Source organism: Bidens hawaiensis, unplaced genomic scaffold, assembly GCF_021521415.1.
Source record: "Bidens hawaiensis isolate Kalapana, Puna unplaced genomic scaffold, B.hawaiensis_p1.1 tig00000190_1, whole genome shotgun sequence".
Taxonomy (NCBI): Eukaryota; Viridiplantae; Streptophyta; class Magnoliopsida; order Asterales; family Asteraceae; genus Bidens; species Bidens hawaiensis.
In genome coordinates, this window is record NW_027491020.1 from 4,200,600 (window position 1) to 4,272,688 (window position 72,089).

The window sequence follows — 72,089 nt, forward strand, 5'->3', positions numbered from 1 at the left end:
GTAGTCATGAATTACCACCCGAATTGCTGTAATTTTTCAAGAAACCTTGCAAACGTAGGAAGATGCAAGCTAAATAAACTCAAATGAAAGTTTTATCTCCCCCTTTTCTTGACAAATTCAGCAAGGTCTTGAACAATCTTCAAAACTCACAAACATACTCCTCCTTAAATTACTTGCGAGCTCCCCATCGGCCAATTGAAACGCGTAAAAAGTCGGCCGGAAAATATATTACCAAAATTTGAGAGAAGAGTACCCAATACATTAGGAACATCCCAGAAAAATTTCGATTAAGAAAATTTTCCCGATTTTCCCGCAAAAATTCACCGAAAATTTTCAAAAAGTAAATATTATCGCCAAAATTTTCAAGAATAAAATCTCACTTACGAGGAGTATTCAGGAAAAAATTCGCTCAAGAAATTTTTTTTTAACGAATTGCCTCTTAATTCGTTATAAACTAACAACTCTAATTCGTTAACTTAGTCCGTGCTCTCCAATTTGTTAACTTAGTTCGTGCTCTCCAATCTTAATTCGTTATACACTTAACGAAACTAATCAATTCATTATAACTTACCATCACTAATTCGTTAAAACAAACCTCATTCGTTATAACAGTTACACGAATGGTCTTCAATTCGTTAAGAACTTCCACTTCGTCATCCACATTAACAAATTCGTTACCGTTAACTTAACGAAGTAACTTAACGAGTTGCCTTAATTCGTTACCAATACCTTAACGAAGTAACGTAATGAATTGCCTTAATTCGTTACCTTAACGAAGTAACTTAACGAATTAACTTAACGAAGTAACTTAATTCGTTAAAATTTCCATAACGAATTGCTACAGTAGATTCGTTAAACCTCCATAAATAATCAACTACAGTAACATAACGAATTACGTTGTTGGATCTGAATTGTTCGCCGGAAAAACGAATTTCACCGGAAAAGTCAGTTATAGTGGCCGGATTAAGTAGATCAGGCCGGAATCTGGATTTTTTGAACTTCATCAATGGCAGATCCATCATAAACACATAATTAACCATGAAAATCTACCCGAACACTCATATTTTCACTCTAAACCCGAATCTATCATCCAATTAACTTAACGATTACTTATTCATCACCAAATAAATCAACCCATAACATGCTCTTCAATGGTGAAATCTCTAATTAACTTAACACTCACTAAATCATCATAAACCGAATTAAAAAGTAACCATGCTCTTCCATGGTGGATTCTTCATTACACCATAACTTAACACCAAATTACACAGGAAGCTTCATCTTCCATCAATAAACACGAATTCACCAACAAATCCACCAATAACACCCTAAATTACTCCAGATCTGACCAAAACTCGAAGAAAACGAAAAACTCAGATTCATACCTTAATCGATGCACCGAGAGCAGCCGTCTGCTCTGATACCAACTGAGTGAACCCGCCATGGATCTAGCCACGTCGATACATCGATTACACAATACGATTACAAATACGTTAAATACGGTTTATTGATAATTTAGAGTAAATACATTATAGTGGATGGTAATAACTTATGGAGAGCATATAACTTAGACTATGTACACTTGCTCTCTCTTATAATCTAAATTATGACATAATCTACCTATTTATAGGCCAAAGCCCAGTTCACAATAAATATACATTAAATACAATGACTAAACAGCCTATAACTTATTTGATAGTTACGGAAACAAAAACCATGCACTAACAGATCACTACGTGGCGGTTTGGGCGGTTTTCTAACCACACCGCTGGTGTGGTTAGGAAAGCTCTTTGTACGATAAAAAATCAAAGTTTAATAAAGATTTATTGGTTTTTAATCATCCAAACTTTAGCCTATTGGCCAATGTTAATCCTAACTTAAGAAATTCCCTAAAATAATCTCAAGTTTCACTCTATTGGCCTAGGGTAAAATATCGCATTTCTACAAATTGAGGGGGGACAAACAAAAAATGTAATTTAACTGAAAAACTCACTGACACTGGTGCCACCACCACCACTACCTAATTTTGTATAATCACTTTTTGGTAGTAATAGAACCCCCCCCCCCCCCCCCCGTATGATTGTTTAGATTATGAATGTTGTTATATTAATCTTTCAAGTTAAGAAAACTTTTTCCAAAACTAACAAATTATATTTTCATTCTAAAAGAAATCATGGCGCCTAAAACAAGACGAACTACTACCAATCAAGAATCCGGATTACCGTCTTCACAAGAAGAGTTAGCACAATTAATTGCCCAAGATGTAAACACGACACTCGATAAATGTGAGGCTAGCAGCAATCCAAGTCAAACCACCTGAAACACAACTGATAACGAAATCGGAGAGACTCTTAGAACCAAAACTCTAAATGAAAATCCCTCAGGTAGCACGATACACGGGTGTTCACACAAAACTTTTCAAGGTTGTAGCAAAAAAGAATTTACCGGAGCCGAAGGACCTTTAGAAATTATCCGATGGATCGAGAAAATGGAATCCGTCATGAAAATCAATGATTGAACCCGTCTTGAAAGAATAAAATATGAGGTATGTTCATTCCATGATGAGGCACTCAAGTTGTGGAACTCCATAATCCAAAATTTAGGAGAAGACACCGTTTACCGTCTAAACTGAGGGGAATTAAAAGAGATGTTACTAAAAGAATATTGTCCCCGTAACGAACTCCAGAAAATCGAACATGACTTCTGATAGTAAAAGATGGAAGGCGTTGACATCGGAGGATATACCTCGCGATTCAACGCATTGGCACGACTGGTACCCGACTGGTTACGCCTGAATATGCACGAATAGAAAGGTACATCTGGGGCTTAGCTCCCAAAATTCGAGGAATGGTCACCTCATCTAAACCAACCACCATCCAGTCAGCTAAAGAACTTGCAAAATCCTTGACTGATGACGCAGTTCGAATGGGAATACTGAAAGACACTGGAAAGAAAGCGGTCACCCGAGAACCCGAACAAAATCCAACTAGTGTGAATCAGAAACCCGGCGAACTCAAGAGAAAGTGGAATGGGAACCCTAGAGGACAATTCAAGAGGAACTTTGGAGCTGGTAGAATGTTTACTGCTAATGCAAGAGGACACAGAGGAACCTTTGGTCAAACGCCCTCATGAAAAAGGTGTGGGAAAAATCATACTGGTGATTGTTGGAGATGTAACCGATGCAACTAGTTTGGACACATAACTCACGACTGTTACGCCAATATCATACCATTCGGTTCGGGAAGCCAAAACCCGGGATGCTTCGAAGGCGGTGTTATAGGACATTATAGGAAGGATTGTCCAAAATTCAAAGGCCAAAACACCAAGGGCAAGGCATTCGAAATGAAAGCAAAAAAGGCCCGGAAAGATTCATATGTGGTCACCGATACGTTTCTCGTCAATAATCACTATGCTTATGTGCTTTTCGATACCTGGGATGACTTAAGCTTCGTTTCCAAACAATTCGAACCCTTGTTAGGAATAGAAGCCAGTAAGTTAGACACCAAATATTCTATCGAAATAGCTAATGGGAAGTTAATAAAAACCAGTGAAGTCGTACATAACTGTAATATTCTATTAGCTAACCATAAGTTCAATATAGATCTTTTACCCGTCGAATTAGGCAGTTTTGATATAGTCGTGAGAATGGATTGGTTGTCCATAAATGGAGCTGAGATAATATGCTCAGAAAAGCTAGTTCGTTTACCAAACCAAAATGGTGAATCCCTGACTATCCAAGGCGATCAATGTAATTCCGAGTTAAAACTCTCCAATATCATGAAAACCCGTAAAATGCTACGCAAAGGATATCCGACATTCCTCGTTAATGTAGTTGATACAAAAGTCAAAGAGCAAAAAATAGACGATATTCCCATAGTCTGAGACTTTCCAGAAGTTTTCCCTGAAGATTTGCCTGGATTGCCTCCTTAGCGATAAGTTGAATTCATAATCGATCAGGTTCAAGATGTCGCTCCGATAGCTCGATCTCCGTACAGATTAGCACCGTCGGAAATGCAGGAGTTATCCAATCAGCTTCAGGAATTATTGAATAAAGGATTCATAAGATCGAGTTTCTCACCTTGGGGAGCTCCAGTCTTATTCGTGAAACAGAGAGACGTCTCTTTTCGGATTTGTATCGATTATCGAGAACTGAACAAACTCACCATTAAAAATCGGTACCCACTACCGAGGATTGATGATTTGTTTGACCAGTTACAAGAATCCAGTTATTACTCAAAGATTGATCCGCGATCTGGATACCACCAATTGCGAGTTGCAGAAGTGGATGTTCATAAAACTGCTTTCAGAACTCGATATGGCCATTATGAATTTCTGTTCATGCGGTTTGGTCTAACAAATTCACCTGTTGTATTCACTGACCTTATGAACAGAGTTTTTAAACCATACTTGGATAAATTCGTGATAGTATTTATCGATGATATACTTATTTATTAACGAACCAAGGAAGAGCATGAGCAACACTTGAAATTAATTCTAGAGTTGCTGAAGAAAGAAAAATTATATGCCAAATTCTCTAAGTGCGATTTCTGGCTCCGAAAAGTCCATTTTATAGGGCATGTAATTAATGATAATGGTATTCATGTTGATCCCATAAAAAATGAAGAAATTAAGATTTAGGAGACACCAAAGTCTCCTACTGAAGGGCGACAATTTTTGGGATTGGTTGGTTATCACCGTAGATTTATCGACAATTTTTCTTCTAGAGCTCAACCTTTAACCCAGTTAACCCAGAAAGACAAGAAATACGATTGGACTGAGAGGAAGGAAGAAGCTTTGCAGCTACTTAAGCAGAAATTGTGTAATGCACCAATCATGTCACTTCCAGAAGGAACAAACGGATTTGTAGTTTATTGTGATACTTCACGATCAGGACTCGGATGCTTGCTTATGCAACAAGATAAAGTGATAGCCTATGCATCACGAAAACTCAAAGTGCGTGAAAAGAATTACACAACCCATGATCTAGAGTTAGGAGCTGTGGTATTTGCTCTCAAAATTTGGAAACATTACCTCTATGGCACCAAGTGCACGATCTTCACCGATCACAAAAGTCTTACCACTCGAATCCATGATGCACAAAGAGAAGCTTTGAAACCTCGGAACATAAAATCCGAGATATTGCAATGTCTTGAGTGTGAATTCATAGCAAAATCTGATGGTACGCTATCCTTGATCGATCGAGTTTGGGTACCACGTTATGGAAATTTGCGAAACCTAGTAATGGATGAAGCACATAATTCCAATTACTAAATTCACCCAGGATCCACCAAAATGTACAAAGATCTCCAAGAATAATATTGGTGGCCAAATATGAAAGGAGATATAGCGGTATATGTCAACAAGTGTTTAACATGTTCAAAAGTGAAAGCTGAACCCCATAAGCCATATGACTGTTACAGCAGCATGAGATTCCGCAATGGAAATGGAAAAATATTACCATGGATTTTGTGACCAAACTACCAACTACCCCCAGTAACCATGATTCCATTTGGGTTATTGTTGATCGATTAACAAAATTCGCCCATATCATTCCCATCCGTGAGAAGGATAACTTAGAGAAATTAACTCAACTTTATCTGAAAGAGATTGTAGCTAAACATGGTGTACCTGTTTCAATTATCTCTTACAGAGACGGTCGTTTTGTTTCTCGATTTTGGAAATCCATGCACGAATCCTTAGGCACATGATTGGACATGAGCACAGCATATCACCCCCAAACCGATGATCAAAGCGAAAGAACCATTCAAATGTTGGAAGATATGTTGCAAGCATGTGTTCCCTATTTCGGAAAAAAGTTGGGATACCCATTTACCGTTAGCTGAATTTTCCTATAATAAAAGCTACTACTCTAGTATTAAGGTGCACCGTTTGAAGCTTTATACGGAAGAAAATATCAATTCCCTCTTTATTGTGCTGAAGTTGGAGAAAAACAACTGACAGGACCTAGGATTGTTCAGGAGGCCACCGACAGGGTCTTATAGATCAAAGACAGGTTAAAGGCTACAGCAAACCGACAAAAGAGTTATGCTAGCAATCGCAGAAAACCATTGGAATTCCAAGTAGGAGATCAAGTACTGTTAAAAGTCTTACCCTGGAAAGGAGTGATCAGATTCGGAAAAAGTGGAAAGTTAAGTCCTCGATATGTTGGATCATTTAAAATCATCGATCGAATTGGTCCAGTAGCATATCGACTCGAACTACCTTTGGAACTGAACGGAATACACGATGTATTCCATGTGTCAAATCTGAAGAAATGTTTATCCGATGAATCACTTATCGTTACTGTTGAGGATATTCGAGTTGATAATAAGCTTCGATTCGTCGAAGAGCCTATAGAGGTCATGGACTGGAAAATACAAAAAACTTAGACGAAATCGAATCAAGCTAGTCAAAGTTCGTTTGAATTCCAGGCTAGGTCTTGAGTTCACCTGGGAATGACAAGACTGGATGAAACATAAATATTCTCACATGTTTCCAGTAGAGTCTAAAGCTAGTGACACTTCCTAAATTTCGGGACTAAATATATTTAAGGAAGGGAGAATGTAACACTCAACAAAAATTTTCGTTAATGTAATTGTGATTAACAATAAAATATCATTTTATTAATAAAAACTTCCTTTATTAAGATTCTATATCTTGCAAAGTCAACAAAAAGTCCAAATTTTGACATATAACGAGCATAACGCTTAATAACCTCTGGTAGCAAGCCAGAAAGTAAATTAATCATTAATACAATTAAATGAACCCAAAAATTTAAAATATATGTTAAAAAATTGGAAAAAATATATAAACATAATTTAGGAAGGCTCAAATCGCGAAAGCTGAGAAATAAGTAAGCAAAAGCCAGTACAAGACCTGGAAAGGACCCGACACAAACTATTTTTTCAAAAAAATTGTTTTTATAGTCCATACTGTCAAGAATTTGATTTCGTTCAATGTCCGACAAAAACTAGTAAAAATGGGAACCAATTGATTACCTAAAACTCGCAATACGTTAAACGATTAACTAAGATTAAGTTGTAACTAGCCAACTCTTCACCTCCTACCCCCGCCACCCCCCTGGCCGGCCCACCCTCCACATCACCACCCAACCTCCTTTCTCCTCCAATATCTACTTACCAAATCATCCTATCTAATCATTGCATCTTCTAGAACTTGTTGAGTTGTAAACAAATCCAAGTAACCACCTTTCACCCTACTCACCCATTCACCACTCTACTCCTCCCTTAATCTCTCTATAAATACAGCACACACACAAACACTTTCATCACACACATAATTCAAATTCAAATCAAACACACACTCACAATCAAATCTAGATCAAGAACTTTGAAGATTGGAAACTAGGAGGAAGATTAGGAGGAGGATCATCACAATCACACTGACCGCACTGTCATTCTCATCTTTAGATCTTCAAGAACACAAGTAAGTATTGTTATGAGTTGATTTCTAGGGTAAATGTATTGGATTAGATGCTCTTGAGTTGAGATTGAGTTTGAAAGTTTGACATCATGGATATTGGTGTGTGTGTGTGTGTGTGTGTGTGTTTGTGTGTGTGTGTGTATGAACCATATGTATGTATGTGTGTGTAGGAGGAGGGATTAAACCCACTTACACATGAATACATTCATCTTGAAGTTCATACATTGATTGCTAAGATTGATTAGAAGTATTGTTGGAATACTTGATAGTTTGGTATAATCATTATTTAAAATTGTTGTTAGGATTTGATGTTAGGATGAACTTTGATTAGTTGTTGATCATTTGATTTGATAATATATACTTGAATCACTGAATTGTGGATGTTAAAGATGAATATGATAAGAACTTGTTCATAGTTGAAAATTTGGGGATTTTTGGATTCTTGGATGAATTGACGATTTTGGATGGATTAATGAATCATGAAAGTGATATGGATTCGTATTATTGAGAGTGAAATAGGGTATATGATAGTAACTTCATAAAACCATTAGTTAATACTTCAATATTGTTGAAATTGTTATATTGCTAATTAAGGAAACTTTGTTGAATGAAAAGTTGAATTCATGATTTTGATATGAATACTTGGCATAAATGTGTTTGATACATAATAAATTGCATACTTGAATTAAGATAGGATGCATGGTTAAAGTGTAGATTAGTTTAGCATATTGATCAAAATAACAATTACTTACTAGAAATGGAAACGTTGTTACTTGATTAATTGAAAGATCAAAACTTGAATAGAACAATAGGATACATGAAACCCTATAAAACTAGTTGAATGAGATAAAATTAGATTCATACTTAATCAAGAATTGAAAGATTGAATTAAATAGAAGAGTAAACTGCGGTTCTCATCCCTGTGGTTTGTCCAAATCTGCGGTTATAGTCCAATAGTTTCAAATTTGTGATTTTCGTCCCTATGGTTTCATTTCACTTGCAATTAGACCCGAATTCATTAACCCCGTTAAGTTTGGCCGTTAAACCCATCAACGTGCCCCTCACGTGAGGGACAATTTTGTCATTTTTCTCCTCAAATAAACCTTGGTCCTAATTCGCAAGTCCCCTCACGTGAGGAGCTAGGGTGTATTTTAGGGAAAAAAAGGACAAAACTGCCCCTCACGTGAGGGGCACGCTGATGGGTTTAACAACCAGACTTAACGGGGTTAATGGATCCGGGTTTATTTGCAAGTGAAATGAAACCACAGGGACGAAAATAGCAAATTTGAAACTATTGGACTAAAACCGCAGATTTGGACAAACCAAAGGGACGAAAACCGCAGTTTACTCTATATAGAATTATCAAAAATTAAAAGTTACTATAATAAGAAACTTTGGTAATTAAACACTTAGGAAATTCATAAGGATACATGAACTAATGATTTGAATGATTTGTTTGAATGATTTGATGATGATGTGAAGGACTTGATGAATTGATGATTAGATAATAATACTAATAAAAACAAAAGTTGAAGTACTTGATTCTTGAAAAAGACTTACATGGTCACACATGTTAGAACTTTCCAAATAGAAATAAAAGAATATAGTTGTAAAGTGTACTTTGGCTTGTTGTGATAAATAATAAATGGTTAAAATCTGGATTTTCAGGTCATATTAAAATGATGTCCATATAAGAAATGATAAGCTTGATTAGTAACATTATTAATAAACTTAAAATATGAATTAGAAACTTGAAATAGATTTAAATGTGTTGTGTGAAACTAAGTTAACAAATCTAGAATTTAGAATGAAATATGTGTTATAATATGTGTAATTAGTTCATAGGATAATTTGTTTAGACTTATTTGACTTATTTTACTTGTTGGTAACTTTAACGGTCGAAAAATCGGCTTTTAAACGTGAACCGACACAACGATTAGGGACTGTTTTAGAACAACCCCTAAAGTTGTAAAATACTCATATGTAACATAACTTAATATATGAGAAAATGACAAGATAACATAACTTGGTCCTAAACGGTTCGTGTCGCGAAAACCGACACGAAAACGTTAAATAGTTGTTATTTTATGAAAATATTAACAAAAATTAAAATAACATATTTTTGTAAAGAAACTTCTAAAACTTGACTAAAATTTATATTATATACGAAAAGTCGAACGGTTCGTTTTTAAACACAAAACCGACGAAACCGACAAGATTCATTAAACATAATAAATTAATATATTCTTATAACTTTCCAGCAACTGAAACTTTAATATTTTTTAATTGTTTATTAATTTATTTAGTTATTAAATACAATAGTTAATGAAAACCGAACTATACGTATTCGTTAACTTAATAGGAACTTACTTGCTTATGTGCTTGTGTGGACATTAGACTAGGAACTTACTTGCTTATGCGCTTGTGTGGACATTAGACTCGCATAGACACACTTCATTTTGTTTTAAATCTGGTATCGTAATGAACGTAACAAAAACCAACCGAAGCCAATGTTTTGTTTTTTGTTTTAGCTCAATATTGTAACGAACGTGATGGAAATCAGTCGTATTTGCGTACAATCACCGTCTCAGCGCCCATGATCAACAACGCTTAGGTCTTCCCAACGTCTGAAGTTAACCGTCCGACACCACCCATTAGTCCATCTCAATTTATATATATTTTTGTTTTATTTTTGGTTTTTAGCTACGATATCATAATGCACGAAACTGAAACCTATTGAATACGCGTCGACTTGTCACCTCAATGGCCAGGATTGACAACAATGCCCTAGTTAACGTTACAATTAGACGATATAGACAAACAATGGTTAAAGTGATGTTAACCCATTTAAAACCGTTATAAGTAAATATGTTTTATAATAATTGAAGAAACACGGATCTAATCCCCAATGGGCCTAGATCCAATGAGTTCACAGGGTACGGGTCAAACAACTACCAAACAACGATACAAGTCTAATCTCCCAAGTCCAATGACGAAAACCTGCAAAACAACCACCGTGAGCTCGTTACGGGAATGACATAAGGGGATCATCCCGTAACCACCCTCCGGGGTGAGAATAAGTACTTGTTCCGATTAAGAAGAAAGTACAAAGTATTGAGAGTAGGAGTGAAGTGTGAATGAATATCTCATAGAGATGATGAAGATATTTATAGCCGAAGGGTAAGGGAGTCCGGAGTTTACCGACCGACACCACCCATTAGTCCATCTCAATTTATATATATATATATATATATATATATATATATATAATATATATATATATATATATTATTTTTGGTTTTTAGCTACGATATCGAAATGCACAAAACCGAAACCAATTGAATTCGCGTCGACTTATCGCCTCAATGGCCAGGATTGACAAACTGCCCTAGTTAACTATAAAATTAGAATTGAGAGATTTGTGATAGAAATCATATATGCACACACTCTAAATACAAGTTAAAGAAATAGATGATATAGACAAACAATAGTTAAAGTGATATTAACCCATTTAAAACGGTTATAAGTAAAAAAGTTTTATAATAATTAAATAAACACGGATCTAATCCCCAAAGGGCCAAGATTTAATGAGTCCACAGGGTACGGGTCAAACAATTACCAAACAACGATACAAGTCTAATCTCCCAAGTACAATGATGAAAACCTTCCAAACAACCACCGTGAGCTCGATACGGGAAGGACAAGAGGGGGATCTTTCCGTAACCACCATCCGGCGTGAGAATAAGTACTTGTTCCGATTAAGAAGAAAGTACAAAGTATTGAGAGTAGGAGTGAAGGGTGAATGAATACCTCATAGATATGTTGAAGGTATTTATAGCCGAAGGGTAAGGGAGTCCGGAGTTTATCGACTGACACCACCCATTAGTCCATCTCAATTTATATATATTTTTTGTTTTATTTTTGGTTTTTAGCTACGATATCATAATGCATGAAACTGAAACCGATTGAATTCGCGTCGACTTATCGCCTCAATGGCCAGGATTGACAACACTGCCCTAGTTAACTATATAATTAGAATTACGAGAGTTGTGATAGCAATCATATATGCACACACTCTAAATACAAGTTAAAGGAATAGACGATATAGACAAGTAATGGTTAAAGTGATGTTAACCCATTAAAAACCGTTATAAGTAAATAAGTTTTATAATAATTTAAGGAACACGGATCTAATCCCCAAAGGCCTAAATCCAATGAGTCCACAGGGTACGGGTCAAACAATTACCAAACAAACGATACAAGTCTAATCTCCTAAGTCCAATGATGAAAACCTACAAAACAACCACCGTGAGCTCGTTACGGGAAAGACAAGAGGTGGGGGGTATTCCCGTAACCACCCTTCCGCATGGGAATAAGTACTTGTTCCGATTAAAAAGAAAGAACAACGTATTAAGAGTAGGAGTGAAGTGTGAATGAATACCTCATAGAGATGATAAATGTATTTATAGTTGAAGGGTAAGAGAATGTGATTGATCTAGCTGTCCCTTTCCAGAAGATGTTTTCGTAACTGCCTGGACACGTCTCTGCGTATGATAGGACGAGTTATATCAGTCATGTGCATGGTTGTAACAACCTGGACACGAAATATGATAGGATGAGCTATTTTGGCCATGCGCATGGTTGTACCAACCTCGCCAGCTATGCTTCTTCTATTGGTTGTTATGTCTCCGTTCTCTCAAATAAAGGATCTTGGTAAATCTTCTCAAAAAGAAGTTGGTTAATTGCAGCTGTCTTCTGACGTCACCCTCTGGTCATCTTTGCGGGTGGCAATAGTATCATGCGGATGACTCCTGAGGGCGTCTAGATTCTCCCACGTATAATCTCTATATCTTGATATTGGTGTTCCTCTATCTGGAGTAATGCGGGTGAATAATATGTTCTACGGGTGACTTCTGAGGGAAACCTCTTTCACCCGCGGATGGATTTTAGGGGTATTTGGGTCTTTTTTTGTACCCTACCTTTATAATAAAGTGGTTTTTTACCTACTTTTCTGCGGGTGACTTCTTCATAGTCCCCCTAGTACATTGTTTCTTCCACGTGGAATTTTATGCGGGTGAAATTTTGGACTTAAGATATTTTTTGGGGATTTTTTGAATTTCTTGCGTCTGGTGGAGATATTTTAAGTTGGTGTGGATAACTATAAAGAAGTACGATGGGACAGACTATAGTGGCTGCACAGTTGAAGCGACGTTTAAGACGGGTGTCAACTGTACCTGACTGTTCCCTTTTTTGCTTTCTCGGTTATCCCGCGTGATGTGGCGTACTCCCATTAGACCCTCCATTTCTCTCTCCACTATCAACCTCCCATCTCATTTATTGCAATGGGTATAAATAGGATGGTTATCCCCCTTGGAGAACCTTTATCGCCTTGAACCATTCATTATCTCCTTTCCTTCTTAAAGAAGATATGATTCTTTATACAATTCACCATAGCCCGTTGCCTTCCATTACCGACTGAAATAATGGCCGAAGAGAAGAAAGGTAACCCGTCCATGGACAAGATTTTCGTCAGTTTGTAAGTCCCGAATCTGGATCACTACAATTATGATATCAATAAACAAGTATTGGTGCGGAATTCCAATACTCGGGATTTAAGAACATATAATAGCACAAACAAGTAACACAAAGATTGCTTCAAAACACACGTAGTATTATACGTCGGGTGCTTAAGCACAACGATTACAACCTCGTCTAGTAAACGCTTAGACGGAAAAGACTCACAAGTGAATGAACAACCTTAAACCCTATACATTGCATCCTATATATAGGGAACCAATATAAGCTAGAACAATAACCACTAAAAGCCCACCGAGATCCCTTAGGATCTCGGTTTACATACGCGGCCAACCCACATTACATACTTAGCCCAAACACACATATAGATTAAGTACAAACCACTCTAATCTAGGCCCAGCAATCTCCCCCTTGTAAGTCCCGAATATGGATCACTACAATTATGATATCAATAAACAAGTATTGGTGCGGAATTCCAATACTCGGTGATTCAAGAACATACAATAGCACAAACAAGTAACACAAAGATTGCTTCAAAACACACGTATTATTATACGTCGGGTGCTTAAGCACAACGATTAAAATCTCGTTTAGTAAACACTTAGACGGCAAATACTCACAAGTGAACGAACAACCTTAAACCCTATAAATTGCATCCTATATATAGGGAACCAGTATAAGCTAGCCCAATAACCACTAAAAGCCCACCGAGATCCCTTAGGATCTCGGTTTACATACGCGGCCCAACCCACATTACATACTTAGCCCAAACACACATATAGACTAAGTACAAACCACTCTAATCTAGGCCAAACAATCTCCCCCTTGGTTTGTAGCTTGGTCTTCAATCATGTTCCATGTAATCAATGTCAGCATCTTTCAATGCACCAGCCCAGAACCTGCACCTGATAATAGAAGCCACCATGCTTGTATATTCTTTTGCAGCCGCTTCAAAGATCAGATCAGCAATTATCTAGAATGTGCTGAGAGTCTTGATATCCCTTTCTTCAAACTTTAACAAGTCCCTTGGATCAACAAATCTGTATTGCCATTTGCCCTTCTGTAATTTGATAACAAACTGTGGTAGTTATACTATCATACATCCAGAACCTTATGTCGTCCAAAGTGCCGTCTGGAATCGCTTCAGGTACAGGAATATGAGTGGCCTTGTCTGTAGCAGGCCACATAACGTTGACCATTGTTTTTCCTATCTTTGGATACTTGACCCCTTTTGCTTTCTTCAGAAAGGATTCTGCGGTTGTCATATTTGGAAAGCCTCTATCAACTTGACTTCTCAGAAAATTCCAAAAATCTATACCACGTTTATCATTAGTTGGGTTGGTGAAGGGAGAATTTATCAGGTCACTGAGATCCACTTTAGTCCAAGATCCAAAATCTTTCATCTTCTTATAGTACTCAGTGGTCCCGGACTTCCTTTTAACCCACTACATGTTCTTTTCAGCATCGAAGCCCCCTGACACAACTCCTGAACGATCACCATATTTATCTGAGAAGCCTTTACGAAAAGTGACGATGAATATGTCTGGATGATCTGATGATTCGACATTTTGATTGGAGTTTTTAATCACCAGCAACTTTCTCTGAACTCTATCAAATTATTCTTTGGATATTGGTGGTGTATCCATATACTGTTTCAATGTCTCATACTCATCTATGTTCTCTACTGGGCGAATAGTAGAGCTACCACCTTGATCAACGTTGGACACCTTGTCAGTACTGCTTCTGAACTCATCTCCAAACTTTTGAACAAGTTTTTGTTGGAGATCTAGATAGATAGCAGTTAGTTCTCCCATGCTAGATTGAAGCTCTTTAATTTTGGAATCTTTATCAGTGTTACTAGCTTCCAATTCCTAAATACGTACATCTTTAACAACAGAATCTTGTTCGAGCTCAAAGACTCGACGTTGGAGAGCTTGTACGTCAACCGGAGCATCTTCTAGTACAATGCCCTTGCCTTTGTTCTGCAGAATTTTTTCTTGCATGGCAAGAATTTGGGCAACTTTATCAGGAACATTTGAACTTGACTGGCCTTGATTTTCTGAGCTTGATGAGCTGGAGGGAGCAGCATTGAATGTTATATCAGCCTCATCTGTGTGTGGAATATCTGACTCAAAATAAAAATCGCGAGCAAAGTCATCAAACACCTGATCTTGAATCAGTGGCTCAGCAGTGGATGTACTTGGTTCAACTTGAGTCTCTGGAGCATGTGACTCAGGTTGGTGAGTATGTGGTTGTAGGCTAGTTGTTGCGGTTGTTGTTAGTTTGGTTGTTTCATGTTCACTGCCCAGCACGCCATGCCTCGGATCTTTCTTCATTTGTGGAGTGGAATGAGGTCGGCTGCTGGTTCCTCGGGAATATCATCGTTTTCTTCATTTACAGCAGCTGATTGAGGAGGCTTCAATGCAGTTGACTGTAGTAGTTCTTTAAAGTCTTCAAAATCACTTAATTGCTCAGTAGTCGGAGCAGTATCTGTCTCACGATGTTCTATCTCTTCTTCTTCATCTGAACTGATCTCTAAGGTAGCATAACGCCTTTGAACTGGTGTCACATGTTCATTGGCAACTTGAGCTATGGCTTGTACACCTTCAGTTTCAACAAATCTGCCAAACTTTTCGAGAGCATGAAGGCCCTGATAGACTATCTTGGAGTCTTTCCTAGACTGTTTCAATAACCTAAAGGAGTTGGGTCCCATTAATTTCATATCCAGGGTATCAACAGATTTGACAAGGTCGGTGTAGTGTGAATCAAAAATCATCTGTAGAAATCTTGGATACATGAGAAACATATCCTTCTTCTTCCCTTTCAAATTGCTCATCATCTCATTGAAAACAAACTTGGAATAGTTGTAATTCCAATCCATGATCAGAGCAGTGATAGCAGACATCTGAGTATGACTTATCTCATCAGATCCCCTTTTTCTTCCCGACACGCATGTAAAGAATGTGTGTATCAAAAATCTTCATTATGGGTGAAATAGCTTCTCTATTGCTGGAGGATAAGTACCCTCGTAACCCATCCTGGTGAGAACCTCAGAGATAGCAGTAGTAGAGTATTCCGTCGGGTAATCAGGTTGATCACCAAACAGAAGTACCTCCCTTATGATAGCCTCTGTGAAAACAACTGGCTTCTTCTGTACTTTGGAGTCGATCGACATAACTCCATCTGGACCTCGTGGATTGACTGAGGCATTGTTCCAGAAATCAGTGATCATCTTCCTGCAAATTACAGGGTTCTCTCGTAATGCATGAGAAATCCTTCAAGTGTTGAGGCCGACAATCATAGACTTGAATTCCTTGTGAGCCATTGGTGGATCAAATAAGTGTCCAGCTATATTGTGTGTGTCCACAAACTTTAACGGAGCCTGATCAACCATTACTGCACCAAACGAGTCAAAGTAAATGTGAACTTGACTATAGGTTGATTTTAAGATAAGTTAATAAGGTTATTTTAAAACAAAGGCTCTCACTGATTTGGCCCTAGAACTGATGAGCCGGCCCAACATCTTATTATTGGCCCATAAGATCACAAGTAAGATTGTTGCAAAGTAATCAGGCCCAATACTGAGTTTAAAGTCCACAAGGAAGATCTCTGTCAATAACATGAGTTATCTGTCAATATCTAACCGAGAACATGAGTTCTCGGTTAAGTCCTGTGTTTTCGGCCAACAAAAGTCAACCGAGAACGAGAGTTTTCGATCAAGGCAGAGGGATCTCGGTCAACGAAAGTCAACCGAGAACTCCTTGACAGCTGTGGACAGAAATCCCTTTGGGTTTCTTCTTGGAATGAGTGTCATCTTCCCCAAGTCACCGAAATCTCCATTAAACCTGCAACTAATCTAAAAATCTCCAACTTATAAATCTAAACATCCAACATAATTCCTTAATCATTGATCATAATGATTTATAACTCCTTTTAGTCCATGTAATCCGGCTGTTCAACTGTCAATTCTGTCAGGAACACAAATTTCAAACAAGAAAGATTAGCTTGAGCCTTTGCTCATTTACCTGTGAAAAAATCAAAGAATACCAACAATTTGATTAGTGCGATTAACTTATGCAAGAGGAGTTTTCGGATGGTAGAGAGATTCGAGAGAGATGAAAGGTTTTTTTCAGTGAATAAAGGCAATAATGGAGGTTGAGGTTTACTTATACCCCAACCAATGTGGGCCGAGAACCCTAAGCGGGCTCAAAATAATTTGTCAGCCCAGAATTATGTTGACCCAAAAGTAACAGACAGTCCAAATCATTTAAAACACATATTGAAAATGGCCCAGTTAAATCACACATTTCGAGGAGAGTAGTTTCGAGATAAACCAAACATAATGAAATAAAATAAAATAAAATACACTAAATAAAATGAAATAAAAAATTATTAACGCACAAAAGAACCCCCTTGAATTTTGTAAATACGGGATCAAATTTCAGTTTCTGTAAAAACGCCGCCTTTTATGAAGAGATCCGAACATGGAATCATATCGTTTAAGATGTTGTCACTAAGATTAATGTTCAGCGATATTATGACATAGAGAAACAGGTTGATAGCAGGTATAACATACTTAGCATGATTTTCATTGCATCAGTGATATGATTTAGGTTCAGTTCGGCATAAATCTTAGATGGACATCACTCATGGACCTATGATGCCTCCTATCTCTTCTCAAAGCGTATTTGGCTTTCCCCAGATTACCCCAATTTGACTCCAACCCCCTAGTGGTTGATCAAAAGATTTTTATATATAAACAAACACGAGTTCAAGCTTTAAGGTTGAACGTTGGACTTACAAGCCAGAGAACTGACAAGCCTTTCATTCGAGACATGACAGGACTTACTTGTGTGCCCCCATCTCTGTAGTTCTAGTTTGACCATTTAAGCATTTTTTAAAAAAAAAAAACATTTAAACCAAAGACTTTAATAAGATAAAATAAACTCTTATTTTTATTTTATTTTTTCAATAACTGAATAACACAATATTTTTGGTGATCAAGACACTAACGGGCTCGTGTATGACTAGATAATTGCTTTTCTGTCTATCCTTCGGAGAGATGTATATGGAGACATGCACATTTCTTCAGAATGACTCTCCACAGTAAGTTTAGCAATTTTAGTGTATATCACTTCAACTTTTACGCATCATGGAAAGCTACCATACAAATCAATGACTATTCTAGAGCCTTTTAAGCTTAATAACTTCACCCGTTAGGCACACAAAAACAATTTATTTATCATTTTCCAAAGGTTGGATCAAATTTCATTTGAAAATATTTTGAAGCTTCTAAAAAAGCTGTTAACTAAATAATCATATCACTTCCAAGGGAGTTACAGAAAAACACATGTATTAAGAATTCAGTCACCCCGGTCACGTTAAGCATTCAGGTAAATGGCTGTCCTGTATGACCACAAGTGGTTAATCGGACCAAACATGTATGAAGATACATGTCCTTCCAGCTCAGAGTTACGGATATAATTTTAAGTGAAAGAATGCATAACACAAAACACATCACAATCGCCCTAGATGCTTTCAGCCTTTAGGTAAATGGCTATCCTATGAGTCTACGAGTTGACCACCGGACCAACCATATACAAGTATATGTCCTTCAAACTTGAGCATCCGACATAATTTTAAGCAAGAGTGAATCTTGAAAAGTGAACCTTTTTTTATTTTTTTTAAATAAAGAAAACAACGCGCACACACTATTTTTGACTTTTTGTTTTTAAATAAAGAAAACAACGCACACACACTATTTTAGACTTTTTGATTTTTCTCCCCCTAAATTTGTGCAAATTAAACAGATACGTACAAATTTATTCCAAAAAAGACTCAGTCCTCGAAACGAGGCATATTAAGAAAACTCACAAGCACATTAAATTTGGTTGTTCCGACCAGTTTTGTAAATAAGTCCGCCACATTGTTATCAGTGTGAACTTGTTCAAGGTGAATCAATTTTCGGTCGTAACAGTCACGAATAAAATGAATTTTAATATCGATGTGCTTGGTTTTAGAGTGTTGAACATGATTTTTCACAATTGCAATGGCAGCATCATTATCACAAAAAATTGAAGTATCAAGAAATTCCAAACCGTAATCCAGCAATTGGTTTTGCATCCAGATACCCTGAGAGCAGCACGCTGAAGCGGCAACATACTCCGCTTCGGCAGTCAAGGTAGACACCGTCTGTTTTTTCTTACACTGCCATGATATTAGACGATCTCCTAAGAACTGGCATCTGGCGGATGTGGATTTCCTGTCAATGTCATCTCCACCATAATTGCTATCAGTAAAAGCATAAAGATCAAATTCTGATTGTTTAGGATATCAAAGACCTAACTTCGGTTGTCCCTTCAGATATCTAAAAATACGTTTAAAAGCAATTAAATGAGAGAGTTTAGGATTATCTTGGAAACGAGCACACTGGCAGACTGCAAACATGATGTCAGGACGAATGGCAGTGAGATACCTTAAAGACCCGATCATCGATCGATAGTACATTTGATCTACGGGACTTACATCTGGATCAGATGAAAGTAAAGGCCTTTCCGCCATGGGAGTGTTAGCACTCTTGGAATCTTGTAACTCAAACTTTGTGAGCATATCCTCAACATACTTCCCTTGATGCAGTAAAATTCCGGTCGTGCAATGGCGAACCTGTAACCCCTGAAATGTTGTCATCTCTCCCAACGAGCTCATTTCAAATCTTTTCTTCATTACTTCTTCAAATTCTGTGCACAACTCAACACTGGTGGAGCCGAAAATAATGTCATCCACATAGATCTGGACTAAAATCAAATCCTTTCCGACAGTTTTTCGGAACAAGGTTTGATCAATGGTTCCTCGCTTGTAGCCATGATCTAGAAGATGTGCGGTCAACGTAGCATACCATTCCCGAGGAGCTTGATGTAACCCGTACAACGCCTTGGCTTACTTGTAGACGTGATTCGGTTTCTTAGAATCAACAAAACCCAGTGGTTGATCCACATAGATCTCTTCTTTGACTTCCCCATACAGAATCGCGGTCTTGACATCCATCTGATGTACTGTGAACCCCATGAATGACGCGTAGGCCAGAAAGATTCGGATGGCCTCAAGTCTAGCCACTGGAGCATAGACTTCAATGTAGTCTAATCCCTTAACTTGACGAAAACCACGAACTACCAACCGTGCCTTGTTTCTAACAATGACCCCCGTGTCATCTTGTTTATTTTGGAATACCCATCTCGTGTCAAGAGATTTCTTTCCTTTCGGCAACTCAACCAATCTCCACACATTCAACTTGTCAAACTGATTCAACTCTTCATGCATAGCGTCAACCCAACTTGGTTCTTGAAGTGCCATTTCTACCGTCTTTGGCTCAATTTGAGAAATGAAGCAAGAAAACAAACAGCTGTTGATATGTCATGTTTGAATTCTGGTGGACACACCCGTTTCCAGAGGACCTATGACATTCTCAATAGGATGATTTCTCTGAATCCTTGATGGAATTGAATGATTGAAAACATCATAGGTAAAGTGTAAGTTTGATAAATTCTCATCAATATTAGTAAGAGGGTTCTTCCATCCAGAAGTCACTGTACTGTATGAGTACGAGGTACCGGCGACATATTCATTTGGAATAACATCAGGAAAGAGTGTGCTTCCGAAAATCTGACGAATAGGACTCTCCCCCTCAACTGATGAAGTATTTTCTGATGGAGTTGGAGTTTTGACAGGTTCTAGTTGATCTACAGATATGGACGGAGTAACAGGTTCTGATTGATCTACATATGGATGGAGTGACATCGATTGGTTCTGTCAGATCATCATCCAGAACTGGAGATATATGGGACACAACATTTTGATCTTCTGTCATAGTGTCTACGGGAGTTTCACCTGGGATGTTTGAGTTGAGGACAGGGAGCATATTGAACGGTTTGAAGAGTTCATTGTAGTCGAATAACCAGTCTGGACCAACACGAGCATCAGTCTCGTTTTCTTCCAACCAACAAACTTCATAGGACTCTATAATCTGCTTGGTTGATTTATTGTAGACTCTGTATGTTGTATTAACCGCATAGCCAACAAAGTAACAAGCATCAGCTGTGGCCCCAAATTTTGGAGTAGACACTAGATTCAGCAAAGTGCAAGGACAACCAAATGCTCTGAAGTGGGCAATAGTAGGTTTGTGACCATAGACAATCTCATATGGGTATTTATCTTGGACTTGTTGATTATCACCTGATTCTGAACATAACAGGCCGTATTAATAGCTTCTGCCCAGAAGAACAAAGGCAGCTTAGAATCACACAACTTCGTCCTTGCTGCTTCGATAAGAGTTATGTTTCTCCTTTCAGCCACACCATTTTGTTGTGGTGTCCGCACTGAGCTGTACTGACGCATCACCCCTTTTTCTGAATAGAAATGATTTAAAGAAGCATTATTGAATTCAGTTCCATTATCACAACGTATTCCCTTCAGCTTCAAATTAAGTTGGTTCTCCATGAGCACCACGAACTTTTTGATCAAATCTGCAGTTTCACTCTTATTTGACAAGAAAAACACCTAAGTGAAACATGAGTAGCCATCAGTAATAACAAGACAATAAGAGCTGCGTGAGAGACTCAAATCATGAACTGGACCGAAAAGATGCATATGTAACAATTGAAAAACTGATGGAATGGAGTTGATCAATTTTGGTTTATGAGTTTTTCGATGATGTTTACCCAGAGCACAAGCCACGCATTTTTCAACAGTAACGAAATCTTTAATGAGTAAACCATGGACCAAATCATTTTTATCAAGACGGTTTAAATTCTTAGTATTAGCATGACCAAGATGACGATGCCAAAGCAAAGCATTGTGTTCTGACACTTTTGAAAACAAACACGTTATTTCATCAGGAACATTTTTGTTCATGTCGATCACATAAGCATTATCTTTTCGTTGTGATCGAACAAGAATCCAGTCTTCTGGTATAATTATACCAGGTTTCAAAATTAAGCACTTTTTCTTAGTAAAGTGAGCTGAAAAGTCTTTATCACAGATTTGAGAAACGCTCAACAGACTGTGCTTCAATTCTGGAAAAAAATTAACATTTTCAAATTTAAAAACACCGTTACTTACAGTACCCTTCTGAGTAATCTTCCCATACTCTCCTCCTGCAAAGGACACATACCCGCCATTGAAGCTTTGAATGTCGTGAAGTTAGGAAATGTCTCCTGTCATGTGCCTGGAACAGCCACTATCAACATACTAAGGTCTGATGATATTCCTCTATAGTTGTCCCTACACGAAGCGCGGGATTAGTTAGATTTTGGTACCCAATCCATAGTTACACTAGGTGACCCTGATTCATCTAAAGTTGTCACGGGTTGCCATGACATATCCATTTGATCATCAAATATTTTGCTAGCAGTTTCTTTCACTAGAGATTTGGGAAGCCATTTATGTCTACCATTGTAGGATTTGACATTATAGGTACGAATGGTTTGCTTCATCTCCGATGTTTTTGAGCTAGAGGGACGAGATTTTGTCTTCTCTACCTGTCTCGGTTTAGAATGTGTGTTCGTTTTTGAAACCGAAGCACATTTTCTAACCCTATTATGAAACATGTCAGGCTTGGTCTGATGAGGACTAAACCTGCCAGATTTGTTTCGATGCTAATCATCGTCAGGGGGATTAGCCAGAGTATGCCTGAATCTTTGCATGTACGAATTATGAGGCATATAAGGCATATTCCTCTGATAGAATCCATAATAAGGAACATATGGACGATGTGGACAGTTTCTGGCAATATGACCAGGAGTGCCACAATTAAACACGTTTGACGTTTTATGTAGAAATCATTTTGGGCAGCTCCTCGTCTGGAATGGTTGTGTGGACCAGTTTGCTTAAAATTGCGCAGACCATTTTTCTCATTTTTGAACTTGTCACCTTGTTTGTCATTAGAGCATCCTTCTTTAACAAATTTAGGTGGCAAATATTTGTTGGAATTTTTTGAATTTTTAATATTATTTGAAACCAAATTATCAGAATTCAAGGTTTTAACAGAATCAACCACACAAGAATCCTTTCTCTTTAAAACGGAGCCCATACAAACAGTCGGAATAACATAATTCAAAACAAGAAGTTTTAAAGAAACATCATAAACAAAGTCATTATTAAATTCAAAACAAGGGTCGTCGTCCTCATCAGTCCATTCCTTCACTATTACTTTTTCTGCACATGAAGAAAAAACGTTAGAATCATTCACTCCTGAAGTGGACGCACTAGCATTCGTAGAACTAGTTTCACCACATTTATCTTGTTTGACGTACTTCATCCCTTTTATCTTTTCTTCCTGTTCTTTGGTAACAGGAATGCTGACATAATTTTGATTATAGGGTGGGGGAATTTGACTATACCCTATGCCTTCACCCTCATTTTCTTTCCACCATAATTGATACTCAATCATTGAGTTAACTACTTCACTGGAAGCATCGAATTTTTTAAAATCAAGTTCAGCTCTTCAAATTTACTAGTTAGATTTAAGATTTCTAACTTGGAAGCTTCCAGTTTAGCAGTTAGTTCAACAATTTCTTGTTTGGCATCAAGGTAATGACAACATTTTAGACTAAATTCAGACTTAAGCTTTGAGAAATCCTTTTGATTAGCTTCTATCTTATCAAGAAGACCTTTTTCATTTTTCTTAAGTTTGAAATTTTCAGATTTTATTCTTTCCATGTCTCTAATTAAGTTATCATTATGGAGCTTATATAACTCTATTTTCTCAACACAGTCTAGAGAACACAGTTGAAAACTTACCTCAGATGAGTTAGGAGAGGTGAACGACATATAAGCAAATTGAAGTTCCTTGACTTTCTCCTCAGCAGCATTCTCTTCTTCAGTGTCTTCAACATTTGCGAAGTTCGCAATCTAATTTCCAATGTTGAGAGCAGCCATCTAATCCTCCTAAGATAATTGTTGAACAACCATACCCCTTTCACCATTTCCCGAACTACTTCCAGTCTCACCTCTAGCACTACCCACTGGAACCAGCGCCCTTTCAGTGTTTCCTTCCTTCGTTGGGTTAGTACACTCACGAGCAAAATGACCCGGCTCTTGACAGTTGTAGCATCTCAGAGTGTCCTTGTTAAAACCCACCTTTTGATTATTAGGCATGTTACAATTGTTTTTTCCTGTCCTCTTAGTGAATTTCTTGGCACGAAAAACAGCCATGACGATCTGCCAAGAAATATCCATTTCCTCAACATCATCAGGATGGATATGATCGAGTTCAGCAGCAACCACAGGTTGAACCAGGTCTCCAGCAAGAAATGCATGATAACAATTCATGGATCCTGCCATTAGAGCTATGTTTTCCTGAGTCTCTTTTGGAATAGAGGGAATCTGATTGGAGTTCTGACCATGAGCAGTGCCAGAAGATGACGATTGAGCAGACTTGGTGAAGAAAGCTGGAGCAGGTTGACGAGTGGAAGATGATTGCCCTTGCACAGGTTTAAACATCTGAAAGTTTCCTTGTGGTGGAATTTTTTGAGTAGCCTTAAACATGGAGAAACTGTCTTGAGAAAGAAGTGCATTGTTGGAAGCAACATTGTACCCAGCTGCACTATAGGAATTCGCATGATTTATTGCACGTTGCTTGTCATCCATGTCACATGCCTTGATAGTAGCCATCATCTCAGAGATAGACATTCGGTTCAGATCTTTAGTCTTCTTGATAAAAGCAACATTCATATCCCAACTCTTTGGTAAAGAATTCACCAGCTTATTGTTTATCTCAGAGGTTGCTAGGTAAATACTTGTTGATCTCATTTCACTCACCAATGTTATGAACCTTTGGAGTTGATTTTCCAACGTTTCCCCCAAGACATGATTAAACAAGTTAAACTTTTGTCGCAACAAATCTTGGCGACTCCTTTTCATGTCTTCGTTTCCCTCAAACACTTCAATCAACGCCTCCCATAACTCTTTAGCATATTGCAGTTCTCTAAAGCCAAGGGAAATCTCAGGTGAGAGTGCCATGGTTAGAGTTGAAAGAGACTTTTCATCTTCCTCAACTTTAGCAAAGTCATCATCATCATACATGGAAACGGGCTTAACAACGATCTCAGTTGAGTTATCACGTTGATAGGTAATTCTTTGAGGCCCCCTAGCAATGCTTCTCAAAACTTTGGGATCTTTCATCTTAACGTACTTCTCAAAGCGAAATTTCCATTCACTAAAACCCTCATGGTACAACAGACGGGGTATACGAGTGGTGGTCCCCATGATGGAGTCGAGTTCTTGATGGAGTGAAGAGTTTGTTGAACCATTACCATTAGTTAATTGATCCATTAGTTCACAAATAGTTTCAGTCCAAGTCTTAAAGTCCAAGCAAAAAGGCCCAAACGAAACAAGTCAGGCTCAAACAGAATTCAAAGTCTACTAGGCCGAGAACAACAAAAGTCAGCCGAGAACTACAATAATTGACCAAGAACTAGCTTTAGCCGAAAACTTTGACAAGTCAACAGAGAGCAAGCTTGACAGAAAATTCAATGTGGATCGAAAACTCACACCTTTGACGAGAACAGCTTAATGATGGCCGAAAACACTTGTTTCAAGCCGAGAACAATCAAACTAGACAGAAAACTCTAGTCTTTTGGCCGAGAACTTGGAAGCTCAGCCGAGAACACTGATTTTACACAGAAAATCAGTCTAGATCGTAACACACTCCCGAGAAACAAGGGATTTGATTTGTTTCCAAACCAAAATCAATCTTTTACCAAAACAAGCAGATCCTTCAGCTCCGATCAGTGGCTCACCGGAAGTAACAATCCAACCACCAAGAAACACAATTTCTGAATCTTTGATATCACAATAACGAGCCTGAATAGGTCTAAGGCTCTGATACCAATTGTAAGTCCCGAATCTGGATCACTACATCTATGATATCAATAAACAAGTATTGGTGTGGAATTTCAATACTAAGTGATTCAAGAACATACAATAGCACAAATAAGTAACACAAAGATTGCTTCAAAACACACGTATTATTATACGTCGGGTGCTTAAGCACACCGATTACAACCTCGTCTAGTAAACAATTAGACGGAAAAGACTCACAAGTGAACGAACAACCTTAAATCCTATGCATTGCATCCTATATATAGGGAACCAATATAAGCTAGCCCAATCACCACTAAAAGCCTATATATAAGGGATCTCGGTTTACATAGGTGGCCGAACCCACATACATACTTAGCCCAAACACACATATAGACTAAGTACAAACCACTCTAATCTAGGCCCAACACAGTTGAAAAGAAAGAACACAGTTGAAAAGAAAGAGACTATGAATACATCGTAAATGTATACGGGTTAGCCCCGGAGTGGGAGCCGGAATTTCCGGCTGCAGGTTCAACTGCCAATAAGCCTCCGAAGGGGAAGATGGCTCTTTATGCCGAAGATTTTACGACTGGGAATCTTTGATTCCCCATCACAAGATTCCTTGGGATCATTCTTACAAGCTATGGGGTTCATATTTCTTAGATACATCCGTTCAGATTGATGAGGATATGTCATTTCGAGTTCTGTTGTCGTGCCAACAATTTGGTGCCTTCTGTTGACAAGTTTTCCGTTTTCTACAAGATGGCAAGCCGTGGTGGGTGGCTTAGCTAGTCAACCACTGGAAAAGGGGTTATTGGGACCGAGCCACCACGTAGCGCGTACTATTGGCACACATTCGGGAAGATGTTATTCCCTTCCTGATGGTTCATCGTTCTTCGAACAAGAGATTACCGGAGATACACACTGCTGCACATGCAAACCTCCCGTGGTATCATACCATGACCCGCACGCCAACTCCAATGCGTGCGGTAAGCGAGGATGCTCTAGTGCGTGCTGGCATGAGCTGCTTGTGGTCATTCCCGGAAGAAGAACCGTTCTACCGAAAACCTTATGAGAGTATGTTTGTGCTTTTATTTCTCGTGGATTTTGTTTGTGTGTTGACTATTTGATTACACAGGTGAGGGGTCAATCCTATGCGTGTTGTTAGATCGCGTGTTAGGGCTTATGTCACATCACCCTCGAGATCCTGAGGCGTTACCGTTTCTGGACCGCACCCCCGACAATTTTTTGTTTTCAACTGCTTTGCACCCGGAACCTGTGGTGTCTGAGGCCATTTTCACCAAAGGTGAGGGATTCTTGAACCCTCGCCCTCTATCGGTGCTCACTTCTAGCAGGGTGATCGTGCTTCTTATATCTAATGATGACTCATCACGCTGTGAAGAAGAAGAGTCATCCGTTGATACTAATGATGCTGATAGTATCATGAATGCTATTGCAGGTCTAAGCCGAAAGAGGAAACAACATCCTTCCTAGAGTAAGGTGACGGATGAGGTCAAGAATACCTCTGAGGTAGTTAAAGTGAGGATGAACACCCCACCTCTGATCCAGATGTTGTTGATGTTGATGCCCCCAAGCCGACTGGGAAAGGTAAGTCATGTTTATCTAAACCTCCCGTCCCCAAAAAATCGAAGAAGGTACGGCTAGGGGATCGCATCAACCTTGTTGCCTCTACGAAAGTTATTCCAAGTATTATACTTGATAGCTATTGTACTCTTAATTATGTTTCTGGAGTAGCATGTTCCTGATGAAGTGTATGTTTGCAGATTCTACTGAAGAGCATCCCAAGGGTCCATCGGACCAAGTGAAGGTATCTCTGCCTGCTTCTCCACCTGCATCACCACCCAAATCTACATTCGAGCCTCCGCCCAACTCTCCACCAAAAAATATTAGAGATACAATTATTTTGGAAGATACTCCTCCAGGCGAGGTGAGCAATAGGGTACTTCACAAATTTTTAAGAGCCTTATACCATTTCGCCTACCAACTCTCCTCCCCGTTTTTCAAATCAAGGAGGCCAGATGACTCTTTCTACCGGTCCTCAAGCGTCTTCATCTCAATTTTATGAAGACATGGGGCCCGCGGGATACTATGGCCAAACTAACCCTCACGAGGATCCACTGATACACCACTCGCACTGGTCTGTGCGTCAAGGCTCGATGTTTACTGACAGCGACGTTTGTCACAAATTCCTACAACAAGGAATTCCTCCTGCTGAGAGGCAACGCCAACGCGGGTGTCCTCGTTATGAATTGGGGAACTCTTTATCCTATAATCTGGCTAACGCAGTTTCCACCAGTTAAGAAATTTATCGAGACTGATTGGCCATGAGTGACACATGGGACGAATTGGAGAAGAGTGCCGCGTAGCCAAAAAGGAAGTGGATGATTACCGTGTGGCGGCCAATACTGCGAAGTGGCAGTTAAAAGATGTGGAGAAGGCCTTAGAAGCTGAGAAGGCCCGATAAGATGCTGCTGCTAAGGGATGGGAGGAGGCATGCAAGCATTAAAATGCCATCCTTGAAGCTTCCCGCGAGCAAACCCGTGCTAAGGATGGTGAGCTAATGCGTGATGATGAAGCTAAGGCAGCCTTGCAGAAGCAGGTAGATGAACATAATGATCTCATCTCTTCTTATCTAGAAGAGATAAAGACTTTGAAGGATGAGGCATCCGCAAAAGATGACCATATTTCCAAGCTTGCCGAGAACAACAGGCAACAGGCCTTGGACTGTGCTGAGCATGAAAATGGTTGATGTCTGAGGGGATCCCTCATGTAACATTTTCTTTCTTCTGATATTTTATATTAGAGGTATGAATTCGAATTGTTTTCTTATATTTCTTGTTCATAGGTTATTGAGCACATTTGAGACGGTGCTGAGCTTGGGGACTGTGTTGCGGAGTTACTTGTCGCATCATCCAAAGCTGGTGGTTTCCAAGAGGGCCTAAAATTTTCTAAAAAAAACGCCATGTTAAGGAGTTTGACTTACATGGCCAAGATACCGCAGAATTCTATGCTGAAAAGACTAAAACTTTCGACAACTTGACGTTCTTGATTCAAAAGGCGGTGGAAGAGTTGTTGACCAGGATGATGGTGTTGAAAAGCTAAAGGCGTATTTTGCGGTTGATCAAGAAAATGAGGATGTTGAAGATCCAGTCAATCCAGATGTAAATGATGATGATCAAGATCATCCTTTGTAGCTTTAGATTTTAGATTTGTCGTTCTTTTGAGCCTTCTGTATTATAAACTCTTATGTACCTGTCTTTTGAATAATACAACAAGCTTTTTATCCTTTTATACTTTTTTTGTAAATAATATAAGTGTTAGGATCTTCTTGTGTGTCAATAAAGGGTTACTACTCATTATCACGTTGTTTCGACCTGCGGGTTATTTCTGGCACGTAAGCCAAGAATTTGTTTGGTCCGCCGGTCGCTTCTGGCGAGTCACTTGTGGCACGCAGACCCAGATTAAAATTTAGTACCCACATATAGTATGTTGAAACTAATTGTTTTCTTTGATAGATATGGCACGCATGCCTATTTAGATTACATCATTTTTTTACTAACTATCTGGGCACACAGGCCAAAATTAAAAGTAATCCAAAGTACGATTTACATATAACATCTCTTCAATTGTGAAACATTCCAAGTTCTTGGGACTTCTGTTCCATATAATTTTCCAACTTGTAGGCACCTTTCGATAATACTTCTTTTACCATGTAAGGCCCTTCCCAAGTTGGGGCTAACTTGCCCGATGGATCCTGTCCCGATGCCTCGTTGTTGCGGAAGACAATATCTCCCGCATCAAAGTTACACTTTTGAACCCTGGAGTCATAATATTTCTGTAATTGACACTTGTAATTGTGCTCTAGGATGAGTGCTAATTCTCGTCTTTCCTCAAGGAGGTTGAGGTTCATCCGAAGTTCCTCTTCATTATTATTAGTGGAAAGCATTCGTGCGAATGGAACCCCTATTTAAGCCAGGATCATAGCCTCAGTGCCATATGTTAAACTGAATGGCGTCTCTGAATTACTCATCTTCTTCTAAGTATGGAAAGCTAGAGCACATGGGGTAGTTCATCTACCCATCCCGTTAGTTTGGTAACCAGTCTTGCCTTAATTCCATCTTTAATGGTTCGATTGACCCTTTCGACCTGACCATTGGCCTGCGGGTGGGCTACAGATATGAATACTTGAGTGATCTGAAGTTCTTTCAGCCATGCTTGAAGCCCACCATCCGCTAAATGGGTTCCATTTTCACTGATCAATTCTTGCGGTAGGCCGAAACGGAAAATGATGAACTCCCACAAAATTTCTTGACACTGGCCGCAGTAATGGAAGCAACTGGCTTGGCCTCCACCCACTTAGTGAGTAATCGATTGCCACAATCAAGAATTTGACACGTCCCGGGGCTTCAGGGAACGGAGCCATGGTATCAATTGCCCACTTCTAGAACGGCCATGCCGATGTTACCGGCACTAACTCAGTTTTTGGTCTTAGGGTATTGGGAGCATGGCGCTGACATGAATCACACTTTCTGATTTCTTATACTGCGTCCATATGCATTCCCAGCCAATAGTACCCCACATTCATGAGTTTGGCCACAACCATTCTTGGACCCACGTGAAAACCACAAATGCCCTCATGGATTTCCCTAATCAAATAGTTTGCATCCTCGGCATCCACGCATCTCAAGAGTGGACCGAGGAAGGATCTGTGATACAAAACACCATCTCGTACTTGATAGTTTAGGCCTTTGTGTCTGATCTTCCGGGCCGCTAATTTTTCTTCCGGGAGTACTCCTAATGTTAGGTATGCTACAACTGGTGTCATCCGTGATTCGACACCAATTTGTATGACCAACACCTGATGTTGCGGGACAGAAGGACGATCGAGGACTTCAATGCAAATGTCTTTCGCAAAATATTCAAAATATTTTGAAGCTAACTTTCTAAGAGCATCCGCTGACTTGTTTTCACTTCTTTTGATGTGGATGACTTTACAAGATGAGAATTGAACAATCAAATCTTTTGCTTGCGAGAGGTATGAAGCCATCACCTCATTTTTTGCCTCGTAAGTTCCCTTAATCTGTCCAGCAATCAGCATTGAGCCTACCCGGGCTTCTAAATACTTTACCCCAAGTTTTTAGACTATCCGCATGCCTGCTGAAAAAGCTTCATACTCTGCCTCGTTGTTGGTACTTTTGAAGTCCAAATTTATGGCATAAGTAAATTCGTGGCCTTCGGGATTAACCAATATGAGGCCTGTGCCTGATACTTCGTTACTTGAAACTCCATCTGTGAATAGTGACCAAATCTGGTCTAGCTCAGGGGGTATCAGAGTTCATTGTTCAATCAGGCACTCTTCTTCTTTGTTCTGCGGAACTTCTGTGACGAAAACCGCTAACACTTGTGTAACAACTCGGGTTTTCGAACCTATACGTTTACTCGACTCGGTTCAGTGCTCAGATTATTTTTTTATTGAATACGTTAACCTTTTTAATCAGTCAAAACATATTTATACTCAATGAGACGAACGGGTGTTTGTCTTAACGAGTCAATAAATGTCTATATGAGATCATGCAATCTCTAAAACGTTATAATACAAAGTAGAGAATAAAATCAACTCAGACCGAATACGCATGTGTCTGGATCCAAACATAACTGTTAAAGCCCAATCAATCAATCAAAGGCAATGAAGCCGCGGGCTGCAACGGTCATGACTAGTTCTCAGTTCAGGGCCGTTCGGCTAGGGGAATACCGTTATGTGTGTAGGGCAGTGGTACATATACCGGAAGTAGAAATGCTTCCGCTGAGGTTGTCAAGAAAACTAAGTTTGTATTGTAATCGTCATTCAAAATGTTTTATTGAGTCATACATGTTCACCAGCATATAGCTGACGTATTTTTCCAACCCATTGCAGGTAATTAAGCATAAATAGCATTAACAAGGATTGGATTCTTAATAAAGATAGAAGCGCGTACAAGATGGCTCCGTGTTTTATAATTATAAATCCTTGTAATATGAAACATATCTTTTGTAAACTAATACTCGGGTATCTAATCCCCTAGTAAAATTTCAATGTAAACTAATATTATATTCAAATCTAAAGTCTTCCGCTAAAATTAACCCATAAACTCTGATATATTTACAAAACAGGTACCAACTTGTGGTCACATGCCTAGGCCCTAAGTCGGGGTGTGACATATTAGTTTGATACATTATTGTTTTGTTTGAATATTGTATGGATTTTGTTTTATATGAAATTTAATTAATAGATATTAAAACATATATTATTACTTGGTAGTAACCTTTGAAAAGCTGCGAGCAATTAGTTACGCCCCGGCATTTCCGCCGTAGGTTGGGGTGTGACAATTTGACCTTTGATCGCGGGCCTAGGTATGTATTCAATCGAATGTTTACCCGGTTCTATTGCCCATTTTGCCAACCTTCCGGATAATTCCAGTTTACTTAGCACGTTCTTCAATTTGTACTATGTCAGCACATTGATTGGGTGCCCTTGAAAGTATCTACGAAGGCGCCTGGCGGCATAGACCAGTGTCAACACTAGTTTTTCAAGCATTGAATATCTAGTCTCTGGGTCCGTCAACGTCCTGCTGACATAGTAAATCGGTGTTTGAAGATTTTTCTATCTGTTAGCAGCACGGCTCCAATGGCAATATCAGATGCTGATAAGTGTAACGTCAGTGGCTCTCCCGCATGCGGTGCTGTTAGGGTAGGCAATTCCATTAAGCATTTCTTGACCTCTGTAAACGCTTGTTCCGCTTCTGCGGTCCATTTGAAATGCGCTTTCTTCAAACAGTTCATCAGGGTTGACACAAAAGGAAAAGACTTAGCCGTGTGATTGCTAAAAATCTGTTCAAAGCAACAAGTCTTCCATTAAGTGTTTGCACCTCTTTGAGGGAAGAATGTGAGGGCATGCGGGTGACTGCCTGGACCTTGTCCAGATTTGCCTTAAAACCTGCGCTCGTGACAATTACACCCAAGAATTTCCCTTCCTCCATCCCAAAGGAACACTTGTTGGGATTGAGCTGCATATTGATCTTCCTCAGAGTATCAAACGTTTTTTCTATATCTCATAACATCTGATCCTCTTTGACGCTTTTTATAACCAAATCATCCATGTATACTTCCAAATTTTGCCTAATTTGACCCTTGAAGGCTTCATCCATCAAACACTGATACGTAGCATCCGCTTTTTTTAGTCCAAAGGACATCATTTTGTAACAAATTGTGCCTTGGTCAGTGCGGAGTGTCGTTTTGTCCTCATCATCTGCCGCCATGAGGATCTGGTGATAGCCTTTATAGGCGTCAAGGAAACATTTGAATTTGAACGAGGCTACCACATCAACCTTTAAGTCAATTTTCGGCAGTGGATAACAGTCCTTCGGGCACGCTTTGTTTAGATCCTTGAAATCAATACACATCCGCCATGTCCCGTTGCTTTTTGGAACAATAACCGGATTTGCAACCCATGTTTGGTACTAGATTTCACGGATCATTCCAGCATTTAACATATCTTGGACTTGTTCATTCATGGCCTTGGTTTGCTCGGGGCCCATCTTTCGTTTTTTCTAAACAATTGGCGTGAACGCCAGATTCACCCGCAGTTTGTGTTCCGCGATCCTCCACGGGACACCAGTCATGTCAGCAGGTTGCCAAGCAAAAATGTCCATGTTTTTTGTTAACAACTGTTTCAAAAAACGTCCTCACTATTTCGGAGACAGCAGGTCCGATCATGACCGTTTGATCCGGAAACTTTTTTTTCAATACCCACTTCTCTGACTCAGTTCTTTCTGTTTGCTTAGGTACCTTACTCGGTTTGGAGCTTTCTGTCGCGAAGCAATGTCTGTTGATGTATATGATTACCACTCCGGTGCGAGTTGGAAATCCTACCGCACCATGAGCCGTGGACGGATGAGCATTGGAATCTCCTATTGCTTCGCGACCCAGAATGATATCATGCTTTGACTTAGCCGGTAAAACCAGGAATTCAACATCCTCAGTTCGTGAGTGAATTCCATCACTAAGTGTAACATGAAAGGATATCACCCCACGCGGGTGCATCACTTCACCCCCAAAAGCAGACATAGGTGCGTGAATTGGCTTCAGCCTCACCTTGTCTTCCTCGTCATGTTACTCAAAACGTTGTTCGTACATAATATCTGACGTGCTTCCAGTATCAAAGAAGACATAATGTGAACGGTAATGACCTATCAGAGCAGTCATTATCAGCGGGTTGTTGATACATGGACCTCCTTTGACCCGCGGAAAAATTACGGGCATGCTCTTCCATTCTTCCTCATCAATTTCTTGCCTTTTATTACCACATATCTGCCCTCCTTGTATCATATGAACATTCAAATCCCTGGCCTGCTTTTTAGGCAAGCCTTGATTGTCTTGTGCGGAAGCAAGGTTTCAAAAGTCGCTAGGCGGACCCTAGGCGGTCAACTGGTAGTTGGGTATACTCGGAGTACTCGGAAATGGTAAATATAAAGAAAATTAAGTTTTGGATACTATATAAATGTCAAATATCATAAGGCTAATATTTATAACCAAATAAGTGAATATCAATATAAAAAGATAAATGCATTTATAAATACTAAATTATTCTAAAATTAGATAATCAATAGTTAAAAAAGGGATATTCCTTTTTTAATATTATACAAACATGAATTATGTTTTATTTTTTAAGTAAAAGATCGGCCCAAGTTGACCGACTAGATATGATTCTAACTGAGGTTGATCATCTTAGATCGATTCCTAGTAACTAGGTGGAGTTAAAGAAACTCCCCTCGGCGGCATACCTTGTAGCGAGTACTCGGGGAGTACTCGGCCTTGTAGACCTACTTTTACAGCATTGTGTGGAAGCCTTGTTAGATCCTTGTCTCATATTCTTGACCAAGTGTTATAAATTTCCGAACTTGACTGCTGCTTCAATTTCGTTCCTCAAGGTTACACACTCATCTGTGTTATGACCGATATCGTCATGGAACGTTCAATGCTTATTAGTGCACGGTTTTGGTGTCCGTAGCAATTGAATAAGTTATAAATAGTCTAGATTGTATATTTATTGTAAAATGGCCATTCGCTATGGTTTGTATAACGAATGGGTTCATTCGTTAGTTAACTAGGCTATTCGTTAAGTTATTACCATTCGTTATGAAGGCATAACGAATGGTGTCTCATTCGTTACTAAAATATAACGAATGAGGCTAACTTAACGAATGGAACTTTGGCCTATAAATAGGTAGCTCACGTTCAAAATTGTGAGAGAGAGAGAGAGAGATCCTAGTCTAAGTTATTCTCTCCATAACTTATTATTCTCTGTAATGTATTTCTCTCTAAGTTAACAATAAAGTAATACTTAACGTATCGATCTTGTCACACCCTGACCAAAGGCGGCGGAACATGCCGTGGCGTAACGTATCGATTGGACAGTAGCTCAAAAGAAACTAATTAAAGCGACAATGAATATTTAATTTCATTAACATTAAACACGTACACAAATTCAATAATTATAACAATTACATCATATTCTTGTATGTTGAATAATATCCTACGGTCAAACTATTGTCTTCCAACTTGAATAACATCAACTACTTGTACTTGTAACATGTATGAAAATAGAGTTTGTCAACACGAATGTTGGTGATAATGCATAAGTTTTAGTTTTATATATATAGAGATAAATCACAATTCATATGTAAATGATGAGTATTACAATTCCTATGAAAATGTAAACAACTAAATAGATGTTGACTCGTTCTTATTGATACGAAATCAAAGTACTTGGGTAAATGTATGATCATACTAGATGAGGATGAGATACCAACCACCAAACATAAAATAAACAATTAAGCACATAGAGCATGCAATAATCACACATAAACATATATTGAATTGTGTTATGAATAGATAAGTAAATAAAGTTGAGTAATTTAAATAGGGTATACATGCCACCCCCAAAATTTAAAAGATGAAAAAGTGGGATATGCAAACTCACCTTTGAGATTAAAGCCAAACTTGAAATGACAACCAAAAGCACGTTAAAGAAAATGAACAATCGAACCTCGCGAACTATAAATAAGCAAAATATAATAATTAAAGACTAACTAATGGGATTGGAAAGTTTAAAGTTTAAAGAATACTAAATCTAATGTATAAATATCAAGATAAAAACAAGGAAAAGATCAAAAAGGAAGATGAAATACAAAATTAGTTTTTGGACAGCAAACTATTCTGTTTTGTTTAAGGTATTTAAAATATCAAACAATTTTATTATAAACCAAGACTTTCCATTTCCATTCTACTAAACTAGAATGTTTTGAACTTTCATTTAGAAAAGTTTTGCAAATTCGTAACCTAAATAGGCCAAAACAGCCATGTAAATCAGAGGGTACGAATATGCGCATTGTTTTTAGAATATTTATTGCGAATTCATAGAAATGAATTAAAATGCCTAAATATAGTTTTTAGAACCGTATTTCATTGAAGTATATCATAGAATTTGGTGTTACACTTTTTCAGTTTGTTATAAACAAGATATGCCTCTTTCTTTGACGGCTATATCTAATGTCAAAATTGAAATATTGTTAAAAGCAATATTCTAACGATTTCGAAAAGGATTTTGATGAAATAAAATTATGGACTTTTTTGGATATGATAATATAACATTTATTAGCATATATCATCAAAAATCCTTGGGTCCTTTGAACAAAAAAGTAATGATTCAAAACAGAAATAAAGATGTAAGAATGTTTCAAGTTTGACTTTCGTGTAATCGATCATCTCCTTGTGTTCTTTGTCTCATCCACCCTATACACCATGGTGTATGGATTATGTGGATTCCTAGACATGATTGTGTTATGGTCATATGACCATTTGATTAACTAGTATGAACAAGAATTTAAAATAAATAGAAATAAGATGAAGAAGACTTGAATAAATAAAACCCTACCTTCGAAATGGAAAAAAAATAATCTCTTGAAATTGTCAAATAGTGGTGCAAGAATGAAAGGGGTGGGAGTGAGTTATTATATATACTAAAACAAGGAGGTTATTCTTTAGAATGTATTAACGATAAAATTGATTAGGAGAGTGATTTGGGGGAGGAGGTTTCACCAAAATTTGAATGGTGTAGGAAAATATTTTTCATCTTTTAAAAATAAATAACTTTAGGTAAAAATAAATGTGACATAAATAAATGTGACATAACTAGATTAAAATGATGTACTTTGGTCATGCATCAATAATGTTATTTATGTGATATTTGAATAAAGAAAAAATCATGAGTGTTATAATTTTTATTTATATACATATTAGTAATGATTAATATTATAAAATAACTTTAGGAAAGAAAAACTATTACGTATGAAATATGTAACATATGGGATATGTATGATTAACTGAATCACATCGAAATTTTAAACAAGTCGGGTTTTCGGGTCCGAAAATTGACGAATGTTACAGATCTTGTGTTGATGTATCGGGTTAGCGGCTAGATCTGAGCTCAATAGCGTTTCAATAATGCTTTTTGGGATTGAGGAATGTTCTCTTCATGATCGGCTGAGGCTTTTTGAATTTCACATTCTCAGTGGTCAAATTTTTGAGGGAGTCTTTATCGGCGGAATCCAACGGTTGGTACTTTGCGTTGAAGCACCCGTCTTATTTTTGTTACCAATTAGTGACCTTGCATCAAATTGCTTCGATGTATCTGCAGAAGGTTGGAGACGTGACAAAATTGATCCATTGGCTTGTCTATTTGTCCGCGGATTCTGAAACTCCACATTTGGCAACTGTTTAGGGCTTTCTGACCGTAAGGTTTTTTAAGTCCTTGCAAACAACTTTGCGGCAGTCATTATCTCATCCCATGCTTTCGGCATTCCATCATTGCCAGTCAAGCAGTGGATAAGAGCGTTACTTCGCACATTCTTGAGGAATGCTCCCCTCAACATGTCCTCACTGATTCCCCCGATGTTCAAGCTTTGTTACGATCTTGTCATCTAGCTTGTTCCTCAGAAGACCTCTTAGGGGGTGTTTGGGATTGCTTCTTGAAATTGCTTGTGGCTTTTTGGATAGGCAAAATATCCAAAATGCCCCTCCAAAAGCACCTAAAAGATCAGGTTTTAGGTGCTTTTGGAGGGGCATTTTGGATATTTTGCCTATCCAAAAAGTCATAAGCAATTTTAATAAGCAATCTCAAACATGCTCTTAGAGAATCTCTCTGTCTGGAGGTTGTCACGCATCTGGATCCTCCGAACTGTTGGAAGAGGAGATGGAGATCTCTTGGGAGTCTCATCATAAGCCAAAGTGTGGGCGTGGATTCGCTCTTTACGAATCATGTGCTCGTATTCAGCTAAGGCATTCTCTTGCTGAATGCATAACCAGTCTTTGGGAGATTGAATCCCTCCAGATCTGGAGTTACGACGGTGAGACCTCACCGGTTCGGAATTATTGGATCTGTCTTCCAAACCCAATTCCGTGCGAGCCCGACGATTCTCCACCGTAACATGTCCTAAGTCTCCCGGAGTTGAACTCCCAGGTGCTTCAACATCATTAGTATGCCTAACTGTCGCCGGAGTTCCCGTCGGCCCTTGGAGAGATTGACTCATATCGTTCGTAACAACAAAAACTTTTACAATTCTAGCACAAACACGGATGGCGCCAATGAAGAAACACGGATCTAATCCCCAAAGGGCCTAGATCCAATGAGTCCACAGGGTACGGGTCAAACAATTACCAAACAACGATACAAGTCTAATCTCCCAAGTCCAATGACGAAAACCTGCAAAACAACCACCGTGAGCTCGTTACGGGAAAGACAAGAGGTGGGGGGTCTTCCCGTAACCACCCTCCGGCGTGGGAATAAGTGTAACACCCCGCAACCGCAGCGGAAACGTAAACGGGATGCGACAGACACCTCTGATATCAACCACATTGTTTATAAAGAAAACTGAATGCATTAATATACTTCAAAATTACATTATCTCATCTTTCATTTCCGTCTAGGTGATACACACATCATACAATACGATTCGTAATTCTATATGTTATAATGTATCCTAACATCCCGCACACAAATCTTACACACATCAAGCACTTAGCACGTAAGCAATCACTTCATCTAATTTGTACCTGAAAAGCATGTGAGAAAACGGGTCAACTACGAATAGTTGGTGAGTTTCACAATTCGAGTAAACCATGATATATCAATATCAAAATATAATATTATCGATGTAATTATGCTGAGCCCACAAGTGAAACCTCTGTTAACCAGAACACTTCCAATAACCTCTGGAGACACTGTTAACCCAGAAACACATTTAATAACCTCTGGGGACACTGTTAACCCAGAAACACGTTTAATAACCTCTGGGGACACTGTTAACCCAGAAACACATCTAATAACCTCTGGGGACACTGTTAACCCAGAAACACATTTAATACCCTCTGGGGACACTGTTAACCCAGAAACCCATTTAATAACCTCTGGGGACACTGTTAACCCAGAACACTGTTTCGGGCCTTACAATATTAACAACTCTGACAATTACCATCTTAGTACATTTCCGTACGATTCCCGTACAATAAACAATATATATAAATCCACGCAAATCCATGCGTTCAGTATGTACTTAAATATTTAAATAATATCATGCTTTCCGCCCCGGGAAAATATTTAAAACAGTTCAGTAAAAAGGGGCTCGTGAAACTCACCTTAGCACATGCAAGCAGGTAACAACAATCATTATCAGTTAACATGTCCAATCTGTAATATGATCCCTACGATCGTTACTATACACTCATTATTAATATAACTTTAACCAAGTTAACCGGTACATCTGGGGGCACTGTTAACCCAGCACTGTACCTGTTCTGGGGGCAAGGTTAACCCAGAAACACTTCTCCGGACTCAGATTGTGATGTCGTTTAGAGTTCCATGGTCACAACTACTATTAGTTGTTTTTCTCGTTTTGCGTGCCTAGCACGGTTATCCGTTTTTATGTTTCAAAAAAATGAGTTTGGTCACACACGACCCGAAAATAGTCGTTGACTGATAATTTAATTAAAGATGTGAAATTATAGCTCGGTTTAGACGTCCCGATTGGCCGCGGGACCCGTTTCCGTCTTTGGCGTACCGGAAACTGTTAAAATAGGTTAAAATTACTCAAATCATCCGAATTATTTTCGGATGATTTATTTTTACTTGTCTAACTCATTTATATAAAAATAGCTCATTTTTAGGGTTTTTATACACTAGTCAGCTTGCTTATGCGAACTTTACCGGTTTACGCGTTTTAACTTTAAAAGTTTGATAATTAGCACGATTAATTATCCGTTTACTCTCGGATCTTGAAATTTTGCCCAAATCACTTTTTAACAGTGGGGAATTTTATAAAAATATTTCCAGAATTAATTCTTATATTTAAAATTTATTTATCTATTTTTAAACACCATTTAAACACTAAATATGTCGTAAATACCAAACGATCTTAGAAAAATCCCAAATTTTTCCTGGATGTCCCCTGCCATCCACATAGTCCCCTGTAATTTTTCCAGAACCAAAATCTTCTTTTACATCCCCTTTTTACCAAAGCCGAGCTAGAAATCCCTAGAACTCGTTTAACCGAAAAGCCTACTTAGACTTCTCCAACGGACCTCAAATTTTTTGTGTGACTTATACATGATATGAAAAGCTTATCTGCAATTTTCCATAATTTTTCATGATATTTAACTATTTTTCACCATTTTTTGCCAAAACTGAGCATTAAATTCACCAAATATTCATCATTTATCCAAAAATTACCAAAAGTTCACAGAACTCTTACTTTCATGTGTAGAACATCCCTGAAAAATTTCATGACCTAACTCTAAACGACCAACAATCTGTCCAAAAACACATACACCGACATAAACCGAATATACCTTTCGTTTTCCGCCACTACAAGCTACAAACTCGTCTTTCCGTCTTATCTACCACTAAACACAGAGCCTACAAACAACATACCACAATACCAAGCAAGTTACACTCACGATCAAGCCATTTCTTTCATGGTTACGGTTATGATACCAAAACAAAGATTTAACAGTAAAAATTCGTTTTTGACTCTTTTAACTCCTTTCTTGGACCAAGATCCCTTGTATAACTTGTATACATCACTTGATCATGCAAGAATCGGTTTCATCTCGGGTTTTCACCCATTTTTCCCTTGAAACCTCATTTTCTCAAGATTTTGGAATTAAAAACCAAGATTAAACCATAATAACATGTTTATACCTTATGATTCTTGCTTAAAAACTTGGGTTTTTGGATGAATGTTAAAGAGTGTTGAGAGAAATGTGGAGTTGGAGTGTTAAAAAAAGAAAATGATATGTGTGTGTGCACCAAATGGACCGATCGGTCCATGAATGGTGTGGGGTGGGGCCCACATCTCAAACCTTGGCCACACATTTGGATTGTGTAATCCGGATAATGTTGTGGATAATCTGGTTCAGTTTGTTTTTCGGTTAAACACTTAATTCGGCTTAAAACGAGGCTAAAACGGTCGTTTTTCGGCTTAAAAATAAAATTTATATAAAACCGATTTAAAAACTTTAAAAACTTAAACCCTGACATTTATTGACTCAACACATCATATTGTCGGTCATTGTGCATCTTTTTCGGCTTGATCGATCTTCTCTTGCTTGGTTTGATGTTAAAGGTTTCGTTTATCGTACCGACGTACCAATAAATCGAAATCCTTTTCCTGTGCTATAATTCACTTATCCCGTAACCTTAATACTTCGTAAACCTTACTAAACATCATATATTTCGTCTATAATGTAATCCCCGATTCATTCGGGTTTCAATAACTAGCGATAGTTTGATCGCATATTCAATACAGTGAATTATATATTCACGTACAATCAATACAATGAACCATGTATTCTCGTATAATTACCATGGTAACTCATGTGCCCGACATTACATATGACGTAACTAACGTCTACCGGTTAGGGTATACCTGGTTTCGTCGGAATCGTTACATTCTCCCCCCGTTAAGAAATTTCGTCCTCGAAATTTTACACGCCCACTATCTCCTTTCGAGAGAAAGGTGGGGGTTTTTCCTTCAGAATTCACCCTCGCGTTACCTAGTATAATCTGGTCCTCCCTGTGAATTCCACTTAATCTTAATTAATAAAGCTTGGTATGTCCAAACTGTTTAGTTTTCCCGTCTACTAACTCTACGGAATTAGTTATGATATCAAGCATGTCTTCTATAAGTACCTCTATTACTAGTACTTTCGTTGCCTCATCGCTTAGGCACTTTTCAATCCGTATACATGGCAAAATATCCTGTATAGTACTTAGCCCCTAGAGTACTTTAATCGATAAAATAAATGACCAACCATGGAGATAGTTCTCATGGGGTCCAATTTATTAAGAAGCTATTTTCGGTTTTGCCAAACCTCATATCACCTCTCTCTAAGGTGATGCCTTAAAATGCCTTGTCACCTCTATTCAGGGACAATGGTTTCCTTTGAAAGTTGGCATAAACCCTTTGCCAATCACGCGCTGCTTTCAACTTGTCTTAAATATTATAAATCCGATTGGTTGCTTCTCGAATCAATTCAAATCTTATGGCTTGATTGACGCCCATTTTCAATTTAACAAATTGGTGATAATTACTTCACCCATAAAAAGCTTCAAGCTCTCGATGCTTCCTTCCCCGCCTTCCAATAATGGAAGTAGGATGACTATTTTGATCTGAGATAATTGAAAATGGCACTCCACGACGAGATACCATTTCACCATCAGGAATTTGGGCGAGAATTCATTGTGGTAAACGTCATAGATTGGAATGAAATGCGAGGATGGGTTAATCGATCCGCGATTACCCAATTGTCCTCATGCCTTTGATATATCTTGGGAATTCGCGTCCCGAAATCCAATGTAATTTATTCCTACTATCATTGGCGAATTTTCTGTTCGTTGTGGCGTTCCCAAGGGTTTTCGGTATGTAGCCTTATCTCTTGCACAACTTAAATATTCACCAACATACGTAACCATATCTCTCTCCAAACTCAGCCGTTAATAAAATCCTTTCAGATATTCGTATCATCAATAGTCTAATCCGATCCCGGATGTATGGAATATTTCGATCTATGCGCTTCGTCCATGATTACTTCACGAAGGTCATGGAGGGTCGGGATCCAAACCCGATCTTTGAAATAGAGAATTCCGTCCACGCGCTGTTCGAAATTCTTCTCGTTGCCGTAAAGTTCCTCCTTTTCCAATTGTTCCTCTTTCAACGTCTCACGTTGAGCGACTCGAATCAGGTCCGAAAGATTCGACTAGACTATCATCCCCAGTGCTCGCACTCGCAATGGCTTAACCCGATCTTCGTTGCCTCATATTCAGTTCCTTCTGATCAAATATGTGCTGCAAACTTTTATGATCGGTGAAGATGGTGCACTTCGTATCGTAGAGACAATGTCTCCACATTTTAAGTGCGTAGATAACCGCTCCCAGTTCTAAGTCGTGAGTAGTGTAATTTTACTCGTGTACTTTTAACTGTCGGGAAGCATAGGCTATAACCTTAATATACTGCGTCAACACGCATCCTAACCCTTTACGCGATGCGTCACAATACGCGAGAAAACCATCGTCTCCATCGGGGAGACATAAAATCGGCGCTTGGCACAATTTTAATGGTTTCTATCTTATTTGGATCTTTGTGAAATCTTTGTTACTTTACAACATGACCAAGGGATTATACCTTCTTTATTCAAAATCACATTTCGAAAACTTCACGTACAACTCCTCTTGCTTTAACACTTCCACAATTTTCCTTAACCGTCGTTCGTGCTCTTCTTTACGTTGCGAATATATCAAAATATCATCAATGAATGCCATGACACGTTTGTCAAAATAAAGTTTACAGACTCGGTTCATGAGGTCCATGAATACTGCCGGCGCATTTGTTAGCCTGAAAGGCATAACTAAGAATTCATAATGGCCGTAACGAGTCCGAAACGCTGTTGTTGCAACGTCCTCCTCTTGGATTTTTTTTTTTTTTTTATTTGGTGATAACTATATCTAAGATCAATTTTCTAAAAATAAATCGCCCCTTGCAGTTGGTTAAATAGATCATTTACTTCGAAGAAGTGAATACCTATTCTTGATCGTCATTTTATTCAATTCTCTCTAATCAATACATATCCTAACACTTCAGTCCTTCATTTCCCAAATAACACTGGTGCACCCCATGGTGACTAACTAGGTCGTATGAAACCTTGTCCAATAATTCTTGCATTTCAGTTGGTGCAAGTCGGTAAGATGCTTTAGCAACAGGGCCAGCTTGAGGTATTAAATCGATTCTAAATTCGACCTGTCGGGTTGGCGGTAATCCAGGAAGTTCTTCTGGGAAAACTTGTGGAAATTCGCATACCATAGGGATATCTTCTATATGTTTTCTTTTAAATACTTTGGCAATCGCGTTTGTTAAATACACCACGTCTTCTTGTCGTAAATATTATAACATCTCAAGATGAGATTAGAGTGGTAACATAATACCGTACACTTTTCTCTGTATCAAATCGCTTCATCGTCCGAAGGAGATCTTCTAATTATCTTCTTTTCATATTTGATTTCAGCTTCATGTTGAGTTAGCCAATCCATGCTAACTATTACGTCAAAACTTCTTTACTCTACTGGTCGTAGGTCAATAAGGAAAGGTTAATCGTTCGGAATAATAGGACAATTCCGAACAATTTAGTTAACCATTAGGGATTTACCGTTAGTGATTCTACAGTATAGGGTTCTATAGTTTCACTAATCGGTATCTTTCCAAAGGGTAGGAGATTAACAGGAATTAACTACTATCGACGACCGTAAAAATATCACTGGTGCCTATTGATTTGAAATTACAACATACTTAATACCACCTTTGGATCATGACGTGCTTCATTCGAATTACTCCCATAAGTACGGCTCCTTGCTTGATCAGAGGTTGATGCTTGTCATGAGGTTCGTCTTCCAACGACACCTTGGTTCAACCTTGGGCAATTTCTCTTGAAACATTCTGTATTGCCACATTCATAGCAAGTACCACTGTTTGGCATCCTTTGATTTCTTTGGATGGATTGTTATTGAAGCTGTTGGTTCGGAGTAGTTGTACACGAATGGGTTGGGGTCGCCGGTTCACATGGCTTCAATTGGTTCTACAATTGGGGCATTACGTCCATCTTTACCACACCTGTGGCCTACCATCACTCGACATTCTTCTTTCTGCCGATAACCATATTTTCCACATTTAGGGAAGGACCTTTATCATTTCTCTTCTTCAACACTCGACGTCTCACCTAACGTCCTGCCAGTCCGCTTCCCATAGAGTCAAATATATCAATGCTGGCTTGTGACACAACCCTTCCGAAGGTTGTATGTTTTACAGGATTGACTATACTCGTTATCGATGGAGTTAGTCCCCGATATAGCGCTCACTTCGCTTAGTTTCAGGAGTAATTAGCCATGTTATCAGACATGACAATTCCTTCAAACGATTAGCGTGTTCTAAGTGATCAGCACACAACATTTCTATCTTCCATAGCTCAGTTTCCAACTCTGAACTCAATTACTCGAATAAAAGTGCTCTAGCACAAGAATTTTAAATTCTGACCATATCATCTGAGTAAGAATTTTCTAACTATAATTTTGTACCATCGTGTTCCATCACGATACAACATAATCTACCAACATATCTGTAGCATATTTCACTACACAATGTTCTAGACTTTTACCAAAATCCTTAACCATTTCGATCTTTTCTATCCACTCGCTAATCTATTCCTCCCTTTACTATCAGTAAACTATTGATAATTTCCTTAACACAACCAACAAACATATCCTTCATACCGGATCTAATTCATTACGACTACTATTCATGTTTAGTTTATAACTAATACTTGTAGTCATAATAGCATCCGGTGGGACATTATCACTCTTAGTAATACCACTAAGAATTGAAATATTCCTATTCATGTGATTGCTCGATCTATAATTCTGCGATCACATTCGCATCAACACTAGCAGTGATCTGTGATACGACATTCGGTATCATCATCTGCTATCTTTGAGCAATCAACTGAATCATATCAATCTCCATCATTGGAGTTACTCTTTTTATGTCATTCTGCCGTACTCATCCCGTACGCAGTAATCAATACTAAACTCACCGTATAGCTTGTCACCAGCTCAATCATAACAGCAGGTACACATACACACCAAATATTATCATACATATTACACATATCAGTATCTAATATATATGTCCCACAAATATAATAACATATGGACTCAACCTGACGTCGGTTAACATTCAAATATGTTTCATAACCCTTGTCACCAACTAACGTATAGATCTTTCTCAACAAAGATTAATGTTTAACAGGCTTGATTTCAATATCCTTCTGCATGTCATCATAACCGATACATGCTCACAGTGAGCACCAAACGATTACATACCACGGAGTTATAATATCCGTGTCCATTCGTACATTCGGCATACACGGTATACCACCTACGAACGAATAACCAACTATGCTCTAATGGTTCCAACACTTCTTTGTGTATGGTTAATCATTCTATTCGAGTATATATGGGTATAGGCATCTAACGGATGTAAGGTTAACATAGGGAGTTGCAAGGTTCAAGGTAATCGCGCAACATGGGTTGCCTTCAAATATTATTAATTACTATTATGGGAATCTCTATCACTTGCTCAGTCAGTGTCCTCAGGCGTTCTAGGTTCTTTGAAATCGGTAATTCTCGATCTGGAGGTGGTATGACTCATATGTTTGAGAGTGAGAAATACATATATATTTCTATATATTATTTTTATTTGCTGATTTATTATCAAATTTATTATTACTATTATTTTATTTATTTATTTACCTTAATGGAATAAGAATGGGTTCAGGTACGAATCCGTCCGTACGTGAGGGTCAACGGTTCGGGTGAACATCTGGGGTTATTAGGATATACGGTACCGGTGTTGGTAGGGTAAGGGATTCATCAATTTTGGTTGGAAGTGACGGTTACTAGATATTTCTGGTTAATGTCAAACGGGAGATCTAACTTGGTACTATCATAATTATGACCCGATAAGTCAGACTCATCGTCAACCGATGCTCTTAGAAATTTCGGCATCCTCGGTACTTTTATTATTTCATCCCCCGGTTCCTTATCCGGGTCCCATTTCTCAATACATGTACCCACAAGATATGCACGTATATATATATACACATTAGCACACATAAATAATATTATATACTTTACACATATGTTGCCATTTTTACCTATTAGTGTACCCCGTGACTTCCCCTGAATTCCCTCGTGCGGACAAGTCTGTTATTATGTTTCGGACCATAACAACTCACTTGTCCATCCAAGATCATCCAGACCTCGTCACTATAAATTATTAGTTGATATTCAGATCCTATAATACTTGAGCTACTGGTTATATTTTAGGCATCTTTTAAAGACATCCTAATTCTTTTATAACCAATGGCTCTGATACCAAGTTCTGTAACACCCCGCAACCGCAGCGGAAACGTAAACGGGATGCGACAGACACCTCTGATATCAACCACATTTTTATAAAGAAAACTGAATGCATTAATATACTTCAAAATTACATTATCTCATCTTTCATTTCCGTCTAGGTGATACACACATCATACAATACGATTCGTAATTCTATCTGTTATAATGTATCCTAACATCCCGCACACAAATCTTACACACATCAAGCACTTAGCACGTAAGCAATCACTTCATCTAATTTGTACCTGAAAAGCATGTGAGAAAACGGGTCAACTACGAATAGTTGGTGAGTTTCACAATTCGAGTAAACCATGATATATCAATATCAAAATATAATATTATCGATGTAATTATGCTGAGCCCACAAGTGAAACCTCTGTTAACCAGAACACTTCCAATAACCTCTGGGGACACTGTTAACCCAGAAACACATTTAATAACCTCTGGGGACACTGTTAACCCAGAAACACGTTTAATAACCTCTGGGGACACTGTTAACCCAGAAACACATCTAATAACCTCTGGGGACACTGTTAACCCAGAAACACATCTAATACCCTCTGGGGACACTGTTAACCCAGAAACCCATTTAATAACCTCTGGGGACACTGTTAACCCAGAACACTGTTTCGGGCCTTACAATATTAACAACTCTGACAATTACCATCTTAGTACATTTCCGTACGATTCCCGTACAATAAACAATATATATAAATCCACGCAAATCCATGCGTTCAGTAAAATCCACGCAAATCCATGCGTTCAGTATGTACTTAAATATTTAAATAATATCATGCTTTCATCCCCGGGAAAATATTTAAAACAGTTCAGTAAAAAGGGGCTCGTGAAACTCACCTTAGCACATGCAAGCAGGTAACAACAATCATTATCAGTTAACATGTCCAATCTGTAATATGATCCCTACGATCGTTACTATACACTCATTATTAATATAACTTTAACCAAGTTAACCGGTACATCTGGGGGCACTGTTAACCCAGCACTGTACCTGTTCTGGGGGCAAGGTTAACCCAGAAACACTTCTCCGGACTCAGATTGTGATGTCGTTTAGAGTTCCATGGTCACAACTACTATTAGTTGTTTTTCTCGTTTTGCGTGCCTAGCACGGTTATCCGTTTTTATGTTTCAAAAAAATGATTTGGTCACACACGACCCGAAAATAGTCGTTGACTGATAATTTAATTAAAGATGTGAAATTATAGCTCGGTTTAGACGTCCCGATTGGCCGCGGGACCCGTTTCCGTCTTTGGCGTACCGGAAACTGTTAAAATAGGTTAAAATTACTCAAATCATCCGAATTATTTTCGGATGATTTATTTTTACTTGTCTAACTCATTTATATGAAAATAGCTCATTTTTAGGGTTTTTATACACTAGTCAGCTCGCTTATGCGAACTTTACCGGTTTACGCGTTTTAACTTTAAAAGTTTGATAATTAGCACGATTAATTATCCGTTTACTCTCGGATCTTGAAATTTTGCCCAAATCACTTTTTAACAGTGGGGAATTTTATAAAAATATTTCCAGAATTAATTCTTATATTTAAAATTTATTTATCTATTTTTAAACACCATTTAAACACTAAATATGTCGTAAATACCAAACGATCTTAGAAAAATCCCAAATTTTTCCTGGATGTCCCCTGCCATCCACATAGTCCCCTGTAATTTTTCCAGAACCAAAATCTTCTTTTACATCCCCTTTTTACCAAAGCCGAGCTAGAAATCCCTAGAACTCGTTTAACCGAAAAGCCTACTTAGACTTCTCCAACGGACCTCAAATTTTGTGTGTGACTTATACATGATATGAAAAGTTTATCTGCAATTTTCCATAATTTTTCATGATATTTAACTATTTTTCACCATTTTTGGCCAAAACTGAGCATTAAATTCACCAAATATTCATCCTTTATCCAAAAATTACCAAAGATTCACAGAACTCTTAGTTTCATGTGTAGAACATCCCTGAAAAATTTCATGACCTAACTCTAAACGACCAACAATCTGTCCAAAAACACATACACCGACATAAACCGAATATACCTTTCGTTTTCCGCCACTACAAGCTACAAACTCGTCTTTCCGCCTTATCTACCACTAAACACAGAGCCTACAAACAACATACCACAATACCAAGCAAGTTACACTCACGATCAAGCCATTTCTTTCATGGTTACGGTTATGATACCAAAACAAAGATTTAACCGTAAAAATTCGTTTTTAACTCTTTTAACTCCTTTCTTGGACCAAGATCCCTTGTATAACTTGTATATATCACTTGATCATGCAAGAATCGGTTTCATCTCGGGTTTTCACCCATTTTTCCCTTGAAACCTCATTTTCTCAAGATTTTGGAATTAAAAACCAAGATTAAACCATAATAACATGTTTATACCTTATGATTCTTGCTTAAAAACTTGGGTTTTTGGATGAATGTTGAAGAGTGTTGAGAGAAATGTGGAGTTGGAGTGTTAAAAAAAGAAAATGATATGTGTGTGTGCACCAAATGGACCGATCGGTCCATGAATGGTGTGGGGTGGGGCCCACATCTCAAACCTTGGCCACACATTTGGATTGTGTAATCCGGATAATGTTGTGGATAATCTGGTTCAGTTTGTTTTTCGATTAAACACTTAATTCGGCTTAAAACGAGGCTAAAACGGTCGTTTTTCGGCTTAAAAATAAAATTTATATAAAACCGATTTAAAAACTTTAAAAACTTAAACCCTGACATTTATTGACTCAACACATCATATTGTCGGTCATTGTGTATCTTTTTCGGCTTGATCGATCTTCTCTTGCTTGGTTTGATGTTAAAGGTTTCGTTTATCGTACCGACGTACCAATAAATCGAAATCCTTTTCCTGTGCTATAATTCACTTATCCCGTAACCTTAATACTTCGTAAACCTTACTAAACATCATATATTTTGTCTATAATGTAATCCCCGATTCATTCGGGTTTCAATAACTAGCGATCGTTTGATCGCATATTCAATACAGTGAATTATATATTCACGTACAATCAATACAATGAACCATGTATTCTCGTATAATTACCATGGTAACTCATGTGCCCGACATTACATATGACGTAACTAACGTCTACCGGTTAAGGTATACCTGGTTTCGTCGGAATCGTTACAATAAGTACTTGTTCTGATTAAGAAGAAAGAACAAAGTATTAAGAGTAGGAGTGAAGTGTGAATGAATACCTCATAGAGATGACAAATGTATTTAGAGCCGAAGGGTAAGAGAATGTGATTGGTCTAGCTGTCCCTTTCTAGAAGATGCTTTCGTAACTGCCTGGACACGTGTCCGCGTATGATAGGACGAGTTATATAAGTCATGTTCATGGTTGTAACAACCTGGACACGACATATGATAGGACGAGCTATTTTGGCCATGCGCATGGTTGTAACAACCTCGCCAGCTGTGCTTCTTCTATTGGTTGTTACGTCTCCGTGCTCTCCAAGAAAGGATCTTGGTAAATCTTCTCAAAAAGGAGTTGGTTAATTGCAATTGTCTTCTGACGTCACCCTCTGGTCATCTTTACGGGTGGGAATAGTATCATACAGATGACTCCTGAGGGCGTCTAGATTCTCCCGCGTATAATCCCTATATCTTGATATTGGTGTTTCTCTATCTTGAGTTATGTGGGTGAATAATATGTTCCGCGGGTGACTTCTAAGGGAAACCTCTTTCACCCGCAGATGGCTTTTAGGGGCATTTGGGTCTTTTTGTACCCTACCTTTAAAATAATGTTGTTTTTTACCTAACCTTTTTTCCCACAACTCATTTATGTTAACAACGGTCATCGTTACCACTATTTGTAAAAAATCCTACACGGACATCGATTAATATTAATCATGACCAGTCAATATTGAAAATATTATATACAGTATTTGGTATATGTGTGTATATTTGAAAAATTACTTACAAATTTCAGTCTGATTAATCGATTAATCAGTAGTCTCTACCCTACCATCCGACTAGCACTTAACGAGTTCTATAACATTCTATATTCGAATATTTCAAACTTGAACATACCTTATTAAAAAAATGAAGTGTGATTTATTAATAACATCAACTAATATTTGAAAATCTAATATTAGTTGGTTGAGACTTGAGATTCACTAGAACTTTAAAAATCTAATAATATTAGTTAGTGAGTCATAAGAAAGGACTAGTCATAATTGGTTTATTAATATCAACAAGTGATTGAATTATTAACTATAAAGAGGGTCCAAACACCAACTAATTAAATTGAATGACCCATTTTCCCTATGTCGTGTTTGTCTTGATCTCATGACCGGCAAAGGTAATGTGCATTTGAAGCATGCCATGTGGGAGTGGTTAAGAGGCCAACCAACTTACCAACACAAACTTACATACAAAGAATAACATATTGTGTGTTCGCTAATTAACATTTAACGCCTTTAAGGTTATTTTAAAACCATATATGTACACACACCTATACAAATACACAAACGAGCCAAGACATTCAAGAGCTACAAGATCGAAATTAGCAAAGCCTTATCGAGCCTGAGCTTGAGCCCTTATACGTGAAGATCATTCAGGTTTACTGAGCTTTAACAAGCCTTGTGTATTTTTAAATTTAACTTTTTTTGGCTTATATATGTATTAATTTCTCAATGCAAAACCGAGCTTGAGCCAAACTTTGGCTCGTTTATGGTACCGCACACATTGTTTAAGACTTTTCTTAAACTACATAAAATATGTAAATAAATTAACAAGCTTTAGCTTGAAACCCCACCCTCGAGCCGAACTTTAAAAAAATAGCTTGAAACAAGACGAGACCGAGATCAAGCTCGGCTCATCTCGTTTGCCGCACCCCCCCCCCCCCCCCAAAAAAAATAAACTCATACAAACACGTAAAACCTGAACTTTCATTTTTTGAGTTCCTTAGTTTATAAGATTGTGTTGTACATGTAGAACTTCTATACTTTTTTTAGTCATCTTATTAAAATAAAAATAGAGTAGATACTTAAGTGATTGTTAGTTATCTATAGGTTAAGCGGTTGAGATGAAACACCCAAAGACCTCTGTTTAAAAATGAGAGGTCTTGGGTTTTCAGGTTGGGCCAAAGATAGTTAAGCGATAAATTTGGAAAGATATTATTTAAGAGAGAATATGAAAAGATATTAGGTATGTATGATTTTCGAAGGGGCTACAAATGTGTTTTAACGTCTGTTGGGAACTAGTGTGCAATTTAGGAAATACAAGTCTAAAACAAATGTTGATTGTTTTTACCAAGTAAATTAAGGCGTGAAAGGCTCTCTCAAACCGATAAGACTTGGACCAAAATAGACATGCAACAACTATGTTTGTTTAATTTCTTTGTTTCAAATGGTTTTTAAAATATAGTTTCTCACTTTTCTTTAATAACCCTTCATACATATATTTTTAAACCAGCCAAGTATTGCGAGAAACAATTCACAACGTGAAGATCTTGCTGTATAACACTAAGGTTTTCCAAAAATGAAAGTTGTTCATTCAATATTTGTTTTATCTACACTTTTAATAGAAACATCCAAACGATTTACAATGAAATGGCAGGTAAGCGGGCAACAAACTGCGCCGCAACCCCTTTTGGATAGCAAACCCAATCCGACTAAAAACAAAGTTTTGGATAGCAAACCCAGTATTGATAAATCTAAACCAAGTATTATTATGGTTATGTTGTTTTTATTATATCCTGAATCAATCTGTTTTTAAGTCTCTCTCTAGTGGTGAAGACAACCAGTTTCTTTTAAGTCTCTCTCTGTAGTGGTGAAGACAACCAGTTTCATCGATCCTAGAGGTGCACAAAAAAACTTGTCTAAACCGAAACAAAAGCAGTTTAGAACCAATTGAAACTGTCTGTAATCCACACCATTGGACGATTACAAACCGAACCAGGCTATAATCTTCTAATTGATCCTAAAATGTTTCATTTGATGTTTAAATTTCAAGCTGTTGACCGGTTTTGACCATGATCATGGATTATTAATAGAGTAGACGTGTGGTTTTAAGCACAAATTTGAAAATGCCAATAAATAGAAAAAAGACCTTTGACATGATTCACAAAATAGCACCTAAATTTCCCAAATGTTTTGTTTTTACCATAAGCTGACTAGTTTGAAATACAATGGTTGATTTAACTCTGAAACCAAACATTTGAATCAACCATTAACGGCATTTATTACCTAAACAGCAGCAACAAGACAAGATTCAGCTTAACCACATAACCACAGTCTATGCTATGTTAAAACACATAAGAAGCACCTGAAAATAAAGTAAAAGCTTCTCCCTCCGAAACCTGCACACCTTTCAAACACATCCTAGAAAACAAAATCTCAAATAAACATCTACTGTAAAAACGCTGCAGTCACACCTACCCTTATCAATATCACCCCCGGTTGTTAAACGAACCTTGTTTCTCCCATTGCCTTTGGTTGCCATCAGAACCTGAACCTCCGCCTCTAGGCCTCGGTGAACCCCACTCTTGGTTTGAAACTATTGGTGCTTGAGTTGGACCTACGCCTGGGCCTTGACCAGGACCACCGACCCAACCTTGATTTGGTGTGACCACTAGAACTGGTTGTGGAGGAACCCAACCAGGGTTCACATTACCAGGACCCGCTTGCAAACCCCATGTGAGATTAGCATTAACTGCCTCCCAATTCACGGGTTGATTACCTGTAGTAGGCCCCACCAGTCCCGTATTTGGATTCGGAACCACTGCCGACCAGCTTACATTCGGTTGTGGCGGCTGCTGCTGCATAAAGTTCCCGACAGGAGTTTGAACCGCCCAATGGCTCGGTTGTTGACTCTGAGGTGGACCGCCACTCCAACCATAAGCATTTTGACCAGCAACCGATGGTGGTGCAGCCACTTGGGAACCATTCAAGCTAGGACCCACATGTCCCATACTTTGATTTGGAGTAGAAGAAGGAAGGTTAGCAAAACCATGTCTCTCAGTGTTAGCTGTAAATCGTCCCTCTAGCGCATCAGTTAACATAATACCATCTTTTTCCATCTCGGTTGTTTTCCATATTTTTAAATCCCGCGGAAAGAACTTATTACTGTCCCATTTACGCAACTGTGCCAAAGAAAACGGGCCTTGAATTTTCCCAGTTGGATCCTTGTAATGCCATATTTTCTCAGTTTCTGAAACATCTTTTGTTGACCCGACAATTTTCTCTGTTTCATTTGCAGGACTCGGTTTCTTTATTACACTTGGCGGTGTCTGCACTACTCTATTATCTCTTCCTTGACCCCGAATATTATCATCATGTGAGCCCACTCGTGGAGAGATCGCAGCATCTTCAAGTCTTTTTGAAAAATCATTACTTGACAAGCTTCTGCCAAACTCATAACTCTATCCAGGATTTCTAGGTGTACTTGAACCCGTACCTCTCCAAGAATCTCTTGAAGGGTAGTCTCGTCTTTTGCTAACCAGAAGACTATTGTACGTATCTACATATTAAATGATTTAGCATCAAGAGTCGATAAGAGAAGAGCGTGGTTATTCAAACATAAGGGTAATAAATTTGAAAGATAATTTCGACAGGACTTCAAAACTTAAATACCTCGTATTTTGTCATCTTCTTTTGTGTCTTCAGATTCATAGCTTGGATCCATAGTAGGGTCATCATAGTAGGGTCATCTTCTTTTGTGTCTTCTTTTGTGCACGTGCACGTGCACGTGCACGTGTACGTGTACGTGTACGTGTACGTGTACGTGTACGTACACGTGTGTACGTACACGTGTACGTACACGTACACGTATACACGTATACGTATACGTACACGTATACATATATGTATATATGTATACATATATGTATGTATATATGTATACATATATGTATGTATATATGTATACATATATGTATGTACATATATGTATATATATACATATATGTATATATATACATATATATACATACATATATGTATACATATATATATATATATGTATATATATATATATGTATGTATATAGGGTAGGGTTAACGTAAAAAACAATATTTTTGTGAGAAGAATAAGAATAGATATATATATATACATATATATATATATATATATATATATATGGGAAGGATATTTTGAGAACTTGATTAGTTGTAAGAACTTTAAGAACTCAATTTTGGACCACACATTTAATTAAATGAGTTTGAATATGTGGCTGAGATTAAATTTGATTAAAAAATGAATCAGGAGAGAGATTTTTGATAATTACACAAGTTAAATGTTCGTTACACATGTGTAATAAGTCGATTCGGTGTGTAAAAAATTACGGTAATTTTTTGTACATTACTTACACTTACGTATTACACGTGTAAAAAAAATTCAAAATTTTTTTTTGTTACGTTGAGTTCTTTCGAGTTCTTAAAGCTCAAAGCGGTTCTCAAAAGAAATCAATCCTATATATATATATATATATAACCCAAGTAAAGATGGCCTTGATTGCACAAAATATCAAATATTACATAGTAAAAGGATATTCCTTCTTGCGCCCTAAATCACTTGCTCAATCACGAAGATGACTAAGACGCAAAACCTCTGTTTCAAGCCACTGCACAGTAAACACAAATATAATCCAATATATTGAATGAGAAACTTAAATCTAAATCAGGTTTTATGCCATCAGCTTTTAAGATTGACAGAATTAAAAAGTTAAAACTGTAAATCTGTAGTTTAGATGGAACCCAATGTCTAGAACTTACATCATTTACTCTGGTTGCCTGAAGTTCAATGGCTTTATCAAGAATGTCCTCCTAAAAAGCAAATGACAAATTTAGGGGAAAAAACACACCATTTTTTATAGTAGTAATTCGTTAATATACGAAACAAGAACATACCACTGTCAGTCTTTTTATTAAGCCAAACTTTATACTTTGTCGAAGACGTTCGCATTCCTCCTACCATATAAAGACTAGACACATCAGTAACTCATATATACGAATTAAATTAATGCAACAGTAAAAACAAAATAAAATGTAAATACCTCAGTGAAATCTTGATTTGAAATGGTGTCGATAGATATGGATTCCGTTTTGCTAAGATTCAATATTTCAAGCATGATGTCAGTAGTCTTTTTGCCAATCGCATAGTGAGCACCTGTGGTAGTAGTACCTGCATTAAAAACAACAATGTACTTATGACTGAAAGCAAGTTTAAATTCATATTTATGGTTAACATTTAATTTATGTTTCTCTTAAATAATTACCTGTAACTTGCAGTAGTCTATATATGTCCTGATTAGGATTACCACCAGGGATTCTTATTCTAACAAAAGTGCCAACACTTTTGCTACGAAATGATTCAGTGTCTTCAAGTAAATCCTCTGCCAACTTCCGTTTTAAGTAAATTAAGTTTATATTATGAATATCAATTGCGGCATAATCCTCACAGTTGGATTGAGGTTCTTGATCACCTTTCTTGCGGTTCTTACGTTTTTTATCTTTCGTTTTCTCATTATCTATGGGGCTAGTTTCAGTATCAACCACGCTCCCTTGATTATCACCGTCTTCTTTAATAAGAAAATGAGATTCAAGAAGTTTTAACATCTCAAAATGGCCTACACGCGGCTTACCAAAAAGGCCTTGAAGTCTTGCATCACAAATTATTTGACTTTTACGGCGAGAATCACGAAGTTTGTTTGTTTTAATGTATTCAAGCAAGAGAGCTTGTACATCAAACTGAGATTTATATGATGTGTCGTTTCCCATGTGAGTGACAAATTCAAGTAGTTCTTTTGATGCCCATGGAGTCCTGCCAGAAGGACTGGCAGCAGAGCCACGAGTCTTGGCCTTCTTTGACTTTCTGCTTCTGGTCTTCCTTGTTTGACTTTCTAAATTCTCAGAAGGATTTTCTGAACCTGAATCGCCATCAGAATGTCCAGCTGGAAGCTCTTGTTTGCCAGCTGGCTTGGACCCCTTGCAAGGGTTCTTGGCCTCAACCAGTTCAGATAAAGAGATATCCAGTTTTGCTTTCATATCTGTCCAATAATCCTTAAATAGATAATCCCAGCTATTTTTGTCGTAAAAGTCTACAGTTTCCTGCAAAATAAAACCAAAATAATAATAAAAAAATCACACATTTTACTTGGGCCTGTAAACGAACCGAACGTTCAGTGAATCGCTCAATGGAAAGCTTGTTCATTTATTACCGTGAATGATCATTCATTAATGTTCGTTAGTTAACATTTGTTTACATATTCATTTAGGCCCATTACAATTTAGTCTAGTTTTAACACAACTTTAGGTCTAACAGATTTATGTTCATGTTTACTTGTAACTGATGTTCAATCAGTTATTTTCATTTATATTCGTTCATCTATGTTCAGTTACGTTCATGAACTGTTCGTTTATACCGTTAACAAACGAACATAAACACACATGAACACACATATTTCCTTAACAAAAAAACACAAACACACACATTTCCTTAACGAACAAACACGAACAAGAAAACCCCATTCGTTTAATTATTTGTGTTTGATCGTTTGTTCAGTTAAGTTACACGATCGAACACAAACATGCTTCGTATGTATTCGTTTGGTTTGTTTACAGGTCTAATTTTACTTATTCAATGACATTATAATAACCAGATAAACAAGCCGAACTCAACTTTGTGAAATTACTCATTAGTCAACCTCATTTAGACATAGAACTCGAAACAAGCAGAGCTCGGCTCATTTACACACAAATAATGAGTATACCTGATTTTCCTGTGAATTCTTTTCAATTGACAACACGGCTGTCATGCAAAACTCACAAAAGCCTTTCTTCTCTTTATCTCTGATACACAGTATAATATCTGTTTTAATGCATGCTTTGCACAAGGAAAAGGTGCAGGTATAGCACCTATAGTCAGCCTTCTTTGAACAGTTGGTACACAGGTGCCAGCCTGACAATCCAAGTTAGAGGAATGTAAGTTTCTAATCATACATGAATAAATCTAGTAATTCATATGGTACATAAAGAATCAGAAGACACAAATTCAAAATAATGCATAAAATTGAATGCATTGAACAAGTGGATAATGTGAAATGTGAAAAATAATCCTTTACACGATCGCTTTAAATAAACATGAGAAGCGTCCATGCATGAACTAATCTACAAAAATATGTATATCAGATAACCCATAAGTAGACCGACAGTTGTCATGTTCAGAAACACACTCATATTAGAGATTACGGCACCGATTTTAGAGAAACTGAAAGCTTCTTTAATAACATCAAAAATTATGTAAGCATTAAAACATAATCTCAGACTATTTTCTGGGACAAAAAAATCTGACACTTTTTAAGTTGGGAACACAGATTAGCTCTTTTTTTGTTGGTTATTCTAACATTTTATTTTATTTCGGAGCCATACATCAAAAACAAAATTCAGTATTCTATTAAACCAAGTTTGTTTTAAGGTTACTAAGATAGACACAAATTTACTTTAAACATCAAAAAGCCATCAAGTCAACATACGTTTTCCATTACAAAATCTTCCTAAAGTTGAACAGAAATCATTAGTACCCCACTGCATTAAATTTGCTACAATTGTTTCCTAATAAACCTTAAATTCACGTCCATTTGTTCATTCATCACTGGCATTGTATAGTCTTAACTGACACAAAACTTCTTGTTAGATTGGTTTTAAAATGCATGCATCGCCAATCATATCGCATCGCTGCACACAATGTGTTGCGTTTACATGTTGTGACCTTGATGCACCAATTTCGCAATAATGCAGTTACAGCAAATCGCACTTTGATGCGTGCAACATGGAATTAGTACTCAGATCGGACTTTTTCAACTGAAAATCAGTTCGGATCTTTAAATTAGGGAAGGCGACGCTTACCTGGAAATGATAGGGAGAGTCGATGGAGAAGGTTGGAGGAAAGATATGACGGCTTGATGGCGGCTGGAAATAAGATTGCTATAGAAACCCTAGAATTCTTCTATATATGGTTTGAAAATGTTAATGAGTACATGCATAATGTACCTGTATATAAAGCTTGTTTGGTGGTGCCTATAGTTTTAATTTGTATTTATTAATCTAAATTTCTTAATTTTTTATTATTTAAAAAGTAAGCATGTTAAAATATTATGTATAATTTACTTTTTAGTATTTTTCTAATAAAGAACGCATCACATAATGCACTTGCATCACGCATCAGATTTCAGAACCAAACGCATCGGAGCGCATCACGCCATTTAATACCAAGCTTGTTGGTGGCAAATATCAAATACAAACTAAGGATTAAGGGAAAAAAATGAAACAAAAAAAAACTGTTCCTTTTTTTTTCAAAACAGAGTGATGCTGCTCAAACTCTCTTTATACACGGAATGTTTATAGTTCATTAAAAGCTAAAAGGATAATCATTAATCAACCATCAACTGCAAGCAACATCACTTAATAAAGTAATATCCTATGAAGTATTAAACATGCATGAAACAGTGGACAACAAAACATTTCCTATGAATTATAGGTTACCTATCCTTAGCTCACAAAAATATCATTTTCTAAAAAAAAAATACGAACATTTCTTTTCTCATCTTGAAATCACCCCAATATCCCCTTTTGAAATATCTATATCTATATCTATACTATATAATAAACAAACTTTCTAAGTGTCACATGTCATCACCATGGTGATCCTTACAAAATTTTCCCTCCTCTCCCTCATATTAAATACACTTTTCTTTCTTATTAATAGTTTTTTATTTCCTTTTTTTTCTTTTTAATCTTTCATTTTCTCTATTTAATAATTCTTTCCTAATTTAAAATTTTAATACCACCATAAATACATTATTTTGTTTTATATGATATTACTGGATGAAGAGACAAGATTAATATAAAATTTAAATTTCAATAAATTTTAACTTATTATATATATAATATTTACTTAATTACAAGTTTTTTTCTTTCATACCCTTAAAAGACAAATTCACTATTGATGTATTCTTAGTGTTTATGTTAATTTAAACAAGCGGGTTTCTTTAACCGGTTAAAGTATCAAGCATGGTTCATGTTAAAACAGTTTATGATAGTTTATGATTAGAATGAGTTTCGATCCACGGATTGGTTTAAAAGTAGAGACATTTACAACTTCTTTTTATAATTGACAATTTAATCAACCCATCATTTATGTTTAGTTCATCATCTTAAAAATCCACAAAAATATATAAACACTAGACTACATGCATGTTTTGGTTTTCAGAAGAATAAGACAACTTCTTACCTTAGGAATACAAATGTTAAACATTAACACACTGTTATGTTAATCAGATGATAAATTGATTATGTATATCCTTTTATTATTAAAGATTTCAAAATTATATAGATTTCTTTAGTGAACGAGATATACTTGCACCAAAAAATGAGTTTGTTCAAGAAATTAGCAAATGTTTGCTATCCATGTTTCCGGGAGATGAAAAATATTACTATTATTCAGATGGTATCTATCAGACATAAAATGATACATTACAAGAAAGCATTAGTTTCTTGATGTTTTAAATGGCCTCAAAATCTAAAGTTGTCAAGTCATACGTTAATCCTGAAAGACGATGTTGAAGTGATGATGCTTAAATGGTCTATCCAATGAAACTAAAATACATGTGAAAGTACAATATGATAACCGTGTTATAGAAGCGAAAAGCATATCCGGAAGTAATAGAAGCGAAAAGCATAATCGGAAGTAATAGAAGCGAAAAGCATATCCGGAAGTAATACTGGAACTCACACTTTTATTCTTAAAAAGAAAAATCCTACACCTTTAGATAAAATGATTAATTTCAAAGAACGAAAATTTCACTTTATTTTTGTTTTGCAATAAAGATTAATTAAAGCATTGATTAACATGATCCAATGGTTATAATTTATTCTTAGTCTTCCTAGGAAACTACTTATTTTTAAGATAACCCTCCCCTATCTATACTCTCTAATAAAAGCCTATAAGTTTTGCCACTTGTCACTCTTACATTAAACCTCACCCTTATTAACAAATTTTTAATTGTAAAATAATAGTTATCATTCTTAAAATTAATGTTTCAAAATTTGTTAATTTAATATTTACTTTCTATATTTTTTTTTCAAACATTTGATATTTATAATTATCTTTTACTTTAAAATTGTTTTAAAGACTATTGTACAACAACTATATTAATAGTGTTTAACGGGTTTAATGTTTCGTGTATACTGATTATTTATTAAATACTGTATTTTCAATAACTACTCGTGTAATACACGGGCCTCAAACTAGTATATATATATATGGTAAGCAAACTACATAAGCAAAAGATTTGCAAAAGTAATAACTCACCACAATCCCATCTACCCTTAGTTTGAAAGAAAGCTTCGTCCCGGTTAATGCAAGCAGGATGATAAGCTTTTGGGCAATCCCTGTAATTACAAAACAACAAAATCAAAATCAGTAGAAAAATCCCATTAATTCAAACCCTAATTGATCACTGTCATCAAAACACTCACCGCTTGTCACATATCACAAGGTCTCCACCATCATAACACATGAAGCAAACATCCTCCTCCTCAACCGTCTTCCGTGGCCCACCAGTGGACTTGGGTGTAGCCTGTGGAGTCTTCCCTCCTCTTTTCCGTTTCCTCCCCTGCCGGCCTCGGGTTTTAACAGGCTGTTCCTGCTCCGGTGACTCTGTCCCTGCTTTCTCTTCATCAGTCTCCGAATCTGTATCCAGTGACTTATCCTCATCTGCCACCAAATGTTCTTCCTCCTCTTCAATTTCTGCAACAAATTTCCTACAATCACTCCTTGAACGCCATCCTAACTAGGAATGCAACCGCTCGCGAGCTAGTCGAGATCAGATCGATAAAAGGCTCAAGACAAGCCAAGCTTTTTCGAGCTCAAACCACCTGAGCCTCAAATAAAGCCCGTTTAGGCTCGCCAACCCTTAACAGGCGTATGTAGATTTAAGTTTGACCTCTTTGGACTTCTATGTATTAATTCACACTGCTAGTTGGCTCGTTTAAGGATTTTCTCAAAATATATAAAAAAAACGTATATAAATTAATTAATAAATGATAAAAAGGCAAGCCGAGCTTCACGAGCCTTGAGTATTTAAAGTTTAACTTGTTTTGGACTTGTAAGTATTAACTTGACACTGCATGTTAAGGTTTTTCTCAAAATACATATATAAAATAAAAAGTAGGCAAGGTTTAGAAAGAGAGGTCGATTCCTGACCTGTTATTTGTTCTTCTTCTGGTTCGACATTTGTATTAACATTCTCCTCATCAACTGCTTTTAATTCATTATTATTATTATCATCATCAGGTGTAGGTGTAGGTGAAATGAAGTCACTAGCAGCATGTTCTGTATCTTCATCATCTTCTTTGTTCATAGCCGCCTCTGAATTCCGGTCCGGAACAATAACCGCCGCTGGTTCGTCTTCCGTGAGAAGAGGCTTCGGTTCGTCTTCTTCTTGTTGAATGTTGTTTGGTTCTAATACATCTTTTTCTAAATTATTATTATTATTATCATTTTGATTTGGTACAGAATCATTGAGGTGGTTGTTATCTTCTTCTTCCATGGCGTTCAAAACCCTAACCCTAATTTTGTTTAATAATAATAATAGGTAGAGAGAGACATGTGCGGATGTTACGAAGCTCACGGACGTGGAGAAATGAAATTATAGAGAGAGGGGTTGGATTGGATTATTATTTGGGGATGGATGGATGTGTGATTCATTCACTCGGGAAGATACAAGAATACAATTTAGGGTGCGTTTTTATTTAAGCGAAAGAAAAGACTTTTTAGTATGGAGAGCTGTATGGGATTCCTTATTTTCGCTCTTATAGGTATCTATAAGTTATTTGGTGTTTGAGAAAGTTGGGTTTTGTGAGTGTATAACGTATAAGTTACAACATTGTAACTTATACCTTATCCTTTAAATAAGGTATAAGGAGGTAAAATAAGGAATCCCAAACACCACGTATATATTGACTTATGAATTTTCAAAAGAAGTTTAAAGAAAAACGTTTGGATTAGGTGTGTTGGGAAAAACCAAAATAGTAAAAATGAAAGTCGTTTTTAATAGCTAACCTTTTAAAACCCCTTTATTTTGTCTTCACCATAAGTTAAAATTCATAAGATCTTATAGTTTGTCAAACACTTAATTCACCTGATTAACTTTTCAAAAAGTTATAAGTTATAAGTTGATGAAAATAAGGAATCCAAAACACCCCCGAAGATTAAGAGTTCGGGTCTGATTGGTTCGAGTTTTACAAATCTTACCCAATTCCTAACCCTTAATTTTTTTTAACAAGAAGTTTCATTAAAACAAAATCAACTCTTTCTACTGAAAAGATAGCAAAGGAATGCACCAATTTACATGTTCACCTTTAGTTAAGTGTTAAATAAAAAAGTATAAAATTTAAAATAATATGGGTATATACACACACACAATTAGCAACTTTGTTTGGCTTTGGTGGTTATACATCACGCTTTCTCTTTTGTGCCTCTCTTTTTTGTATACAATCGCCTTATCACATATTCCCATTGTACCATGCCTCTCTTTCTCTGTTATATCGGTCTTTCTGGTGATGGAAACTCGATCGTCTCCCGCCACCACCTCACAACACCACCGGTGTTGCTTTTCCACTGTCGACTATTGTGGCTACGGTTTTGACTGTTGTCGGGTTCCATTTAGGAACCCTAGGGAGCGGTTGTTGTCTATGATAGTGGTGGAATTACGGAATTGATGTTGTGCAACGTTTGTGAAGACTCCATTTTCGGCTATTATCGGGTTGTGTGTTGTCGATGCTCTGGTATGGTGCATGCTCTCAGATGAATTGACAATTGTTGTCAGGTTCATCGAAGTTTCAACGATTTTCGTTTCAGTATATACAACTTAGAATAAAATTATTCATTTGCACTTGCTTTGTTATGACCTTTTATTCAGGGTTGAAAGGAAAACAATTTTGAGGTTTGCTTAATAAGGCTCTTTATAAACTGTCATACCAATGGCCAACAGTAAGGCACATTAATTTTTTGGTTAAATGGTATAAGGGTTTTTAGATTTGGGTTTTTAAAACAATGACATATTTTATTGTTATCATGTTTTGTTTCAATTTGACGCATTTTGGTACAAGATGATTGATTCACATATATGCTCATTTGTAGATGCCACCATTTAAAATCCATTTTAGTTGCAATTAGGAGTTGGAGCATTCGCTGTGAATTTAATTTCATGTCAATAATGTTATTAACACGTGGAAAGTTATGTTTGTAGCACCCCACCTAGGCGGAAACGCAGAATGTACAGTATATTGATTCATCAAGAACACATTGTTTACAAGAGAATGCCAAACATGCATTCTAAACTTACAATTCTTACAAAGTATAGAACTATTACAAGATGCCCAACCAAGAGACTAAGTACTAATTCTAAATCTTCCTCATATAATCATAGCAAGAAGTCTTATTTGCGTATCCTGAAAAACATGTTTGAAAACGTCAACTAAAAATAGTTGGTGAGCTTGCAGGTTTAAGTTATCACAAAAATATCTTTAGTAAAAGCATTTACATTTCCTTGTAAAGTAGCTTTTATACAACTAATTTCATTTTTTCATAAGATAACTTCATAAAAAAAATGTGTACGTTAGCAATCATAATACTTGTAAAAACATATACGTTATTATACCAAGAATAACTCCAGTTTCACCATTAATGGTTTAAATACCCATTTCATTAATATAAGTGACATTGACATTTTCATGTCAAAGGTTCACCATTTCTTTCAAAACATGACATTGGCATTCTCATGTCTATATTCATAATTTCATTTCAAAACATATATACCTGAAATTGACATTCACATGTCTATATGTTCACAAATCCATTTCAAAACATACTTGATATTGATATTGACATTTCCATGTCTATAATCATACTTTCATTTCATAACATACGTAAAATTGACATTCCCATGTCTATGTTCATGAATTCATATCAAAACATACTTGATATTGTCATTCTCATGTCTATAATCATGATTTCAACTTAAATACCAATGATGTAGCTTTCAAATACTTAATCATTATTCCACCTTAAAACATCGGTAATATATATTCAAAATCCGATAAAGTATGATTTCATATTATGTATGGATCATCTGCTCATCATATGTCATGTTAATATGAAATAAATCACTTCTTTAGAAATCTAGCATAAGCATGTAACCCAATCGATTCGTCTTTGCCACCACCAACGCCTTTCCAGGCCCGTTAGCTCTAACGTTTTATGGCAGAATATTAGTACACAAACACAAAATGACAATAAGCATTCACATACACGTAGTTGGCGCTACCAACCATGAATGGGGTGGACGTCCCCGATAGTACTATCAAGAGCAAAAGGTTACACAACAGTAAATAAGGGGACTTAAGCGATAATTCTAACTTATGCAATCATTCATTTGTCATTCATTTAAGCATTAACATCCGACATTGAGCATATCCTTCACATAATTTCAATTGTGTTACTTAAGTAGTTTTCTTTCCCAAAAACATATATAATTCTTATAATTCCAAGCAAAGCTTTAAATATTTGTATGAATATATATTTCAGTAAAGCCATTTCATCTCAATAAACATGTATAATAAGATAATCCAAATAGTAGTCACGTTTCAGTAAAACAATTTATAACTATGTTAAGCATGTTTCTCCCCCCACCCCCAAAAAGTAAGAGTAATAAGAGAAAAAGGGGGCTACGAACTCACCTTTTGGTTCTTTCGATTCCAAATATTCCTCAAGACTAACAAGGTGCACAATCTACTCGTGTCCTACATGTAACACCCCAACCTACGGCGGAATGCCGAGGCGTGATTTGATTGTCACAGCTCAAAAGGTACTATCATGAAATTATAAACCGACAATATCTAATTAATTTATTTATTATCAAACAACATTTAAATACAACAAAAATAAGAAAATTACAAATACAAAACCAACTATTCTTGTATATGTTTTATCCTAAAGTCATCTCTATGTGAGCTTCAGTTCGATAAGCAATCCAAATCTATAACCTGCAAATGCGTACAAAATATATGTTTGTCAACAACACATGTTGAGTGAGTAGATCACCAGTTTTGACACAAACAAAAATGGTAATAATATATAATGATATAAGTGAATAAAAATAGGCAAAACTGTTATCTGTGAGTATAAACAATTAAACCATAGCACATACATAACCAACCATAAAGAAAGGGCTAAACCGTTGCCATGCGAATGGGCATTGGTTACCAAAAATGAGGTGTCGGTGAAACCATTGCCAATGCGATCGGGCTCCTGCCACTACGACGGTCTTTTGATCATACTATAATGAGATTATGTTGGACCTCTCCGAATGCGATTCAAGTAAGCAAGTAAGCAAATAGCAAGTAACAGGCAATCATTCAATTGATACACAACACAAAGATCACAGTTTGCGTTTGAGAAATAATAAGATAAATAATATAATAAATGGTACGCAAGTGTCCCCAAAACATTTGAAAACAAGTAAAATAGGGAGTGATTACTCACCTGATTAGATGAACGAAATACAAATGAGAATGTGAGAATGATGAACCCTTCGGGATACACCGACAAGGATTCCTAGATAAATAGGATAATATAAATTAATTATAAATGATTTAATATGATGAGTTATTAACAAATAAGATAATGCGTATAATAGATTTGAGATTTCGATGTTATTTGGGTTATGTTTGTGATTAGAATGATTATTGATCGAACAATTGATTTCTATTTTTTAAAATCATTAGTCTTAATAATAATAACATCACCATTAATTATCTTTGAATAATATATATAATTAAATACTTAAATAATTTAAACATTTAATATAAAACATACTTAAAATGATAATATCTAAATAAGTATATTAATTAATTAATTATACAAATTAAATAATATTTTGAGTAAATATGTTATAACTATATAAATAAATAATTATAATAATGTCTAGTAATTGTGCGTTTTGAATCGTTAACGAGTTTAAATGATAAAAATATATATCTTGAAATATTTAACGGAAATCTACTTTTATAAATATAATTAATACGTTTAAAACACGATTGTTACCACTTTTAAAGAATGATACGTACATATATATATATACACGAAAATTTGTAACAAACTTAATTGTCAAGAAACGTAACTTAATAGTGTCGGTTTAATATAATAACATTTATTTGATATTTAATATTAATTATAATATAACTATAATTCATAAAAAAAAACCTTTAAACAATTAATAAAAATTAAACACCCAAAACTGGGCTGGCCAGGGCTCGAACCTGCGTCCCTGGTCGGCTCAGTACATGGACGCACAACTCACAACCAACTGAGCCAAGCTCAAATGTTGTTTAAAGCATGACAACATAAATTTAAAAGCCAAAAGCTGATTATCCACTAATTCATTAGAAATCCTAAAAACGAAATTGATCAATCCGTTATGTTTTGGTTAAATTAATGTTAGGGTTAACGTTAAGGGATGAAAAACGAACTTGAGGCATATAGTAATTACTAGATCCATATGCGTATTGATGGTGAACGGCGATCCCAACAGCGACGGCCAAGAACACATCAAAAGGGGGGGTATATACGGCTACGATAACAAAATTAAATACGGTGGTTTCATTCGAGAGGTTATAAGGATGATGTCTGCCAGATTAATTGTATTATGGTGATGATTACAGTGTATAGTGATGAACGGGTTTGGACGGGAAAGGAATTAATCAAATACGCGTTAAATTGATCGAGTTTCTGAATTCATAACGTCGGTGAGTCGTATATGGTATGAAAATCAAAAATCCCATATCATTTGTAAGTTAGACGCGTGAATTGTTGTTCAAGCAAAACAAATGGGTACTCTGGTTTAGTTCATGAATTATGGATACGGGTTGGAAAATGGGTAACTGGGTTATGGATGATAATATACTAAATTTGCATCTTAGGCCCTGGAGTATGAAGAGGGAAACGTACTTGGACAAAAGTTTAGTTTGGGGCTATATTTGCCATAATTTGAAAGTATATCAATATATATTTTATTAATAATTAGAAATAATATAATAACAATTTATTTACTCGATAAATACGATATATTTGTTAGATAAAGATAACCCGAACATATAAGTCGGTCGGGAATCGATTATTAAAATAATGATATAAAAATCCGAGTTGTTACACTACATTATTTGGGACCTTATATAAGATTTCATATACCATACATTTTGTTTATCATCTCATGTCATTTTAACCATTCTAGTTGTGTTTTAACAATATTTGTGTTTTCTTTATAATTCCCTATTATCCACTTTTATCAAATATTTCTTGGATTATTCCTTTTCTTTCATGAACTATGTTCATTTCTTCATAACTATATGATATGAACAAATCAAATGTGGTCATTCATTTACTTTCACAAAATCACACTGTAAAGCCTGTAAAGCCTTATTTCCATACTTTAGCAAATCCTTTCAAAATTGACCACACGATACTTGTCTCCATCATAACCTAAGTTATACAATATGTATGCTAATACTTGAAGCCATAGAAGTTTACTTAAGATCCTTCTTTCTTTGGCACATAAATATATTTATGAAAATTAGGGTTTTCCACACATCACCTTTAATTTTCAAAACACATATAATATGTTAGTATGGCTTCAACAAGTTATAGCATACACTCATTATTTATCTTCCTAAGATTATACTTAGATTTATAACACTATTGTTTTTACTTCATGTATTGGTTATAAGGACCAGAGGCGGATCTACAGCTTGCCTACAGGCATCGGCTGACCCCTGTGATAAAAAAAGAATTAGTGTAATATATACGAAAAAACTCTTATCGACCCCTGTAAAATTTTGACACCGACCCATGTGAAACACTGAGAAAAGAAGGAGAAAAGAAACAACATAAAAAAAAGAAGAAATATTATCTGAAAGTACGTTTTCCGACGAGCTTAAGGTTGCAGGGGAAGGTAGAGTGAATATGGAGGAAGAGAAGTTAATTGGTATTTTATATTTTATTGGATGTGTGTCAGAACACTTTTCATTCTTACTCTTTTTCAATTTTCATTTTTCCTGTTATTAGTACATAAATAATAGATGATTTATTAAAGTATCCTTTTAGTTTTACCCAAGTTACCACATATTTTTTTTTAGTTTTACTTTTGTAGATCGAACTAACTATTTTTTTTTTTACTTTGTTTTGTTATTTTTTAACTTTATCTTTTTATGTTTTATTATAATATTTTATATTTATAGTTTTGGCTTTGTCATTGTGTTTGTATAAAAACATATAAAGTTTATTCATGTATTTAGTGCATACGTAAATAGATGCATCGACTCAAGGCTTTGTTACCCTTGATGCGTCTCGTTTTTGACGTAATTTTATTTTTGTATTTATAACTTAATATATATTTTTTTATGTGACCCGACACAACCGGAAGATAAGGTAAAAATTTAATATTCAGTGATGGACAAACGATCCCCAAAATTTCCGATCCCTGTGGAAAAATTTTCTGGATCCGCCACTGATAAGGACCAGATTTAGTCATAGCTTCATAGCCTTAATCTTTCTTGGCTAAACTTTAATTTACACTAAAGTGTTTTGGTTAGAGTTAACTTACCATGAAGAAGGTCTAAGGTGTCTGAATGATGAGCCAATATGTTCAGCACCTCCTAGCTATTCCTTCTTCTTATTCCTGGCTCGATCCTTTCTTGCTCACCAAAATGAAGAGGCTAAGTATATGAAGAAAAATGTATCATATGAGGCCAGGTTGGGGTTCTAACAGGATCCAATGCATATGAAATTTGGATATGTTATATTTCAATGAAATCCAAGAACGTAGGAAAAAGAATCAAGTGATTTGGAGCTCGTTTGATACCTCAAACATAGACATGAACATAAGATCGACGTGTAGCTCCAGATCTGCATAGTCCTGTCTCACAGCAGGTTTGGTGGTCTAAACCTCATTCAAATTGAGTGATTCCAGTTGGAGATTTTAAGGAGGAGGTATAAGCTTCATCTCCAAGTGGTAGATAGGAATTTGGGGGATGTGGATAGAGATTTATAATAGTTTTTACTGGACTTATTTTTTGGGCAGAAGCTGAAATGGAGTTAGAAGATTTTTAGTGAGGTGTGGTGCAAGAATGAATTGAATCAAGGACTTGTACTTATAGGAGAGCTTGATCCTAGTCCTTTCATCTTATTGGTGGATCTAAATTCTGATCAAGGGGTCCATATTTGCTTCTGCAACTTGTGCTTTCTCGCCCTCACAAAACCGTGGGTTTGTGTGTATGTTTGTGTTTGATTTGCTTCATTAATGTAGATGAGACTTGTAAAGGGGTAAGGTGCAGGTGTTTTGGGAGTCAAAAGGAAGTGTAAGAGACCCCTTTTGTGATTTTATTCACTACACACACTTGCTAGTATCATAACTTGTCTCCATGCTTTCTCCCCCTTGCTAGATAGCGACATATGAGAGGTTCTAGGGAAGGAAAGGTTGCAGCTCGTTTTTGGGTTTGGGAGGGTGTGTATTTCCATTGTATTGCTAGTATTCCTAGGGATTATAGGTAGTCAACTCCTACCATGCATGCCAACCCTAATTTTCATGCATATAGTGTCTACTTGTATAGTACTCTAGTAAATCATTCTTGTTACTTGTTTAAAATGTTTTCACATGTCTTTTGTCATTATAATCGATTTAGGGAAAACGATGTTGTGATGGTTCCAGATAAGACATGCATAATTTATTAGTGAACCATTAATATTCCAAGTTCTTGTCCTTAAGTATTAAATTACCAAGCTTATCGATTATTTCAAGGATAAGGCTTATTTCCTAGATTTCTTTTTATATGTTACCTCCCCTAATCTTGGTCTTGTGGCTGTAAATTACCATGTTATCACGAACAAGCCTTAGTTATTCTATCTAGCATATGTTGAGTTAACCAGAACACACTTACATAACATGTTGTTGGCCCAATCTCATTCGATTCTCTTGACATCATTTTAATCTATCTTTCACAATTATAATAAGTCTTTCAATATTAATATTGTTTCTATATCGTGAGACATTAGGATTTCATTAACTAGTAGCCCGGTTTATTATTCTTGTTATCATAAGCATCTTGGCACAAAAACATTACTCTTTCTAAGGCATTTATCCAAGCCTTCACATATTCATGTGCTTTCCGACACATAATCATATATTTGCTTCTTAATCCTTCAAGATCATGGTCTATTCTTTAACCATAAATGCATGTCTTTCAATCCAATTCACACAATCACAACTCATCAAAGCACATCATTAACTCTTAATTCATTATTTCATTCAATAGACATTCAAGTTGTCGTTTTAGAGTTAATTACCAAGTCACTCTCAATATTAGTTAGGCGCCGATAGTGAGGAATGTCACAATGTTTGTGCTTCATTATTTCACTATTAGTAATTCACACTTTTGTTGACTGGTTGAATTATATATAAGTTTTACTTATATAGAGTTTCCTTCTCAAATCAGATTTTGGTAATTCCTAAGTGTTATCAGCAAGCGAGGTCAATGAAACA

General features: G+C 36.8%; 1 protein-coding gene and 1 pseudogene across 2 annotated transcripts; both read right to left on the reverse strand.

The window, feature by feature from the left end:
- Nucleotides 1-30,394: 30,394 nt before the first annotated feature.
- LOC143586612 (uncharacterized) lies at nt 30,395-30,955 on the reverse strand. The gene has a single exon (XM_077068137.1). The coding sequence runs from the start codon at nt 30,953-30,955 to the stop codon at nt 30,395-30,397; it is 561 nt and encodes a 186-aa protein (XP_076924252.1).
- A 22,931-nt stretch (nt 30,956-53,886) lies between these two features.
- Nucleotides 53,887-63,114, reverse strand: LOC143586704 (zinc finger CCCH domain-containing protein 19-like; annotated as a pseudogene). Its single transcript, XR_013144752.1, has 11 exons — nt 62,699-63,114; nt 61,972-62,242; nt 61,805-61,884; nt 58,206-58,393; nt 56,712-57,543; nt 56,490-56,617; nt 56,344-56,403; nt 56,209-56,259; nt 55,972-56,057; nt 55,070-55,110; nt 53,887-54,956 (listed from the first exon to the last, which is right to left on the reverse strand). The product of XR_013144752.1 is annotated as a zinc finger CCCH domain-containing protein 19-like (transcript).
- Between the last annotated feature and the right edge of the window lie 8,975 nt (nt 63,115-72,089).

What these genes read in the sequence shown, in the direction of transcription:
- LOC143586612 (XM_077068137.1), bottom strand. Translation starts at nt 30,955, where the DNA reads ATGCTGATTGCTGGACAGATTAAGGGAACTTACGAGGCAAAAAATGAG.